Source organism: Polyodon spathula, chromosome 32 (assembly GCF_017654505.1).
Source record: "Polyodon spathula isolate WHYD16114869_AA chromosome 32, ASM1765450v1, whole genome shotgun sequence".
NCBI classification, from domain to species: Eukaryota; Metazoa; Chordata; class Actinopteri; order Acipenseriformes; family Polyodontidae; genus Polyodon; species Polyodon spathula.
In genome coordinates, this window is record NC_054565.1 from 5,546,512 (window position 1) to 5,611,514 (window position 65,003).

General features: G+C 40.0%; 1 protein-coding gene across 11 annotated transcripts; it reads right to left on the bottom strand.

Moving 5' to 3' along the window:
- Positions 1-18,656: 18,656 nt before the first annotated feature.
- On the bottom strand, positions 18,657-50,113 carry LOC121303455 (MAP7 domain-containing protein 1-like). Of its 11 annotated transcripts, none has more exons than XM_041234180.1 (19): positions 50,023-50,113; positions 45,034-45,168; positions 40,602-40,670; positions 39,838-39,858; positions 37,373-37,536; positions 36,218-36,326; positions 33,663-33,773; positions 29,312-29,446; positions 28,686-28,855; positions 28,156-28,286; positions 26,665-26,906; positions 25,505-25,787; positions 23,988-24,180; positions 23,031-23,135; positions 22,145-22,195; positions 21,896-21,968; positions 20,911-21,007; positions 20,203-20,462; positions 18,657-18,733 (listed from the first exon to the last, which is right to left on the bottom strand). In XM_041234180.1, exons 3-19 carry the CDS (start codon positions 40,663-40,665, stop codon positions 18,723-18,725), a joined length of 2,220 nt encoding a protein of 739 aa, XP_041090114.1. In that variant the 5' UTR covers positions 40,666-40,670; positions 45,034-45,168; positions 50,023-50,113; the 3' UTR covers positions 18,657-18,722. The 11 variants fall into 11 exon arrangements, with proteins under 11 accessions (XP_041090114.1, XP_041090111.1, XP_041090110.1 ...); XM_041234177.1 differs by lacking the exon at positions 50,023-50,113 and adding an exon at positions 49,831-49,879 and having other exon boundaries at positions 26,665-26,903; positions 28,710-28,855; positions 29,324-29,446; XM_041234176.1 differs by lacking the exon at positions 50,023-50,113 and adding an exon at positions 49,831-49,879 and having other exon boundaries at positions 28,710-28,855; positions 29,324-29,446.
- Positions 50,114-65,003: the final 14,890 nt, after the last annotated feature.

Sequence of the window (65,003 nt, forward strand, 5' to 3'; positions counted from 1 at the left end):
TTTGCTTTTTTTTTGTTTTTTTTTTTTTTTTTTTTTTTTTTTTTTTTTTTTGTTTTTTTTTTTTTTTTTTTTTTTTTGTGTTTTTTTTTTTTTTTTTTTTTTTTTTTTTTTTTTTTTTTTTTTTTTTTTTTTTTTTTTCTTTTTTTTTTTTTTTTTTTTTTTTTTTTTTTTTTTATTTTTTTTTAAGAAAACTGGAACTGCCTGTTTGAGATTTAAAATTGTATATATAAATCATGTACAGTACTTTATGATGCTGTATTTTCCTTATTTAGATATTGCTGCTTACATTTTTTTTTTTTTTAATCGCTCTTCCTGCAGTGATTTAGAGGACAGATCTCAAACCCCAGTGCACTAGAGCGGCCATTTTGAAAAGAGCTTTGAAACAGACTTCAAAGTTATAAGTGTGAAAAGTTGTCAGGATGTTAACAATGAAAAGAGAAATTGCAGGTACATTATTTAAACAGTTGTAGCAACACTACATTTCTCTGAGAACCGCCGCTTGCTCTTAAAGAAACATGGAAAACCCTATGGTGATATAACCCGGGGAAAGCATAGTCTAATTTTAGTGCAAGCTCTACTAATATTATTAACAGGTACAGAATCCAAATTTTGTTTGCATTTCAGAAAGACAAAAAAAAAGCACCCAATAAGGTACCAAACCATCAATAAACAACTCATACATTAATTGTGGTGGCTTGTATATAGATATAGACCTACTGTATGTTTCTTATTAATTTTAGAAGTCCACTTGTTGTTTTGGTTTTTTTTGTCCTCTTCATATAAACCTGTGCTGATGATGAATTGCAGTAAATAGTTTTGAGAATGTAGTGTCAATCTGCTTGCTATTGTACTGCTCACGGCCAACATAGCAAAACCGGTTTCATATGTGTGAAAGCCATACTGTACTTCAGACACTAGACCAGATATAGCCTTTCCATGACGAGAGGGGTATCACCCTGTTCAGCAGGTCCAGAACATCCGTACAAAAAAGTCTGAAAAAGTACCATGAGTAAATTATTTACAGAACCAGCACTCTTTTAGCAATAGCTAAGGAAAAGCTATCATTTGTACTGGAAAAATACTGATCCTACCCCACAATTGCTGTGGAAAAATCTAGCAACTGATGTTTTAACCCTGGCGGAAAATACGTTTGTTTTACACAGATACATATTCAGAATTTCTTTAGATTAGAGATCATAATTTATTCAGGGTCATCGCAATATTTGTTTATTTGATATAAATTACAGTATGTTTTTTTTTTTGTTTTGTTTTTGGAGATGCCTATTTTGTGTCTTAGTTATTATACATTTCAATAAGATATGATTCTGAAACAAACAAACAAAAACACCGGCGACATCAACCCAATGAAAAACCCCAGCTAACACACAGCTGACCACAGTATTGCCTGCAATGGCAAGCCAGTGGATTTATAAGCAATGGAGCAGATACAGTCCTGATATGGTACCATGCTAAAGCAATATATTACCAGGTGGTTTTGGTTCATATTATTGCAATGCCACTGATATAAATCCAGGAATGTTAGCACTGTGCTACCCTACCCACAGCGGCTTATTCAAGTTTCTCATTTTCTCGCAGGCTGTTTACTAATACAATTTTCTGGATCATGATACTTTTTCAATGTGTTTTAAATCACCCAAACAATGAGAGTCATAGTTATGTATTTGTGATCATTTCTTGCTTAGCGGGTCTTTTAAATCCACTCACGACAGAGTATTGGAAGCAGATGTTAGGAAGGATAAATCATTTAATTAAACTGTTTGCATTACAAATACTAACGGGGCATTAAAATGAAAATGCTCATCAAATTGCATATTAACTTTGAAGCGTGCGATGACCATAGAATATCAGGATGTACAGGAAAGGGAATTTAGGATCTCAATTACAAAGACATTTTAGAAAATAGGGCTCATTCTCCATTTGATTTGTAAAATAGACGAAAAATACAAGTACTTTCACAAAATCATTACACACTATCTAATATCCCATACTGTATTTTGAATACATAGTAAATAACATCTATGTAATTGAATTATATATCCAGTATGTTATAATGTGAAGCCGGGATATGCCAATGTTCACTTTTATATTTAGGATTTTCTTTGAGACTGCTTATAAAACTGCTCATTTTTACTTCTAAATCCCGCTAACACTGTGCTGTATTTTACATTATCTTTCATCGGCTATAAACATATTAAAATCTACTCAACAGTTAAAATCAAGCCAGATTAAAATTGACGCCAGCTGTATTCACCAAGTACTTTCCTTGAGTTTGTTTATATATCTCCTCATAAGCCACCGATCAAACCCACGCCAACATCTCCGACTTAAATAGACTGCTCATATAGTTCAAAGATGCAAACTCATAAAAAAGGGATTTGCACAGCTATGCCTGGCAGCTGGTGCAGTTGAAATTATGATTAGGGAGCAATCTGGTCGTGTTTCATCAAAACGTGTTTTTGATGAATCAGTACCTGATTCCTTTAATATGTAGCTGGAAGAAGTCTAGAATACAGTTTTTCAGTTTTAGGCTGAGAATGTGCTCCATACTGTCAGATTATCCTTCCCTTTCTCTTCACAAAATCCTTATACGTGTAGTTGAAACTTATTGATAAAGAATACATCTGCATGTCTATTCAACAAAACCGGACGCTATTACTCGGATGGGTAAGACATAATGATTGGCAGTTCCTTTTAACAGCCTACCATAGTTGAAAAAGTTAAATTCACATGCTCTATGGCAATGTGAAAAAGTTAAGCAGCATATAGACTTTGCCAACCATCACTTTGGAGGTGATAGCATATATCTTATCACCTCACAATGTAAACCAATAGGGAAAGCAAACTATTGTTGGGTTCATATACATTGAAGAGATGCATCTCCCCTATGGTCACAACTTTTTATTTTAAATTTTTAGAAATTGTAAAACAGTTTGTGTGAACTCTATGGAGTTTCGAGAAGTTGCCCCAGCAAAACTTTGAAAAAAAACAAAAAAAAACATATATACATAATAAAAACAGATACATGGATAGAAAACATATTGTGGTCCAATTATTCATGCAGTGACTGAAGGGGTTATAAAGACACAATGGAAATGTGGAACTGTTTAGCACCACAAACAGTCATTTGTTTTTCTTTTTATTTATGTCCTCCAGGTCTCCGTAGTAAAGCCATCTGGGAGAGACAGGCAGAGTGAACCTGCAGGCTTTGCTGCAGCCAGCACATGCCACGACCTGCTCCCAATAACAAACACGCACGCAGCAACGAGAAAAGAAAACTATATATATATATATATATATATATATATATATATATATATATATATATATATATATATATACATATACATATATATATATATATATATATATATATATATATATATACACACACACATATATATATATATATATATATATATATATATATATATATATATATATATATATATATATATATATATATATATATACACACACACACAGGGATGGACATAAGACTCCCATTGCATAGCAGTTTGATCCATTCCTGTTTTTACTAAGAGTTTAATAAGACACATCTGAGCTTGTTACCTGTACAAGGTGGCTAAATACGCTCATTGTAAAACCTGGAATTGGTAAAACAACTATGCAATAGGAGTCTTATTTCCATCCCTGTATACATATATGATTATTTCTTCCAGTTCTCTCCTGCAGAGTAAGCAATGAACCTGAATGTAAAGGCATACAGAATACAGTCTTAATGCAGACAGACTCATGAATCAATTTGTTGACCTACTGATGCACAGGGTTATGCTAATCCAATGCATCTGTTGCTGAGGCAGATTCACTCTGCGCTGTTTGTAACTTATTAACAGGCATTAAAGCATTTTTACCCAGATCGGATTGTAACAAAACAAGACATAAATCAGCCCAGAGATGTAAGGATTCTTGAGTTGTTTTATGCTTTTAACCAATTATAGGTGACACATGATTCCCTGGAGCAAATAGTTTGTTATGAAAAAAAACAACAGCTGCTGATAAGAAATGTGACAAGTTGTTCAGCCAGTCCCTTGAAAAAGTAGTTCAGTTTGTATTTGGAATATATTGCTGTCCATGTAGTTTCAGCATATTTGGCAAAGGGATCTGAAAAAACTCAAATAAATCACCATGACTGATAATATGAAAACATCAAGGAATTGTGCTAAAGGAATTAATCTCCAAACCAAGCTTTATCCCAACTGAACCAGTAGTGCTCAAGATACATCTAAAACAATAAGAACGACAAGTACGTGAACTTGTCAGTCAGTCCAAAGTCCTTCAGGAGCAGCCACTCTTCCACGGGCATCTACCTATCTAATAAAATCTACTAACCCCAACCCTTTAACTCAATCCTGAGCTAATCATAACTATCAGATGGTAAAATTCCTATCGCAGGATGATGGAAATATTATTCTCAAATCAACAGACCACTTCAAAGTCTGGATGTTCCAGGCGCATTTAGTAATCAACACCCTGCTGCATAGACTGTATTCCCACTGAATATATTTAGCTTCAGACTGGCTATATTTCCCTGTGAAGAGTAGATAACAAAGCAGAAGTAATTCATTAGCATACAAGGCACCTTCATTAAATCAAAAACCGAATAGGTGTCTATGTATCTCTCTGTAGCGTTGCTGGCATTTTTATTCGATCCAAGCCTTTTGGCTGGATTTACTACATTACAGTGTCGCCTGATGTACTCAGAAAAGGTGTTTCATATTTAGGGTGTATCATCTAAAAGCCCCACTAAAAAATGTTGTACCAAACAGACCAGTTTTTGCAGATAGCAGCAAGATAGAAAGCAATTAGGAATGTAACCTAGATATGCTGGTGCAAGAAGTTCAAAGCACTGCTTGGTAATGTTTAGCAGATGTTGAGTAGAGATGGCTAACTTATGTCAGCCGACTCATCCAGAGTTCTTGTTATTTCCTTTCTTGTCTCATCCAGCAGGGAGCTTTTTTGTCATCTATTTCAAACACCTAATGCGCATCTTTTATCAAACAACGTGCATTGACCCGTGTGTGTCTTATGCACTGATGAAAATACAAACTTGCATTGTGTAGTTTTTATTTCATCACAAATCACTGTTCAAGAATTGTGACCCTATCCTGCGTATAGGACAGATGTCACCCTGTGCGTGGAACACAGAAAAAGTAGTTGTTTCCGAGTGCAGGTGTTGCTTTGATGATTTATAATAATACGTTGCGTTTATTATAAGAGGCATTGATCAGTTTGAGAAGGCACAGCAAAACTACACAAGATGACATCGCTCATACAATAAGACACACCCTCCACACAACGTATTACCTTATATAATGGAATGGAATCCTCCTTCATTTTTCTTATATTTAATGGAAGGGTCAATGGTATGGACCATTGGTAGAATTCCATTGGTTTCCTACTGGAGCATGTTTTATATTTTGCTATACCAGTTGAATCGCAATGGTAACACTGGTTATCCATTGCAATACTGTGGTGTCATATCTATATGCGTGTGAGCTCACTAATGTGCACTGTTTGATCAGCCTCCTCAGCCTCCACCTGTTTTTAGCCTCATCTGTGGGGGTCCCCTTGCCCATGTCTTCCTTACAGTCATCCTCTCCATTATCAGCAAACTAAATTATGGGCAGGGGCACCTTGAAGAGCAAGGCTAAAGGAAAATAACAGATTTTTTGTTGTCTACTCTGTAATAAATATGGTTCTCTATTGCATTTCCTGACTGAACTTGCATCTCCACACACTCTAGCCAAGCACAGCACATTTCCATATTATTTACAATGAAGTGTCCCATTTCTATTCCAGACCACGAAAGTGCACTTTGTAACTATCACCGTATCACTGTGACCTACTTACACACACTGCTGCTGCATGCTTAGAACTATAAAAACAGACACACACCCTGGAGCGTCCTCTTCTACCTCACCTTATCGAACACTTTACAGGCCTAAAACAGCACGATTATTCTCAATGAATCCAATCGCGAATAATTCCACATATGATTATAAGCAGTTTTTTTTTTTGTCAGTACAGCATGCTGCTATTCAAAGTGTAAATGTCACTGCAGCATTTAGATCCAGGCGAATCAACAACTTCCAAAATATCATTTTGTTGTCCATCAGGAGCTTCTCCCTAGAATTAGAGGAAGCTTCCAATCAATCAAGTGAAGGGTGTCAGTCCAGTTTGGTAAAACACAGATAAAAAAAAAAAAAAATCTCCAAAACAGCAACAACTAATAATCTTTTTTTCAATACTTTCCCTTGACAACCTTTCACTGCTTGTTATTCAAATTGCATAACCGATCAAAGCTTATAATACTCACTTTGATATGTTTTCACCATGGTGTCCAGAAACTGCATCAACGTCTTGTGAGGCCTGCTAACGAGCGCACATCTTAACAGCAGTGATTGGGAGGGTTTCTCTCACCAGCTTCGTGCCTGAGCTGGCAAACTGAAACATGTGTGTTGGGCACACAGATTTGCACAGGTGCAGTTAAACAAGTCAGATCACAGCATATGCAGAATATGACATGATCCTTTTAAATCAAGACAGAAGTAAATAGAATTACTTTTGGAGAAGTCTACTTTCTTGGAACTGTAGAAATGTTTGCTGTCTCAATGAAAACTTGATAAAAAAAAAAAAAAAAAAAAACACTTGTCTGAAATGATCTGCTATTGACATGTGTTGATCACTGACACGTTCTGAAAGGCAGTGTGTTGGGGTGTTATAGTACGTGCATCTCTAAAATGCAAAAGCAGTCAGTTTGAAATACAGGAATTAACTGCAAAATGTTTTCAAAATGAAACAAGAAACATTTGTGAATCCAAAATGGTTTTAAAATAATGAATGAGAACACATGCAGTTTAGTATATAGGGCATAGTATATACCTGGTGTAAAGGTTATAGTAATTATAAACCAGGTAAGGTCAAACTGCAGCTGGTGGCTTCGCCTCTGTGGTTCAATAGGGATTACATTGTGTGATACATGTAAAGCGCTGTAGGAGATTAGCTTTATAAAGGCTCATAGAAACTACTGTGCACTGTGGTGGCATATAAACTAAATAAGAAATAAATATTTACATAATTATTATATGCACAATTTTCATTGAAAGTAAAAAACAGCCCTGTTTTCTATTTGTTAAATAATCACTGAAGTTCAGGTCAAAGCCTTGACTTGTTTTTTTCAGTGCTTAGGAAAGAGCATTCAGCAAATATTTGCACATGAAGCTGAGCTTTGCTCACAGATGAAAATGTATCTCATGTTGATTTAACATACACTGCTTCATTAGCAATGCTTATCAAATGATCTCCAACGACAACGCCATGGTTCCTCTTTTACAAGCGATGTGTATTGCTGGTATTGAATCCACTGTGTGAACGAAATATTGGTGGTTTCCTAAGGCTCTGCTGGGCTCTGAATAGTAACAGGGTTTTTAAAAACGTTTTTTGTAAAGACTGATATTACAGTCCCATGCACGCCACTGCCTACATGTCTCTTCCAGAAAGGCTCAACTCCAAGCCACAGAAAGATTGCCACATCTCTCTGAAGAGGAATTCAGTTATATTACACCCCTAATCCATAATCACACATTACACTGAATAATTAACAGTGTTTCTGGAATTTCTATTGGGAGGACATTATAAAATTCAGAAGAGACTTTATAAAACTACTGAGTGAGTTTAACATATTATTGTGTTGGTATTGTTTTTCTGCTACTGATATGGAATGCAGTTATTTAAAATACGTTTCCACAGGTTCCCACCGGTTTCCTTGCTTAGGGTATATTACTGCAGCTGGCGTACAAAATGTGCCTGTACTTCAGTCATGCTTGCCAGTGCTTTATCATGCGAAATGGAAAAGCATTGGAAAACATGAAAAAAAAAAATTGTATTCAAGGCTTGACATCGGAACAAAAATGAAATATAAATAAATAAACGGGTTGGTTTGGTCACAGTTCAAGCATCCAGATTTTGCTGCTATCTGTTCTATGTGGCCTCCTGGGTTTTTGTCGCAGGGAGACGTTATTTTGCATGCAACATGAGATCTCAGCCAGCCTGCTACCAGCATGCAACATGATGGCTTAAACAAACAAAGTCATGCTCACATTTTCATTTTTATTTTGAGATTGCAGGCGTTGTTTATATGCCCCAATAAGACTTCTCCTCTATAGCCTGACATTATATCATGCTGTCAAGAACCTCTGGGTCTTCATGTGTGCAGACACACTCTGATTTCATTTCATTAATTACAAGGATTAACTTTGCATAGCGCCATTTAAATCCCGTTCTCGTCGTCTATACCAGCAGCTGTACTGCCACACTGCAGTACCATGTGCCAGACATGGTACTTCTTGAGGGGTTACAGTAAAGTCGATAAATAAAATAAATAAAATAATTTTATTTCATTTTGTTCTTTGGTTGTGTAAGACCAAGGTCGAATTATAAAATGGACAGGAGGGTACGCTTTACTGGTTAAAATATGGTAAAAATATAAAAGTAATAACAATAGATACCAATCTTTTGTATGAACTTCCTGTTCCTTTTATTCGGCCGAGCTTTCTTAGATTTAAAGTTGGAATGTATCATATTAGGCAAAATCTTCTTCTGGGCTTGGTGCCGTTTCTGGGCTTGCTTTTCTGTAGTCTCCATGTGTCTGAACAAACTTTTCCCAATATACCAGCATCAAAGAGTATCACAAAACCACACTGAAATCACAAGGGGGTGTCAATGCAATAGCGTTCTATCTCTGGAGGCTCGGGCTGAATGCAGATGAGCCAGTCCACAAGCTATTTTGAATCATTAGTTTGGACAAATCTGGCAGTGAATGGGAGAAGCAGAGGCTGTAATAATTGGTAGCTTTTCAGGGTCAGAATTAGGATGCAATGAACCAGGTTTGTAAGAGAAACTCCCACAGCACACAAGGTAACACCACAGTACTTTCACCAACCAGCATACTGTACAGAAAGAGCACGAGAAAAGCATTCGATACCTCAGAACCTTCATCCACCAATTAGGAAGCGCCGTTGCAGGGCACTACCCTCTATAGAATGTTTAACGGCTTCTATACAACAAAACACTCTAATAGCTTTGGTGGTTGCCTTCTAATCAGGGTTCTATAGCTTAAATTATATAGACTGTAGGTTTACATTTTTGATAGAAAATATGCCCACTGGTTAAACTTGACTAGACTATAAAAGCATCAGCCTGATTACAGAATACAGGGGTGTTCTTACTGTTCAACAGGACTTTACATTTCCATCAATAAGAGCCAATTAGGACTGTAAAAGAAAGTGTCCTTAATTGCAATACGGGCTTTATGGTGCGGTGACCTTAAAGCCAGGTTTTAATGTTGGAATATTTTGAGGATTTCTGGTTCAGGGAAGTGGTAGAAAACCACTGTCTGCTTTGGTTTGCCTAAATGGGCTTGAGGAATCTTTTAAGTACTGATCACACATGCCAGCTAAATGCGAAGTGCGTGCTGTTTATCTTCTTCAGTCACTGTCTTTATTAATAGATGTTGTGTTTTTAGTGCATAACCGACTTTAGAGAGGCAGTGGTAGAACCACTGGCATTTCAATCTCAGTTAAAAAAATAAAAAAAAATTCTTACAGTCTGGACCTGATTGTAAAACTTTTTATCCAGAGCAAAACTGAATTTCCAAAATGAAAGGAACATTCATTTTGGGATGGGGTTCGTAACGTCACATTCGTTCGTCTGGTATGGTTACTAAATTGTAGAACTACACTGAGCAATTCTTAATTAGACTCAAATTGTCATTTTGTGCTGCATTTAGTGCACAATGACACCTTCTATTGATGGTATTTGTAGACATTTGCTTTATTAAAACTCAAAAGTAAGGGTACCCGAGTGGCACAGCCAGGTGGTGTGAGGGGGAGTCACAGAGTCAGGAGGGCGATTTGCATTCTGGCTGCGTGAAGTTGTTGGCTTTCGCTGGAGACTCCACAGTGAGTGTCACATTAGCTCTGGTGCTCTTCTAGGTTAAGGAGGGTAAATTGTTAGGGACTGTTTCTCCTCATTGCGCTGCAGCAGACAATACTGGCCAGGCTGGAAGCTCATCGAGACCCTCTGGGTGTTAAGAGGCATTATTGGACGTTCTACATTAGGGAGAAATTCGGGGCTAATACAAAATAAGCTCCAGTTTCATACTAAAAAACACCATGCAAGAAAAATATTGTGATCTGATTGGTTCTGGGATATGCGACTAAAAACTCCAACATAGCTTTCTTAAAAGGGTTGCTTTTCATTTAAAACAAAACAAAAAGGTTTCCATACAATCGCAGATCTTGATTCAAGTAGAGTGGTACCCCTGTTTCTGCTTGCACTGGGTGTAACCTTGGCTCTGCTGTAAAGTGTTGTGCTGTAACACAACACAGTGCAGCAAACAGGACAGGATATGAAAAATATAAAAGTATCAACTTGATGCTTAATACATCAATAAAAAGATAAGGCCTTACCTTTTCCAGATGCAATCAAAATCAGTGTGCAACTTTACAACGGAAAGCCCCTAGAACAAAGCTAGGAAGTCAACCTGAAAAAACAGACTCACAATTGAAGGAACCACTGAGAACGCTAATTGTGAAAGCATGAAAAGCACAATAGAAGTTTCCGACGGGCTGTGCTGGCAGATTGGAGTCAACAGGTTCTGACTCGGTAAGGTCAAAGTCCTGAGAGGGGGTTGAAACTTTCGGTTCAGCTTCATTTGCCTGCTGTTTAAGCAACTTGCTGAAAATAATTTGTTTATTGCTTCCCCTGGAAGACCCTTACAGAAGTTACAGGATGTTTATGGTACTAGTTTATTGCAATGTGTAGAAGCTGTATGGGAAAATGTAGGATTTCTAAAACAAGACTGGTCTTTAATGTATATACATCAAAGCCATATTTTAATTATAGAGAAGTGCTTTTATGCTCCATGTATTTTTTTTTTTTTTAACAGTAATCATTTTTTTCATACAGGTATCTTGAAAACCTATATTCAGTGTTTAGGTTATTTTCAGATCTCACAAGCCTCTTCAGCCACAGGCTTCACCAAAAAATGTTGCATTTTAAAGATCCACAACAGCGTGGCTCTTGATTTCTCTTTTGAATTTGCATGCTGGGATACAGCTGCAATCAGTCGAGCCCCTGTGATCATGCCCCTTTCAAATTCAAACCTGTCACACATTTTAGCTAATAGCTAACTGATCTTGGCCTTATACACTTTACGTTCAGCACATAGACATACAGACGAGACAGCCAGGGAGAAAGATATATTTTGATGGATTTATTTTTTTTTTTTTTTTTTACAGTATTTTATTGTACAGTTTCTTTTCCCCTAATTTTATTTGCCTTTTTTATATCCCTAACCACTAAAATAGCTGTGATCTCATTTATTAAACCTTTAAAGTCTATCAATGGTGTTAGTGTTCTAATGTCCCCTCTCTCTCAATTCCACTTCATCTGGTTCAAAGTCTTGCTGTTGTTCTGGGTCATTGCCAGCATTTAGGCTGTATACAGCTTTGAAAGAAACACAACAGATGTCCTTGTTGGCATCCAAAAATACAATGACTGGTACTAAATGGCTAACATAATCCATACAGTTATAACTAAAAGTTTTGCATCACCTAGAATTTTAAGACTGAGAGACATTATAAAACAAATAAAAAAAAAAAAAAAACTGTATTAACAATTTAGATCTTATTTAACATCATGTACTCAAAGAAACCAGAAAATAATAGTACATTCCCAAATTCCCGTATGATTTTAATAGCACACCCCGGTATGTGCAAGAATGAAATCACAGAATACATTTTGGATCTTTCTTCTTCACCACCATTTTGAAACGCTTTCGTCTTGCAGATTTAAGGCCAGTTAATCATCAGTATTTAACGGTAAAAGGTGGCGCTGAAATGACGTCAAGGTGTGTGGTGCAGGATATCTGTTCCTGTGTGTCTCTCTGAGGCATCTTCTATTGAAACTGAATCAAAGCGTCGGGGTTGTAACTTTATAAAGCGACGTTGTAACACCATTTCACTTGTTAGACTCAAGCTGCTACAGATAGAGTGTCATATTGTTGCTCAACAAACACACAGTGTGAAATAAAGAATACACTCAAGACTACACATCACCCCTGAGGCTGTAATGCTGCTCTAAGCTTTCTTAATACACAGTGCTGCATCTGTACTACTGGAAACTGATTAAATGCACCTTGTTTTTAATCAACAGCAGATGCCTTGGGGCTACCGTTCATGCCAGATTGAGTTTTTTTAATAAGAACAAAAGCTGAACAATTATCTATTGTACCCAACATATAATAACAGGGGCTGATTCTTTATTAGTGACCTAATTTAGGTGATAGATGAATGTGAAGAAAGGCAAAGGCTAAATAGACATTAGATATGTTTGATCTAATTCTGCATCCTGCAATGATATCTTTGTAATTCTCTCTCTATTGGAACACATTACGTGGCTTGTCAGGCCTTGTTTTTCAAACTTACTTTGGATTATTTATTGTACACCTTTTGAGAGCCAGTTTTATACAGAGGAGCCAAACACTTCAGGCAAATGGAGCTCCTTCAGACTAGCGGGATAAAATCTCCTCACTGTGCTACAGTGGCCCCTACTGGCCAGAAAGCAGTTGCGCTCAAACGGACTGCAGAAGTGGCCTGGACCCTCTGTACAGTGGCAGGTAGCTCACCCACATTAATTGTCAAGTTCCTGGGTGTAAAGAGATACTCGGTTGTGGGATCGACGAACACCCACTGACCTTCCTGAGCTGTTGTGGGGAGTTGCCGTGGTGAGGAAGCCTGGAACAGAACTGAACACTACTTTGGGGAGAACAATTGGGCACTCTAAATGTAATGAAACCTAGTTTGTTTGCGTAACTTGTAGATGGAAAGTAACATTTGATTGTATCCCACTGAGCTTTGCGTGGCTGCAGACAATTCCGACACCAAACAGCAACATAGATATACTTGAACATGTTTTTTAAGGTAATCAGCCTAGGGTATACATTTTGCTGTAAGCAAGTGTTGCAGTTGGCAGGTTATCAAAACAAAACAAGTCCCTGATATATTTAATTTGCACTAGGTGGTTAATTGGCCTCACATGGTACAATGTAATGAAGAATCTGTGGTGCTATTATTTTTTTCTCACCATTGCACATTTAACTTTATTCTCCAACCAAAACCTTGATCCCTTGACAGCACTATGAAACTCGACAATGCCCAGCTGTGATAAAAAAATCATTAGATGAGTTGGCTCTTAAACCTAATGAGATCATAAGCAAAATAACAGGGAGAAGGGGAGCAGTGAGTACATGAAAAGAGGAAGGGTTCCAAATGAACAACGGGGAAACATCGACAAGCGAGGTCACTTAAAGCTGAAGCATCCTGTATTTGTGTTCATATTATTGTTGGCTGCCCGTTTGGTTTACATTCTGCTTGTGCTGTTTCTGCTCTGTGGATTTGCTAATTGTGAGGGCTTCAGCCAAACGTTTCATAAGTGCAAAAATGCATCCACACTTCTGTGTGTCAGCACACTTTAATGGGACCTGGATCTGGTATTGCCCACGTGTGGGGCACTTAGCCTTGGAGCACGAAAGAGACTTCAGACGTGTTCCATGGTCGCCACAATCTGGATCCAAGTGAGCATGTCTGTGATCAACTTGAACCCTGCTTTCATCGTTACCATGCTCTGCCTACTTCTCTGCACCAACTGCCTGAAGTATTAATGACCAAATGGATTCGAGACTCCTTCCAGCACCTTGCAGAGTAAATGTCAAGTTGTGTCAAGGCTGTGATCAGGTTGTCCCCAACCCAAAACTAGGTCCTAATAAAGTGGCCAGGTGGTGCATGACAAAACTAACGAGCGAAATGATCTTTATCTTTAAGTGTCTAAAGCTGTATGTCTAACTGCACATTTTGATCTTTCTAGAGCAGCTGCAAAAACAAAATCCCAGGAGATAGAAGCTCATAACACTACTGGTATATGAGAGGCAGCTATAACTGCACCCCATTCTAAACCTGTGCTCTTTAAAGCAGATACATAACCTGCTGGATAATCCCAGCTGCAGCTGATGAGCTGTTCCTGCAAGAGCTGGGAACTGGAACAGATATATTGTGCTTTCCTATGAGATACCCAAGAGGAACACAATATAAAAAGGGACACAGGTTAGAGTAGGATTGGACCAGGCAAATGATTGTCTTTAGTAAAATTACCGTGAAGTTCAACCAGCATGAAACCCAGTAAACTAACAGCTCTGACCAAGATAAAACAGTGCTGTTCATTACTGGAATTTCCAACAGAGACGCAAGATGAAAAACATCATGAAGAAACACCTTAAAAGTATTTAGCTTGACGGAATTGTACACATATTGCATTGAAGCAAACTTCTTTGAAAACCATCCTCAAATCTGTTGCAAAACAAGAGAAGAAAACAAATCCTCTATTGCAGCTATAAAGCACAACAAAAGTCGGTTCCCAAAATGAACTAGATTATGTTCATTTGGTACTATTTTGGTAAAATGTTTTTTGTTTTTATGGCTTTACTTCTAGGCACGCTAGTAAAACAGCATGAATAGAGCCGTTTATGTAAATGTGGGTCGAGAGCCAAAAGCAGGGAGAAGCCACACACTGGCAGCACATGGTGCCGTGCCTCAACCCTCTCCCACTTTGCAAAGCCCTGCAGGGACTCGGCTAGCACAAGTCCACTGCTCCTTATCCAGCGGTCACCAGAGATTTTCTGTGTGAGGCCATGTGAGTCATATCTCTGCTCTCAGGAGACCGCTAGTTTCAATTTAAGCCTGATTAGCACAGCACTCATTACTTAGCTCAGTCCCTAGGGGTGACACATTAATTGAAGTGTAAAGTGGGGTATGCAAAGGGGGCTTGTTTCTCATGCACTGGTTAAAATGAATAGGGGATGGTGCCCTCCTAATGGATCCCAGGACTAGCCTAGGACGGAATGGAAAAAAAGAAAAGGTGATGAAATGACGAGAACACTTACTTGTACCTTGGACCCTGTTTTGAAAAGGCAAAAGCTCATATTGTGAAAGAAATTAAATAATTTTGAGTGCGCAATGGAAGCAGGAAACAAAACAGTTGCAGTTAAGTTAATGGTCTGAACAGTTTCTTCTTACTAGTGATGGCCCAAAAAGTAAATATTTACCATGGAAGTGGTTTCACCTTTAATGGAAATACCATAGGGTGCATTTGCAGAAACAGACTGGCCCATTACCACATTCTTATTTGTCTCCCACCACACGTGTATCGAACCCTATGTTCCTACTGTGGATCACATTTTGAACGCATGCTCCATTGTTAAGCAATATTATATTTTCCTATTATTTGTCTTATAATGTTGAACAGCAGACTGAAAACTGAAATGGCAAAATTCCCATCAAATAGACCCCTTTGCCTCAAAAGCTAACCAAATATTTTAAGAGCAGCAGTTTGAGTTCAAATCACGAATGCACTCCCCTATTACTCCCAAATACAAGTATACCGTGAACAAAACATCAAGATATAATGAAATCATTCATTTATTTTAGAAAGACTTTTAAAGAAACCAAATCCCTGCAGAGCTATGGAGAGGCAGCAATGGCCTCTCTCCCCTGTTCATTTTAGGAGGACCAGTGAGTCAGGCCAGGCTGTAAATCTACGGCTGATATTGCTGCTGAAAAGCAGTTCAAATAGAGTCAGGCTCCCTAGAGCTTTTAAAACACTCTGCTTAGTGAACTGGGCACCTCTATCCGAGGGTCTGCTCAATTCAAAGGCAGGCCAGTGACAGGCAGTTGTTTTAACGTGCATTCCAGCCATTCTGGTGCCCTCTTAAAACATCTTAATCGAATACATGGCTTATTGTGTAAGCAACTGCGGCTGTCTGGATCAAACAAGTGTTTGGATTTTGCATATTTACTGTACGAGCCCATGTTAGAAATAGCAGCTCTCTTTTCACATGGAAGCTTGAGTCTCTGTATCTTCAGCCAACTCTGGAGACTATAAACAAACTGGCCAGCCCCACAAGCCTGCTTTAGCACTCAGAATATTAAACTACATTATGGAAACACCAGTGAATCACATGTCAATATACTGAGACCAGAGTGCCTTTTATAAGCGTGAAGGATAAAATACCATGCGCCTAGAAGTGCCTCCATGGTTTGTTTTCAAACACACTTTCCCTTTAAAAATACTGACAAACTCGCTCAGACTAAAGACCTGCAGGAATAAATAGGTGGACAATAAAATAAGATATTTATTTCATTTGAGCCCATCACAAACTCGTAAATCTTGCTGGATCTCCCACTCTTACACTTCAACATGAACTGAAGGCTCTTGGCACAGACATCAGGTATAAATCAAGATCTGTTGAAAAGCAGCTAAAAATAGTCCTTAGTTCAGGAGCGATTGACAGGAACATAAGCCGTCACTAGACAGCCACCAGCCTGCCTCAAATGCCAGGTAATGATAGTTTGGCATCAGCCAACATTTCTGTCTTTCATCCCCCCCCCCCAAACTCTGCTAACAGATAACATCACACCAGATGGAAAGAAACACAGAACTGCAAAATGTGGCAGGTCTCACTCGGTCTGAGCAACAAGGAACTCGGTTTGCTCAACTTTCCACTGTGTGCAGATCAGGCATTGTAAAATAAAAACAGTGCTGACACCTCATGGACATTTGGCAGTATTGCATACAGCGACTGCAATTTTTGATTTATTATTTCACCAAACCTACCAATAGACTGGGATGCATTTTGAGCGGTCTGTTAAGTGTATTATTGGTAAAGGTTTGTTTTACTGATTTTTGCAGGACGGTGTCTCGAGGGATAGCTATCCATTCAGTCATTCATATTTCAGGCAACAGGAGCAGACAGGTAGGTGTAGGCAGAGAATGATGATAAATGTATCACTCAGGCTAATCAAGCATTGATACCATCTCTGTCAGCTCCTCCTCACACCACATGCACACAATTCTGGCATTGGGATCAGCAGTGACAAAACTGAATAACCTTTCAGATCAGAGAGTTCTTGAGAGGCCAGCTGAGCATTCAAACAGCTGACAGAAAACTTTCTCTCTCTCTCTCTCTCTCTCTCTCTCTCTCAGTCAGCACCGAGTTTTTGTGAAGAGTGTTGATTCGTTTGTTTGGCTTCCTGTCATAACCGGAATACCACACAACGGGGGCTCCTGCAGGGAAGCCTGAATCAACGTCTGGGCACACTACTGGTTTGCAGTTTGTATGGAAGAAGTGCTTTTTATGCACCCATCCTGCACGCTCTGTGCAAACACTGCAGAACTCTGTCACATTCAGGGGAGAGCTGCCATCGCTGTGTGACTGTGTGTAATAGTATTCTTTTGGTTCAGTATTTTTATGGTTGGCTTTTCAGAAAAACTGACACAGATATTCGCCAGAACTCATTTTAGTTTGCTTCAAACAAAGCTGTTGTGGGTTCTGTTTTTCAAATACCCTGCTAGCCCCAGTATACATTGAGAGTAGGTGGGGCTGGCAGAGTTGAAAGGTCACATTGCCACATGATTTGAATGGAAGGGGGAAGAGTATTCAGTCACAACACTTGGGGTTTTCTAGACAAGTTCAAAGCCACATACAGGCACATTGAGAAAAACGCAGAATCGCCAAAATTACTTTTGAAGTACTTTCTCTTATTTTTAATACCAGGGAAATGGAAATGTAATCTATTTGGAGAAGTTGGCCCACACCAAAAAAGCCTTTCACATGTGATAAAAACTCTTCTCACTTCAGGCTGCTCGAGTGTGTTAATCAAGAGTCCGCAGGAAATGTCTGAGGCAGCCTATTGAATGAAATGTGTCCGCGACAGATTTAGTACCAGAAAAGCATCTTCTTGGCTTTGTAAGTAAAGCTTATTGTGTCATACGTAAAAAGGAGGCACACATGGCTATACATACTTGAAACCTAGTTCTAGGAGACCGGGGGACCTAGTCTGAGGCAACTTTGCTGTATTAAACCCAAAGTCTCCCCTGGTGCTGCATGCAGTGGTTTTGTGTTCCCTCAGCTTTACACAACCACTGCAGGGACCAACTCTCCTGCTACAGGCAGGGTGAACACACATCTGCACCAATAGGCTGTTAGATAGACAGATAACACACTTCTGGCTAGTGGGGTTATTGCTATAAATTAAAAGTAGACTCATCTCCTTTTAATAAATCTTTATTACATAGAGCACACCCACAATTCCTGTTGTAACACTGTGAAGTTTATTTACATTATTCACATACCCAGTAGCTTGCTTTACTTTTTCAAAGTTAAATAACTAAATTAATAAAAGACAAAATAACACACTTCTTTCGCTGAAACTCAATAATAATAATAATAATAATAATAACAATAGTCAAATATTGTGGCTTGGTTCTCTACAATGAATGAAGCTGTCAGTCTTAAGGTGCATGTTAAAAACTGCAGGTGATAATTGATTTCTTTCAAATAAAGGCTACCCCTTTTTGAAGTGAAGTTTCTGTTTGTATTTTTTTTTCCTCTTGCATCCATTGTTCATTCCTCTCCCTGGAAGTTTTTTTTTTGTTTTCTTGGTTTGAAAACCTAAACTCTGGAATTGGCACAGTTTTTTTCTGTTTTTGTTTATTTTTTCCTCAGCCGTGCTTTAAAATTTGCCTTGTCCAATGTGTGGGAAACATATTTCCCATTGTAGACTTTCTCAGAGAACTTCTGAAACAAGAGAAGATGATAAACAGATATCATTTGAAACAGTAAAACACCAACATGTTTCGATCTATAACTTGTAAACACAGTCACACATTCTGAATAAATACTTATGTTTCGCTTTTTGAATAATAGTGCATATTAATTCTATTCTACCAGTTTCCTCGTACAAGTTTTGTTTCTGCTTGTCATGTTTTTCAATTCACAGGAATGTGGTTCTCTTATAAAAGGGTTGCCATGGTAAATGCACATGTCCATTTTGCAGTTCTCATGCTTATACTATGCCTTTACCATAGCTGGTCGTGTGTTTACGCCACACCTCTCTGGGCTTTCCCATGCTTTCCCAATGATTGATTACACTTCGCTTTTACAATGGTAAACTTTTATAAGGATTTTTCCAAATACACATATATACAGAAATGGCTGTATTCCACACTGAATTTGCATCCAACACTCTGATATTAATTGTTGCCTCAGTATAAAACACACAGCTCACTAAACAGAGAAAATGTTTGGCTCCTAATGAGAGGTGTAAAGTCTCCTGACCATTTGCACTAAACTAAAACAGGACAGCTTCCTTTAAGAGGAAAACGCAACGCATCTCCCACATTGACATACGAGAGGTAATCTAAGACTCTTAAACATTACGAATATAATGTATAAATAAACATGTATTCTGCAGCGTGTATATAGATATGCTTTAGGGGTTTGCACTTGTCCTGCAGCGTCTTGAGTTAGCTTTGCTGGTTATTAAATGAGCTGTCTGTCTTCTGCAGCGACAGGTGGAGGGAGATCCTGCAGGGACGCAGTGGTGAAGCTGTTCCAATTTCACCCTGAAAATCCAAGCAGCCCAGCTGCAGTGATCCCAGGGCCAGATGCCCTTTCAGCACAGCCTGTCAGAAAGCCTCTAGACCCACCACCCCGAGTAAGGTATTTCTCACTGGGGACAGGTGAGATGCTTCTCCCAGCTGGGCATCCACTGCTTATTTGAGAATATTCTGTCAGAATTTCTAATGAATCTTGCTTCAGTCCACACAGCGAAGATAGCATTACTCACGTCAATTATTAAAAAGCAGGGTGTCTCTAAATGGTCAAAAAGTAACACCAAGATATTTAGCAACCCTCTCATGACCAATTAATTTGTTATCCCCGACTCCTGTAATACGCTTCCGGTTTCAGTCATGATGGGTAAGAAAGCAAAGCTGACATTTTCTTCAATGGGCCATTCAGGAGAATAGACTTGCTGATGATCACTAATTTTCCTCCAAAATGCATCCAGGGACTAAGCTATAGTCAATGTGTCCTTTCAGAACAATTGAAATATTGAAATTAGTCCCAGGTTCGCATCACACCCCAGTGTTTTGGCAGGGGTTTGTCCGTCCACCAAATCTGCATCATGTAAAACACCTCAAAACAAAAGAGACTACTTATATTTGAAGGAACAATGCTATAACCCTTGACCTTCCGTGCCCTACCTGCTACATGTTGAGGCTTGAGGGAGCCTGCTTTCTTCTTCAGGAAGGATTCTCCTTCCTCGAAGGCAATGATTGGGTCACTGGGGATGTCGCTCTGGGATTTCTCCCGCCCACCGTTGCTGCTGCCGCTGTGATTGGACAGGTCGATGATCTCCTCAAAGTCAGGCCCCTCCCTCTTGGTGGAAAGGCCATTCTCATGCTTGTCCGGCTGCATGCCGTTCACCAGGGCTGGGCTCTGCCTAGGCTCTTTCACAGGGACACTGTGGACCCACACAAATACACAGACAGGATTTTACAGAGTGAAATCTCACAGCAGTTCAAGCCATTCTATTAAAATACATTGAATGTGCATTCTACAACGCTTCTTGCTAAATATCAAAAAACATGGCATTGTAACTTGAATTCAAAACAGTTTTTTGGGTTTTTTTTTTCATGCACTCCCAATGCACTTTACTGTATTTCTTTCAGGTGAATTTAGTGCTCCTGAAAAGGTGAAGTACAATATCTCTAGCTGCATACAAGCACAGTCCCAGCTGACGCAAAGAGTCAATTCTGACCTGAACACCCCCTGCCATTCAGCTCCAACCCTCTACCTTAAACAGGGACTGGACATCATGAGGTAGGTTGGGAGCACCAAACCTCTAGTCTAACTTAACCTCGAGATCTCCAGTCTAGTGAACCAGCTCACTGCAAAATCTCCCTGCTCACCTCTGTGTATTCTGCTCACAGGGTTCTTCTTTAGTGCCGCGCTGCGATTGGCTGTTCTCCGCCTCAATCTCGTCTGTGATAAGAGGGGTTTGGGAGCCTGCAGGACAAGGGGCAAGGGCACATTTAAAAGTATTTTGAGTTTGTTTGTCCAGATCTCATTTGTTTCAACTCATGCACACTACACACTTACAACTACAAAGCAAACACGTAAATTAGTTTTGTAACAGATGTATCACTTTATAGCATGGGGGCTCTTACCAGCAGTTAAAACGTTCTGAATCTATAGTTTTATTTAAAAACAAATCTGTATATCCCTAAAAATAAATCATTTAAATTTAAAAAAGATCTTATTAATGCTTAAAATGGGTTTTAAAAGAACTGGATAAAAGCATGCAAAAGCTGAAAATGTGCGACGCGAGCGTTTGATTTGGTTCTCTTGCAGTAGTCCATAACAAGACCGAGGCCAACCTTTTCTGAAAACAAAGCTCAAAAGTCTAACAAGAAGTGTTCCAGGGGAGGTTGTAACAGATTTTTCTGCATTTTCTGTTCTCTGTGTTGCATTTTTTTTACAAGCGGCAGACAGACACACATGGCCAGTTTAGATTGGCGCCACGCCACAGGGTAGCGGCTGCAGTTTCTAACAACAAGGATGTGGGCAAACTGATGGGAGGGAAAATATACAAGAGAGTTTCACGGAGTCGCCATTTTAACTGTACTCCTGAGCCACATGCTTTCAATTACAACATATAGTGCTTTGTACACATTTAATACAGCAACACAGTGCAGTACTCTGGGTATTGTGCATCCAAAAATTAGCAGTACTTTTTCTAAACGCATTCAAGGTGTGCACTGTTGTTCTTCAGGGGTTATCAATAACTTTGTACCAAACAAGTCTGAATCTGTGACTTCTTGAACCTGACCTCTTCAAGTGTAATTTACTGATGGCCCCTAAGTTAGTTCTCCACAGGTAGAAACATTGACTGACCTTTGCTGCTTTCAGGATCAGGTTTAGCATCTTTGCCATTCATTTGTGCAGGAGAGGAAGATTTGGTTTCTTTCTGCAAGAAAAACAGGTTTCGAATCTTGCAACCTTCTCACTTTTTCTTTTGGCACTGCTGTATCCTATTAACAGTGGATTACTGTTTTTTTTTTTTTTTTTTTGTTTGTTTTTTTTAAATTATTTTTTAACATTAAAATGTATCAATTAATCGTTTTCGGAGAAGGAGAAATGTACCTTGTCACCCGTTTCCGGTTTTCTTGTTCTTTTCATAATCTGCTCGAGGCGCTGGAATTAAAAAGACAACAAAAATGAGACCCCAAAAATCTGGAAACAGGAACATATAACCCTATAGCATGGTGTGCAGATATTGCAATGCCATACCCACTCCAGCTTTATGCATTATTTATTTCCCTACTTGAGTCTGCAGTACTGCATAAAATGGACCCATGCATTGGTATATTAGATTAGTTTAGTGGTCAGCTACTTTGAGTTATCTTTCTAGCACTACTAGAATAGCCTGCAGTTCTGAGTGGAGTTCTTTTTCCTAGACCTGCATGCTTCTAACATGAAGAAGCCTGGTTTTTGGTTGGATTTGCAGCCTTGATGTACATCTGAAAGTAAAGCGAGTAAAAGTAATGTGGTACACACTGTTCTATCAGAATAACCTCACTGAACTCCAACATTTGAGACTGAAGAGCTCTGCTCAGCAGCATGCAGAGAGGTCGATAAGAGCATCGCGTTACATGCAGAAAACATGAAATAGAAACACGTTGAAAAGAAAAAAGTAGCTGTTTCCAAGTGATAAACAGAGTCCCCACAGCCCTGACACTTGCCAAGGTTAGGTTCACCTCTAATAGATAGTTATCTGTTCAGCTGCTGAGCTCACTGTGAACTCTCTTTATAAATTCCTTGTTGCATATTGTTAATAAAATAAGAATTTAATGAGATAGGGAGGGTATGTATTGATACCAGCTATAAAGACACACATTCTTCATTGAAGAATCATTTGGTGAACTGCAATGAGCTTGGTCATAATTTATGTATGTATTTATTTGGAATAGGCTCAGCGTGGGTTACCACAGAGCATAGCCATGTGGTGTTTCATGGGGACTGTATTAACCTTCTTCCTCTCCAGACGCTCCTGCTCCTCTTTCTGGAAGTGTTTCTCCCGCTCCAGCCTCTGCTTCTCTGCCTCCTCTCGGGCTTTGGCCTCTGCCTCCTCCCTCTGAAACACAGAAACGATACAAGGTAGGTCAGTGCCAGCTACATACGCAGTACAGTGCATATCCCCAGCCATGGATATCAGCACCACATTACAGGCACAGCTAATCCCACAATGAACTGCATCCACTGCATGCAGAATATCAAACTACAATTATTGCCCAGGCTGGTTAAAAACCAAGACAATTCGTTTAAATTTTAAAATACATTTTAAATTTGTTTAAACAGTCCAAAAACGTCGTTCAATTCTATTAACACTAATAAGGTTTGATTCAAGGGTTATGACAGCAGTTAGATGCAAATTGTATTGAACTAGAAAAGTGTCTGTTCCCTGCTTCACCACATGGTGGCAAGACTACATCGCTGCCAGAAACATGCAGGTGTTTTGTGGATATCCGAGAGCTGCTCAGGACAATTTATTTTACAGCTGCTGGGGATAAAAAAAAGCCCATTGGACAGTGCAGTCACACAGTCTGACAGCCATGTGAAGAGGGAAGTTTATAAAACCAGTGGGCAAAAACATCAAGACCTAATGCAGCAGCAAAGACAATCGCATCAGAAACAGATGTTGCAGCTGCACTTGCTTGCAGGGTTGGGGTCAATTTCTATTTTTCCAATTCCAAATTAGTGTTTAACATAATATTTCATTTTTTAATCAGTATTTTTCCCCCTGTCAACTCCACATACAATTAAATACTGTACGCACACACACAGGTCTTGCACGCACAGAACATGCTGCAGTCCGTTATAAAAGGGACCCACTTCTCGTGGCTTTTCTGCTTCTCCATTACGTTGAAATCGTGTTTAACACTGTAGTTGACAGCCCTGTTTCCGGGCCTGCTCTCTTCCCACCGACCTGTTTCTGCAGCCGCTCCTGCTCCTCCTGCTCTGCCTGAGCTCGCTCCTCTGCCTCCCTCTGCTGCCGAGCCTCGTCCTCGATCCTCTGCTCCTCGTCCCGCTGCTTCCTCTCCTCGACGAGTCTCTGGGCCTCCACCTCACGCCGGGCCTTGTCCTCTGCCTCCTGCACGGCCTGCTCCTCTCTCAGGCGCCTGCAGGAACACACACACCACTCAACGTTTAAAACAGAGGACTTCAAATCCACTGTCTCATTAGCACTGGCCTCCTTTGCTTCTATTGAAGAGCCTTTGGTTGTTTGCATGTTTATTTCAATTTGGAATATATATATATATATATATATATATATATATATATATATATATATATATATATATATATATATTCAAAGTATCCATTCCCTTTTAATCAATTCTAATTCCAAATTCTTTTTACCAGAATATACACAACTTGTCAACACCACATGAAGTTGTGTAATTGCATGTGATGTTGACAAGTTCTGTCTATGGTTTGCTCAATAAGCCTGTTGTAAAAGGAATTGGAAGTGAAAAAAAAGGAAGAAACTTGACCCCAACCCTGCTAGCAACTCCACTGGTACAGTGTCTGAAATATTTTTGTCCTGAATTAATGTAAGAAAACAATGGAAAGCCAGACCAGTCTCAGCACAAGAGATACCAGCCTTATGTTACTACGGTCAATAAGAAGCTAGGTAAGCCATATAAAAGCACTGGTAAGCACTAGACACTGACCCATAATTCACCTCCCAGGCGTAACACAGTATTTTTTGAATGAGCATTTATGGAAAGTAAACAGATAGACACAATCTGTCAGCCCAGATAATAAATGTTAATAAAATCTTGGTGTTTTGCTACATCCTCTGGAGTTTATCATCATTTCTGGCCAAGTGTTAGAATCAAAATGGATCCTGTTGCATTCATTTTGGAAAAACAGGTTTTTACTGAACAGTAACGGGCAATGCAGCTGCTGGACACAGTAACATTACTGTGACATCTGCACTGCATCAGTGTCAGTAAAACACATTGCAGTGAAGTGTAATATACTGTGCTCGTGTTTTTATAAATTCAAATATTCATACAGTAATACAAACTTATTCAGATTCTCAACCCCCTTTTCAAATGATGTTTCTAAACTCCATTTGAAAAGGAGGTGTACTAAAAATAAATATTACATCTTACGCAAGATTTGAATTAATAAGCCATTGGGCTTAAAAGAACACTCCCTTGCATCCCCCTCCCCCTCCACAGGATTGCTCTACATTCCCAAACAAATGAAGTTTCTCCCTGGAAATTGACGTTCCCCATTATTACAATTCCAACCCCCTTTACAGACCTTCACAAGTCACAAGAGAGACACAGGATTACAAAGCATGACTGCGTGAAAAAGCAGACAAAGCTTACATAGTCCATCGAGGCTGTTCCAGACCCCATCGAACACTGAAGTGAAATACAACCCAAACAACATCTGTGTTACTGTTCAGAAAGCAGTGTTCAGACTCACCTGTCCCTCTCCTCCTGCTCCCTCCTCTCCTGCTCCTCCCGCTCCCGCTGCTCGCGGGCCTGCCTGCGATTCTCGGCCAGGATTCGAGCTGCCTCCTCTGCATTGTTGGTTCCAGCCATCGGTTTGCCAGGAGAAGCTGTGGTCGGGGCTATGGGAGGTGACGGCTCTGGAGCTTGGGCTGGGGGAGGGGCTGGAGCCGAGGTCTGGGCTGGGATTGGTGCAGTAGGGGCTGGGGGAGTGCCTGGTGCAGAGGACACAACAATAGCAGGGACAGGGGGTGATCCTGAAACAGAAAAATAACAAAGAAGGGATTATAGGCTGCGACGCAATACAAGTCAATGAATAGACTGGGATGCCTTTTTAAAGAAGTCGAAATTAACATTATTCCGTAGTCTTAAAGCGACAGTGACCCACAATCATGTTCAGTTTTAGACTAAGATATGATTTCTGGGTACTGCATTAATCCAGTCTGCTGTGCACACTGCTTCATCAGTATCTATCATTAACTGTGGTCTATCTTGGCTACAAACTCAGCTATGTGTCAATGAAGCCCACAGAATTTGCAACCAGTCCTCTCTGCACAAACGCTGGCAGGGGCACCAGCAAATGTCCTGATGATCCTGTTCCCCTGTTTGTAATGCAGGGCTGATGAAATGATCAGCTCATGCGGATAATTCAATTCAACTTTCCACATGCCTTTCCCGGCTCAAATGGACTGACCTTATACAACCAGGGATACTTGCACAAAAAGAAATAAGCTGTTCTTGCCATCATTAGCAGCAGAATTATAATTCTTGTTATTACTGCTACTTGGAGTCACATTCTTTAAGCACTGTATTGTGTTTCTTTATTGGATTGTGTTTAAATATGTACAGTAACTGTAAAATAAGATCAATGGACTTTTGGCTTATCAAGTTATAAATAAATAAATACCCTGCCACATCTTTAATCCCAAATCAGTATTTTCAAAAAGTAAATCACTGTGACCTACATTCACAGCGTTTCAATGCAATTAAGTGTGACACACAGCTGCCTCCACAAACCCCCACATGCTGATGCTCTCAATAATCAGTGCTGAAAACTGTCCTAACAAGTGGTGCTTGTCTAGATACATGTAACTGTGACACATGGGCAGAGGGACAGGCGGAGAACATTCATACCATCGGGTGTGGCCGCTCTGCGGGTCTCCTTTGTTTTCTCGACTGCGATGGGCGAAGCTGTTCGCTCGTGCTCCTTTGCTGGCGTCTTGTCCTCTGTCGTCTTCTGTCTCTTGCCCCGTGTCTTGGGGACAGACGGACAGCCCCGGGGGGAGGGCGGTTTGGGGGACACTGCGGGACTGGGGGAAGGGGCATGCTGCTTGGGGGTGGAAGGGGACGAGGGGCGGTTCTTTGACACAGGACTGCTGGGAAATATAAAAACACACAGAAATCTTAACAAGAGGTTCACAGCTGTAGTGCAGTGTGTGGGATGGGGGAGAAACAAAGAAAGAAGCAAAACATCCAATTCAAAAACATCCTATGTGCATTAAATATATTTAATAAAGAACCACAGTGCCATTTTACAATGAGCTTTAGCATGATACTGTTCATAGCTGAAATAGGCGCGTTACAGACAGGTTCTTAGATAGTATTAAGCGGCGTTCACTGCCAACATGTTCCAAAGGGAGAATTAAACAAATGATCAAATCTTAAAATACCCAAAAATGTTAAAAGATACCAATTACTCCAGTCTTAAATCCTCAAGGATCAGGGATAAGCGGAAGCTACTTGAGTTTCTTATATACTTTACATTATAAAACCCTCTTGCTGACTCCAGGTCTCATCATCACCGTGGACACATACAGACCAGTGCCTCTAAAAGCCCACGGTATTGATCACCTCTGGAATTGATCTGCCCTTTACGCTCACATAATCTTTGTGAGCTTGCCTAATGCTCCAGCATGGCTTTCTGAGGCCTACCGTGTGCTGAAAATAAACAGCTTTGAAAAAAGATATCATTCATAATTCAAAACACTCGGACACAGTCAAGGTAAAACTCAAAGACAGTCTAGTAAACAAACATTTCAGCCAGTGCCGGCTTCAATGTACTGCAAAAAAACAAATAGATTTATGGGCAAATACAGTCCTATAAGAAGTTAATGGGACTGAATTACATTTTCTTAGCAACTCCTGTTTTTTCAACACAGTCTGGGAAAGTCTGGAAAGAAATTGCAGTTTCATCCCAGAAATGCAGTTTTTCAGAATGAAACGCTCTGTAGCCACCTTCATAATATATTTTCGGTTTGAAGAAACTTAGAAACTAAGAAAATGTACCCATCAGCTGTATAGTCTGAGCAACTATCTGCCATACTGTTCAATTCATTTAACTTCGCCCTCAACTGAAGCAGTCTTTAAAATTGACAACTTGTACAGAAACAGAAGAATTTACTTGGATATGAAAACACTAAACAGATGAAACATAATTCACAACACAGAACACCCACCCCAGCTCCTCTAGCTGACAATACCCTTCTCTCCTTTGAATGAGTTGCAACACAGACATCGCACGCTACTAAAGCTTGCCGTTCTCCAACACTGTTCTGTGATTGAACTGAGTCTTTAAAAAGGAGCGAGGGGGGGGGGGGCAGTGAAAAGCAAAAGGTAAAACAGTACCTGGCTTCTGTTCTGTGCTTCATACTCGGCAAGGACTGTCTCTTCTTCAACACCTTCTCTTTAGTGAGGGCATTCTTTTCTTTCTCATTCTCTCGCTCTTTGTCTTTCTTCTCCTTTTTCTTCTTTTCCACCTGGAGACCGTGGAGGATCAATTAAAAATGAGCTTCTGCAGAACAGCCCAAGGTTAGGAGACGAGGGGGGGTGGGAGGAAGCTCTCATGCAGTCACTTCATTGGCTGTGTAATCTCTTCCGCTCTTAATTCAGAGGCACAGCTTCTATTTGTGCCCTGTCATCCCACGCACTGCGCTAGGGTTAACACAGTGACACGGATTGATTTGGATCTACCACGTAGGATTTTATACTGTACATGTAAATAAAAACTGGTTTTAACGGGTGGTCAAAATAATACGACTACTAATAAGAAATAATATATAATATAAAACAATAATGATAACACCAGCAACACAACGATGATGCTCACAAGAGCAATGATATGATCTACAACAAGAAGAACAAACTAGTTCAGTAACCTGCTTTGCGCTCGTCTTACGTACAGGCAGGGAGTCCCTGGGTTTGCGTGGCGTGATGTCAGGGCTGCTTGCCGAGACCTTCCATCGCTCGGAGCCTCTGTGGTGGGGTCTGTGGTGGTTACAGGCTGTGAGGGGGCTGGCAGAGGCCGAGCGAGGGCACAAGGGGGACACTGCAGAGGAAAGGGAGGACGTCCGAATCAAACCAGCGCCACAGCTTACCGACACCAAAACCAACCATTCAGAATGAGAACGAGAAGTCAAAGCAGCAAGCGGTTCAGCTCGGCACTTCATCGTTTAAAAGGTACGAACATGACTCGCTGCACGAGTTTATGAAGTTTAATGTGGCATTACAGGAACCAGTTAAAGACAAGAACACCAGTCTCGACAGCTAGCGTCTCACTTTACTGAATCCATCCAAGCAAACCTTTACATCCACATCTTCAAAACATAGAAAAAATAAAAACCATCTGGGTGACTTATCAAAATCACCACGAGTAAGCACACCCACACCCTGATGCGAGAGCCTTGACTTAGCTTTGTGAATCGGATCAGCCCCTCAGGTTTCCCTGATGTACGCTCCAGGGCTTCTGTGAATAGGGCCCTCAAACTGAGCAAGCGAGACTTATGGTGAGACTTACGGGAGTCTTTGCTGTTTCCCAGCAGCGTGGCGACACTCCTGCTCCGGGCGAGGAAGGACAGGGTGGGGGTCATCAGCCGGTCCACGATACTGCTCTCCCAAGGGCTCAGCTGCAAACTCCGGGCTGGAGAGGGAAAACCAACAGAGTTATCTACAGATAGAGCCAATACTGTACCTAAAGACAGTACAGCATCCGCCTCAGAATCCCCAGTCACGCAACTGCATTCTACATCATGTGCCTCGAGAATCAAGCAGGAACGTGAGTATACTTACACAATTCTATTCAAGTCCCCAATTAATGTTTACTCCACAGTGACCCCTGCTGGTTAAGTTTGCGAGAGAGAAAGCGCTGCAGCAATGACCACCAAATGCAGTACATTCTGTCAAACCATATGGTTCACATCAATTATATAGAACCCCTGCTTCGCTTCACTTAACTGCCCTGTGGTCCAATAGGGATGGTTTTCCCTCACTAATTGAATATCGGATTCCCAAATTCAAGTGAAGCAAACACACATCATATGCAAGTGAAGAACATTTAACATTCTGTACAGTTATAAAACAAGGACGACAAAAAACTGACATACATAGCAGTTCAAGTCTTTCCAGGTTTTGCACAAACTTAACTGAAAAAAATGCATGTCGCCAACATAGATTATAGAATATGTCCACAGTAGGTTGAATAACAAATAGACACTGGCAATGATTCATGAAACTGACGCAACCAGTTCCTATAACACACCAAACTTGTGACCTAGATTGCGATGCTCTCATGAACTTGTACAAAACGAATATCCATCAGACAATTGGTTCTTTAAATATATCAAATATACAGTAAGCCACACCTCTATATTTCCAATGCTGGGGGTAAGCAAAAGGTAATTAAACAAAAGCATAGGTGTGTCTTTAGCACATAAGCCTCGAGTGGCTCACAATGTATTGCTTTCTGCAAATCAGAAAAAAAGCACATTACTGAACTAACACCCACTTCCCAGAAGACTGAAAAAAAGGCCCAGAGGTCTTTTAAAGAATCAATATGCTGAACATGAAAAGTGAAGAAAAGACATAAGTGCCACAGTCCTTCAAGTCTGCTCTTTCTAATGCACTGATAACACCATCAGCAAGAAGAGAAGTCACCTAGGGGAGTGTATGACAGTAAGTTTGATAAAGTGTTAACTGTTGTTGATCTTTAAGTACTTGAAGCAAATCAATATTCTGGTCTTGTCGTCCAAAAATCTATGAAAAAAAAATATACGTATTTAAAAAAATCTCCCTCTTCCTCTCCCCATCTCCGTTCTGTCGATACCATGTGACACTGCTTCAGGAATGCCAATTGCAAAGGAAAGACAGGAGGTGTCGTTCTGGGAGACAATACAAGACCAGACTGGAGGATTTCCAACTAGCAGAGAGAGTGTCACCTTCAAAATATGTTCCACCTCAGCAGGAAACAAACCAAAACTGTAGAACCGTTCGAGACAATTGTGCAGCTGTTGCAGAATTATTATGGGCTTTAACAAAAAAGGCACCTTGCTTTAAATACAAATATCACGATACAGCACCACATTTGTACAATAAAAATCAGTGTTAGACTTTAAAGGATTATTTCACAGGTGGTAATTATTCTCTCCTACTTTTTTTTTTTTTTGAGATTTTTATAATGCTTCAAATGCTTACCAGGAAGCCACAAAGTCCAGTGCTGCTATAAACTGCTTCCCCACTGCCACACTAACCTTTATCGCTTCGCTCTTAAATCAGGTTTTGTTCCTGTAGTTTTAGCACATTTAGAACACTGAAGGTGGCCAAAACATCTGTCGACTTGACTTGTTTTCTTAAAGTTCTATCTTCCTGTAGTTTGCAAGCGTGCCTTTCAAGATAGGCAAAAGCTGAAGCGGGGAAGCAATTTAAAGCAGCACCGTAGCCATGCAGCTTCCCGTTTTATAATAAAAGATATGAGGAAAAATGACAAACAAGCGAATAAATTATGAGCGAATCAAGTAGTTCACACACACAAGTGAACCGGTTTTGCTCTAGAAATGAATTAAGCGCCAAGCCATGTCTTGTTCTGTCTGTCGTCTTGTTGCTTCACAAGGGCACCATGAATAATTCAGTTTATTACCTACACAAGACCAGGCCAGGGCTGTGTAATAGTAGCATCATTGTGCTCTCTTATCTCCTTCTGAAGCTGTCAAGTAGGCATGAAGGCCACTCACACACAGTGCAGGAATCGAGTCCTGAGTGCTCAACGGAAATAAACATCCGTAACTGTCCAACCAATAGCACTGGGACTCCCTAAAGGAAACCGTCTACATTATATCTGGCATTGTGCTGACGAAAGGTCTGGATTAGGCATGCTCATGGAAAACAACATAATGCCCCAGTAAAATAAAGGGTCTGCTGTCTTAATAAAGGCTGGGAATGCTCCAACGGCAATACAATGAGTCTTAATACCAGTTAAGTAAACTTGCCACAAAGCAGTCAAATACTATACTAACCCAAACTTTTCCTAAATAATGCAAGAAGGTACTCTTATCCATCAATATATTAAGACAGAACAGCCATAAACTTATTTTCTTAAAAATTCTGATCTACAGTTACACAGTAGAACTTTTCTTAAGATAAATAAATAAATAATAACTGGGGAGGAGTAACCCTCCCCCCCAATATTTGCCACCGGTATCAACTTCATTTTATTCAAACACCTGTCTATTTATGTCTTACTGGTTCCACAGAGCGGTTCTGATAAAGAGGGTTTTATTCCCAGGTATATCCACAGCACCTGGTGGGCAGGCATACCTAGAAATGTTGTTCACACTCCAGCCAGCCAGCTTTCCAGAGGGGACTTTTCCATGCTGCTTGTAGCGTATTTTTAGTCTGGAAATATTTTGATATGTTGTAGTGGTTGCTAGCCTAGTTGCCAAGCAACATGAGGACACGTCTGTACCCCAATACAATAAACACTGAATAAATTAATATTGGACTCTGAACAGAGTGTCTGAAGAAGGTCTTCTGGGGTCAACAGCACCCTTTTGTCCTTTTTATCTTCTCTTGTAATGGCAATTTAACACAGGATTCCTCAGAAATGTTTGCATGGCAAACCAACTGCCATTTTGCCGGTCAAGCTTTTTGATAACTGTCATTTGTAGAGCTGTGTAAACATTTCACAGTGTCAGAAAACTTCAAGGTTTTTTTTTTTTTTCTTTTTTTTTTTTTTAATTTAAAAGGGAAATGGCTACAAAAAGTCTGTGTTGACAACCCTCTTGTGCTTTCCCCCAAGACTGTCTCTGTTGTCTGGTATTTGTGGATTGACCACGCTTGAAAACCCTTTGTAGAATTCTAATAGAGTGTATAAATGAGTTTCTGATGAAGAGGGACACAAAATAATATCACACAGACACACAGATGTATGGAAATAGTCATTTTTTATATATATATATATATATATATATATATATATATATATATATATATATATATATATATATATATATATATATATATATATATATATATATATATATCACTTTTTATATCATTTTTTCTGGTTTGTCATCATAGCCTGAAGACTTTTTAAAATGCCAGCTAAAGGCAGTCTAGTTCCTATATAGCATTGCTTCCTTATTGAAGTCTGACTTCAAAGGCCTAAACAACAGCTCCACTGTTCACTGTCTAGATGTACTGTGGTTACAGGAAGTGGTTTTACATGACTATGAAGGCAAGCATTCTCAAGTACAAATAATAATAGTCCATAGTCTGGGGACCATGTCTGGAATTTTTTTTTGCCCCCTGCGAGGAAATCGATGGAACAGGCCATCAACGATCATTCGATTTGACCTTCAAGGAATCATCATATCCATTTGTACATCTTGGGTTTGAATTCCTTGGGAGGATTTCTGCTTTAGAGGTGACCTCTGCAATTAACAGGTCTGACCACAGCTGTTCCTCCAATGTTCATTCAGTAACCATTTTGAAAATTTCCCAGCAGGCAATGCGTGTCACTGTTGACTAGTTGTGCCTACTGGTGTCTAGTACTGAATGAAAATGGATACAATTTGTATTCAAATAAATAAAAAAACACCCACTTCCACTTACAGGAGGTAGAATTTATATTTTAACAGGACATAATGTAGGCTGTGCAAAAAAAACAAAAAACAAAGGGACCGTGCAGTGAAGTGTTGAACTCAAAACCAATTGGCATTTTAAAAAAATGGAGGGAGGGTTGAAGACGGACTGAACGGGTAAAACATTTAAAAAAAAAATTAATGTAAAATCATAAGGTAGGAGACATTGGAAAGCCCCGTGAAAAGGTGACACAAGCAGGGAGACCCAGGCAAGTTCCTTACTTCGGTTCGGTGAATTCCACAAGGTGGCGGAGGATTTGGACAGTCTCTTGTTTATTACGGAATCCACATGCTTAGGAAGGTTGACTGCCGACATCGAACATCTCCCTGTACCTGAGAAGAGTGTATAAACAAGAACATTCACAACTGAAGCTCCAGAACCACTGCTGAATACGGGCTTACAGGGACTTCACCGCCTCATCACGCCAGGGGCACGAGCCCTGGTTTCCACTACGCCCGCTCACGATGACAGCAAGCTGGAACCCATCATACTTGACAATATGCTCATGATAATGACGCACACTCACGAATGTCTAGGGCTACTTAATTATTAAAGACCATACTCCATCACCCACCAGCACCACAATCCACCACCATTCACCAAAGAGCAGAAACAAGGGAATCCAATGAAAGAGGACCAGTTAGGAAACAATACGTTACTCATTAAATCGACAGCTCTTGGGGCAGAAGAATTTTTTCTGAAAGAATATTCTTAAACAAAACAGAAACACTGCTGCTTCACTACAAATACGACTTAACCCTTTTAGTCCTGGCAGGACCTCAAGGTCCTGCCTTACCTTAGCGCCATATGTTTAATATATGCCTTTGGAAATCATGTTGGAACCTCACAGGACTCCTAGTTCCCAGTCTGAGGTCGTGTAGAAATACATGTACAAAATATATTTTGTCCTGTTCTCATACATACCCAATAAAGGAGTTCCTTCTTCAGCACGACAAAATTCAGGACTGAACAGAATATCATCTGAAAAGCAACACGATCCTAGTGCACGTTGGTGTATTAATAAGACTTGTATAGTCTGCGAGTGGCATTCCAAGACAAGATGCGCTCTTTAAATTCTGCTCATGAAGACAGTAAGAATACGATTCATCCATTTTCTTGCATCTTGCCAAGTCTGAATTGTTTCTGTGAATGTCTTATAGCTCCCATAAAGTCATAACTCAAATTATAAAGAACATATTCATAAGCACACTACAGAAAACCTGCGAGTGAAAAGCCATCTGCTCCAGCAATCCTGCTGCATAGACAGAAACAGAAACGGCCAGGGCAAGGCTACAGATTTTTTAACCTGTTTGTATTGGTGGTATACTGACATCTTGTGGCATGCTAATGAAATAGCCAGACAAAAAAAAAAAAAAAAACTGTAGAATAGGGAGAATACCTCTGATCCCCTCACACACCGTAAAACAGAAAGAAAAGATCAAAACTCCCAAAAACTCAAACAAAAGTATTTCAAGAGGCAGAAGCAGTGCATGCAATGGTTGGTATTTAAAGGTTAATTCACAGTCGTAACACTTTGGAACACAGGAATTACATTGTTACATTGCAGCCCAGTCCTGAAACCATCTTCAAAACAGCGTAACCTCGGTACCGTGACATCACTGCATGATTTTCAAGCACATGACATTATGCAACAGAAAGCTGTTCCTGTTTTACATAAAGTTTTAATGCTTCAATGAAAACTGGATTGTGTGTGTGTGTGTGAGCAAGTGAGAGGGAGGGATATGGCTGTTGATGTTCTAGACCACCTCTTACTTGATATTTAACCTCAATTACTTTAAAATAAAAAGGTAAAAAAAATGTAATACAATTAAAAAGAAACAGCAAGCGCAGAAAGCTTCTCTCTAAGGTAAGTATATTACTTTTGATAGATTGGTTATTTTACTAAACAAAACAAAGATGACACACCTTTCTCCCACACACAGCTGTATAATTTGCACAAAAGGTGTTTAAAGTGGTATTATTAATTTAAGGTAGTATTGAGAGTGGATGTTTTAGCTTGATGAAGCTGAATGATACATCTTAAGCTATGACAAAGCAGTGAGGACATAGCTAGCATACAGTAAGCAACAGTGCTCCAACAGCAATGTTATGGCAATTTAACCTAACCAAAAACAACAGAGCACAACAAGTAGCTATTGAGTCTTCCAATCTTCTCTTCAGTGCAAAAATTGCTTAGGTTGAATTGGTGTTTCATTAGCCACCAAAAGCACATCATAAAAAAAAAAAAAACAACAACAACAAGCTTCACAAAAACGATTCAGTGTTACTAATACCAGAGCAGGAAAATCACCAGCTACCATGCAAATACAAAAGCACCCACAGCCACCACACCCAAACTCCAAACACAAAGAAATACTTCCCTGTTTCACACTACATGCAATGAGACTTGAGCATTAAAAAAAACAGTACTGTGTTTGCTGAGGTCTCAATGCCTGCCTAGCTCTTTAAGCTTGAAAGAATAGGTAATTCTTAAATGGCATTTCAATTTCAAGATTATGGGCCGTCTATTCAATTGGTTTAAAAGACGACCCTTAAATAAACAGCAGTCCTGAGCATTTACCAAAGACACACATACGCTTCCACAACCTTAGAAGCGCAATGCAGCCAGTTCAACTTAAAAACAGCATTCAGATGCCGTTCAGACCTCCCAGGTCTTGTTAAATCCAAATACTTCCCTATAGTTCATAAAGCCGAGGCAGGAGACAGAATGGGTTTTGCTACGGCCTACTCCTTCTGTTCCAGTTCAGCAGCTCACCTTCTCTCTGTGCGTTTTGATTCAGACTTCCAGTCCAAGACCATCTCTGCCGACGGATCTCTGCCCAGGTTTTCTTTGTCGATCTCTGGATCGCAGCTTCATACCGCTCCTAGAGGAGAAAGCAGCACAGGCACTTGTATTAGACAAGCGAAGGAGCTGGAGACCACTTCTATAGAGCGACTTAAACCACAACATTTAAAACATCAAATAGGGTGTCCTGCCACAATGCTGGGATGGAAATAAGACTCTTATTGCATAGCAGTTTCACCCACTCCACGTTTTATTATGAGCTGGATTAGCCACAGAGTATAGGCAACAGGCTCAGGTGTGTCTTATTAAACTCATTGTAAAACCAGGAATAGATCAAACTAATATGCAATGAGAGTTCCATCCCTACAATGGGCTGCATTGATTTCCCATGAAGCATTTTATAAATTTTCCTTAGGGATACTTGATCATAGTGAGTAATATACACTGGTACATAAAATTACTTGCAACTGGGCGATGAAGCATTTAGATATTGCATGCCAGGCATTTACCAATCAAAAAAATAATTTTATGGAGAGCTCATTTTGGCGAGTGGCATTTACCAACCACTGTAGATCAGTTTGCAAGATGCATCTGTGTATCCTGCATCTCCACGGGTTTAAAAAAAAAAAAAAAAAAAAAAAAAAGATTGTCATTGTGCCATGTGAATAGCCATGCATTGCAAGCGACCCTCAATAACATGCTCAGAATGAGGAATAATCCCTCAATAACAGGCTCAGAATGAGGAAACGTACAGAGCGCAACACCTGGCCGGTGGAAGTGACAGTTCCTGGGGAAGTGTGATGGCAGTCAAACCTTGTGTAAAAGGAACCTGCTTCCTGCATAGGCCTACATCCCAAGGAAGCTTTCTGTACTGTCGTCCTGTGCAGCATCACTCACACCTAAATGTATCATTTGGGTTGGTTTATCGTTTAGAAATCACAACTCTCTCAAATCAATAAGTAACCAAAATCTGGAAGTGTTATTTATCTTTGTCGTGGGTGTCATTGTTGACCTCGTTTGCACTGTTCTCTCTTTAAAGGGATTTAAACACACTACACCTGATCTCAACACTCACAAGTGAACATGTTATTCTTTCAGGGGCTGTGGTTCTCTCCTGAGGCCTACCTTGTTTTTCTCTAGTTTCTGCCTCTGCCTCTCCTCCAGTGCTGCCCGTCGTTTCTCTGCCTTCACCCTCTGCTCCTCCAGCTTCTTCCGCCGGTCCTCCAGCAGTTTCTCTCTCAGGTGCTTGGCTTTCTCCTCCTTCTCCAGCCACTGGGCCTTCTTGGCAGCTGCAAGAGAATCGAGAAACGTTAAAGTCTGGATTTCTTTCTCGCCATTGTAATGAACTATCCATAACTTAACTCAATCCGAATTCTACAGTAAAGCTAGAAGAAACGCCGAAGGCGGCAGTGCCTGAAATGTTGGCCTACTTGTCTTGCAGATTTACACTGTAACTAGAATATTTTCTTTAGGAAGGCATCAGCATGCAAAGATTCAGAAACAGTAGCCCAGAGCTACTATTAGGACTATGATTCTCCTGCCTACATAGGCACTGTATTTAAAAAATATATATTTATGTTGAAACTGAAGAATCTTGTAAATGTTTCTCTTTCTCTGTGCGAGTCATACATGCAACGTGGGTGTTCTGCTTGCACAACTTTGTTAAATTAAAACACATTAGGCAATTGTTTTCATTTCTTCCTCCCAATTTGTAATAGTTTTGGTGACCAGTAATTGGTTATTCTACAAACAGACACAGGCATGATAATTACAAAAAATAACAATGCTGTTATGGGAACAGAGAGCCAGCCCACAGCATATTCCTTTCAGACATTATTTGAATGTATACCTTTCATTGACAAATATGCCTGTAATTCTCTTGCATATGATTTGCTTATCTGCATGTATTAATATTATTATTATTATTATTTAAACAAAACGGTGACCAACACATCTTTCAATCTGATAAATAACGGACAGTACTGGAAATTGTTGCATCATAACCTTTGTCCGCACTTGTTCAAGTTGTTTTTGGCCAGTTGTGCTGGGAGATCACATGGTTAACCAACCACACTTAGGATGACATCCTGCCGCTATTCAGAGCTCCTTGCACTGTAGGCCATAGCAATACAGCTTGGGCTTGGGCTTATCCAAATGTAGCATATTCTATTGGGAGACTTATTCTGGAAGACATGTTAGCCCCATAGAGTATATTATGAACATTTCTGTTTGATACGAATCAGTAACTCCCCTTTGTCCACTTTCACCAAGATCTCTACTTTAACTGATTCAATAACGTGGGTTTGGAGCCATCTGTGCAACCGCTGCCGTCTCCAGGACCCCTTATGAAGAGACTGCTTCCTAGACCGGCTTCCTGCTTTTGTTGCTTCTTAGATCTTTCTTTTAATTCCCAGGAACAGTGCATTTCCAGTAGTCAACAGAACTGGAGCTATGTGGTCAGATAGAAGCCAGATGTGCTACAAAAGCACCTCAGAAACTAACCTTTGTCAAGGGATAGCAAGATTTTGTCCTTGTTTTTACACCTACAGAATTACAAAATTTACAAGGTACATTTTTATAATTAGTTTCTTTGAGGCGCTTGAGAACAGGTACATGTTCAGCCATCTAAGATGGTTCAACATCTTTGCTTCTTTTTATTTTAGGGCAGTACTGAGCAAAACCGTCTTGCCTCTTTCATGTTAGTTAGTAAAGAGCCCGCACACACGGTCTCCTCATTCATTTTTTAACAATGCCCCAGGCTAAGAAGATCAGTGACAAGGAGAAATTAACTTTCTTTATTTCTTACTGTGAAATACTGTGGTACTGATCTGGTGGAGATACAGAAGGCATGCATGCAATGCAAAGTGTAGACTAAAACAGATTGAGATAACAGTGAACTACCAATGAACTGAACAAGAAAATGGACTTTTCAGCCAAGTGTTTTCATTTTCCCTTGAGCTCTCTTGAATGGCATGGAAGGTAAAAAGCTTAAAGGTCGACAGATGTAGCCACCTGTTTATTGATCAGCTGTAATGAGTGCTTTAAACCTCTTGCTATCAGCAGTTGGTGTTTTAAAGGGCAACGGCTTAAATACACACAATACCTCCAATTTGGGGCAACTCTTGTAACATCCCCTGGAAAACATTTTACTCTGGGAGCCAATGCAATCTGGATTAGTAAATACAGCAACATTGCTGCTTTAAATACAGTGATACTTGAGTCGCTCTCAAATGTAAAAAGAAATGCCTTGTTTACCTTCATGCGCTACCTTTAAAAAACGCATAGACTGGGTTTAATAGAGAAGCAGAAGGAGGGCTGAACAGACATTTTAAAACAAGAGATTCTGAATAAGTCCTCCTATTCAAAAAGGACCAAAAACAGAACAAAATATGAGATCCTAACAAACACACACACCAAAATAACAAGTGCACAGTGGCCAAAATAGGAAACGGTACGAAGAAATGGATTAAACAAACACAACACAAACTCGCACATCACAGATGTAAACATCTACTATCAATACACTAGAAATCATAAAACCACCACCATCGATTTGAACAATGACATTTTAAACAGATTTTGCTGCTTACCTTTACTCACGTTACGGCTTTCTGAGGAACGAAAAAGAAATACAAAAAGATTCCATCATTCGTGCAACTTGAGATGCTGCGTGGCCACCACCACCACCAGCGATGCATTGAAAGCAAGCGGCGATATTAGTCAGTGTTTTATCTCTCTGCGTTTCTGTTGTATGTTTAGCAGAGTTGCCAACACACGAGCAAAAACAAATTGACAAGAAAATGATAATTCAGGAACTATATCTTTTCTTAACCCATTCAGTGCCACTGTTCTCATTTGATGACAGGCTACTTTAATTTTGGGGGGCATTTTTAACTGGCATCCTCTATCTGTTCTTTGAATTTTCACTTTAAATTATACTGTTATGGTAACTTACAATAATTTTGTTAAACCGCAAAAGACTAAATGTAACTGCAAATATAGTTCTTCAGATGCTTTTATGTTGCCTCAATATAAAATAAGAAACTGAAGCCTAAAAATGACAGTTCTTGGCGTTTTCCTCCCCACAGCGATGTTAAAGACACACCTTGACAGTGCAGAGAGTCATGTCATTTACACCCCACCACACACACATTAGACTTTCCACAGAAAAACAATGCAAGCGTATACACCAGTCCTTAAAAGACTTCCAATTGCCCAAGTCAGAGGTACATTTTTAAAAACAGGCACTCCCTCATGCTCTCTCACTCCTCCACCAGGATGCTTTCATCCTTAACATTCCCTTGCCCTGTCTTTCAAGAGCCCACACATGAAACCTGGTCCCTGGAACCCTTACCCAGATACTTGGCTCTCTCCTCTCGACGCTCCTTTGCCAGTTTCTGTCTCTCTTCAGCTTTCATTCCATCTGCACAGAGGGAAAATATAAAAAAGTCAGCACTCACAAGCAAACTTCAGTTCAATGAACTACATGAAAAAAGTGTATTGCATTTAAGTGAAGCCACTGTTGATATTTTGGTAATAAGTATAAAATCAGAACAGAACACAACACACCGTCTGTCGTAAATCAATTTACTTTCTCAAATGGACAAGATTGGACAAGCTAGTCACTGAAACAATAAAATCAGATAACCCATGCTTTTAAAACAATGCAATTCTTTGAAAGCCTAGTAACCGTGTTGAAACGTTTACAGTCTTGTGTGCCATTTACAGGATCTCCCTATTTGTTTAGCAATGCTTTAGAAGCCCAAACCCAGCACCTAGACAAACAGAGTGTGGGTAGGCTGGCTATAAACTCCCTTTGCATTGCAACTGTGGACAAAATGGACACCAAACAACGGGGACTGCTATCATGGCTCTAGCTGTAGCCTGTGGTTCATTATTAAGTGCTCAATCTGGCCACGTTTTGTCTGGAGGTAACCGTATGAGACAAACACAGAGAATAAAAAACAAACAAATATTATTTTCACATGACATAGACAACACTTCTTGATAGAAGGCACCCTTGAATTTGGGTAAGGTCCCAATTCAAGACGAGGCATTTTAAAATGACAAAAAAAAAAAAAAAATCAACATTTATCCCAGATGGAAGACCAGGTACCAAGGAAATGTTTTAGGTCAAATGTTCCCTCTAATCCTAAAAAGTGGAAACGGGTTTTGTTACTCTGATATTACATTGATTCTGTGTGCTGACACACTTTCAATTCCATTATGTAATCATCCTTCAACTGAACACTCCTCTGATGATGTAACTCCAAACGGAAAGGCTGCTATCTTTATTACCGAGATACAGTCAACTTTGCTCTGTTGTTGTGCATTATGAATGCACCAGCAAATAGTAAGAATGTGCAGAACATCTTGCCTTATGGAGATTTTATATTGGAGATAAATAAAAATCTAGGTTCTAAACTAGTTGTATTCTTGGTTTGCTTTGTTTGTTTTCCTGTTAACTGTGGTAAAGTAAGTGGAATTGCACTGCTCTAGCAGACTATGCCCCAGGCAGCATTATCCACCCCACCACCACCACCACCCTGCCCCCTCCCCTCTAAATACACCAATCACATCTGTGTGCTCCAAACTCTGCATCATCTCTTGCATCTCTGGGCTTCAGCAACATCAGTAAAAACCAAAATATGAATTTAGGCTGTAACTGCAGAACACAAAAGCAGAAGCTGTGCAACTCACAACAATGGGACTCTGTGGGGTTTAATCACAGAGCGAGGGCACCATGAGAGAGAGAGAGAGAGAGAGAGAGAGAGAGAGAGAGAGAGAGAGAGATACAGAGACTCTGCAGAAGGCATATGGACTAATCAGCCAACAAAACAAGACCAGTGTCATATGGAGAGAGCAATCACATTCTCAAGCTGGCAAAGCTTATTTGTTTCAGTTAGCATGCATTTGAAGGGTTAACTGAATATCTGATGAGATCACGTACGCTTAATTGGTTAACATGAAAATGACTATTTTGGTACAATTGGATGTCAAATGTATTAATTACTGTAGGAAAGAAATACCACAGCCAGGCTGTATACCCTTACTGTAGACTTTTTTTTTTCTTTCTTTTTACTTTAGGATAGTTTAATGAAACACAGTACTAAAAGATGTCATATTTTGCAAACGCAAACCAAAAAACAGAATTGGTGCTTAATCACAGTTTCGTCAAACTGTGATTCATTCAAGTTCAATGCATCCCTAAAAAACATACTGTCCCAGTAATGTAAGCTACATATTCCACTCTCATGGGCTTCAGGTTTCTGCAAACCTTATAAAAGCTAGGAGACTTCAATCTTCCTATACCAAGCCCATCTTTGACGAGAGTGAATTCTGGTTTCCATGGAGACTTTTTATTCTTCTTATCACCAGAATTCCCCTACTCAGTGGATTTCTGGACAGTGGTTCAGAGAATACATTTCATACTGGTGAGTAAACTACAACAACGACAACAAAGGCCCAAGTCTGAAAACCTCCCAGTTGCAGAGTGCCTTCCATAACTGCTAGGCCATCTGTCTGATTTAGAGCCAGAAGAGAGAGTGTAAAATATAATTAAAACATTCATTATTCCGAAAAAAAACATGCTCACCCCTTGACTGATTAAGAAACTGGATTCTGTTCAAACAGACCAATCCCGGCCAACAACTTCTGAATGGTTGCTAGGCAACTGGAACCAGAAAAGGGTTGTTTTGAAGGGGGAAATACCCACTTATTCAATTGGTTACTTACAACAGTAGAGGGCTGCACTACAATATCCCTACAATGTTCCACTACATAATTCCACTACAATATTATATAACGCTGTATCTGAATGTTTGTGGTTGTCAGTTAGAGATTTTTATAATCCTCTTTATGAAAATACATACTTAATAAATGTTTCATAAGGTGTTTAACTGTAAAAGAATAACTAGATTCATGTCTTTGAAAACTAAACAAGACAAACTTTTTAATTGATGTTCATGCAACTTAATACATCTAAATTAGATGAAATTCATTCAAAATGGTCGTATCCAAATAATAATAATAAGTATTTCAATTTTGTTAGTGACTGACCTTTAGTTGGAAAAATTGCACAATTGCCGTTGGCTGCTGCAGATTAGTTACTATGGTTTCTCTGACAAATCCAGTTTAATAACAAAATTAAATAAATAAGACAACTAGACTATAAAAAGGGCAATATCACAGAAATGTTTAAAGCGAGAGAGCTGTATTTTGGAAGTATTATTTTGGTCTCAGTGGACTTTTCCGGCACTGGTGCATGGGCTTGGACAGAGGTTGCTTCTAACAATATCAGAGGCCTTATCACTGACATGTGCAAAGACACCCAGACTCCCTTTACTAATGAAAGGCAGATGAGCGTTTCCTCAGGAAGACAGCACAGGGGAATTTGAATCTCGCCTGCTTTAAGTGACTATCTCAAGATATCCCAGAAAGCCTGTTCACCAGTCATATGCATATATTGCATTAATTAAAATCCACTTAGCAGCTGTCGAAAACTTTGAGCTAGAAGCTGCAAAACTCGCCCTGTATGCGTTTACTGCTCATTTATTTGTTTAACGGAGTGTGGTTGCATTGACGGATATGGTTTTAAATCTTCATACACTTGCTTATGAGTTTAAACAACTGCTTCAGCTTTGAAAGTCATGAAAATGTCATTATTGACAACTGATTGATGAGAATCTGGTCTCCATTGTCTAGGTTGCATACAGGATTAATTCATTGATGTATTGGTATGATACTGTAGCCCACACCCTAAACCAAACCAAATAGACTTTTACTTTCCATTCCACACAAGTCACGTATAGAAATAAATTTGACTAAACCGTCACTTGAATATTTTAAAAGCTTTATCTTTATAGCTCTTTAAAACAGATAAACACAGCAATAAAGTTAACCTTAACCATGACAAACAGTTTACATTTCGTAGCGTCACCTTGGAACTGAATCTGCTATGCTGTAGGAAAGCTAATCACAGAACGAGGAAAATGTATTGCTAATCAATTGTGGCTGCCTATAAACAAGCGACCAATAGCTCAATGTTTCACACAGCCCCTTTCGTGCAAGGTGTATACATACCTACAGTATTGTGAGGCTGCTAGACTTGCACAAGCCTGCAAAGTGCTGTGTGCAACACTGAAAAACTGGCATTCGTTTGATTAAAAGCGCCCCTGAGGTGATCAGCCACTTCTCTGCCAGTACAGCCAGATTGCTCCTATAGACAGATGAGTAATGCATCCAGGAGCCTGCAACTAACTGCAGCACAGTAATAAATGGTACCTCAGCTGTAGCTACCCATTGGAGAAAAAAGGTCTTTAAAGCCCACAAAGCTAATTAAATCCTTCTTTAAAGCTTACATTTAGCTCAATAGCTCATTGCCCTCGTTCATGCACTGTAGGTCTAGGACTCTAGCGCGAGTAAGCAACACACATCGTGGATTTTGAATTGGACACATTATCTTTGGAAGCATTATGACGATATTTCACATTTTCAGGGTAATCTGGAAAGACGTTATCAGTGCAGCCAAGCTGTTATTGCCAATAAGTCAATGACTGAGGACCTTGCCAGTGTACGAACCAACTGAATGACCCCAGGAAGCACAAGCAGTAAAGGGGTACACAGTCAGAAATAACTGAAAGCTCTAAAAGAGCTGGCCTTGCGTTGCTTCCCTTGTGTTTTGTTGCAAAAATCAATGAAGGTCACAACACGTGTTTCTTGAAATCCCTCAGACCTACTCTAATGCATCATTTTATAGTTGGTGAAGAAAGGAGGAGGGTGGGTACCTTGCTTGGGTCGAGGGCTGACTCCCGGTGTGGAGGGGGAGGGGCCCGGTGTGGACGGGGAGGGGCCCGGTGTGGAGGGGGATTGGTCACTCTTGGGCTGGCTGCTCTTCTCTTCTTTGGGTTTTACTTCGGGAGCTGAAGAAAGAAAGAAAAAAACACAGGGTGAAATCTGCTGCTGCTGCTTCTGCTGTTGGTCTCAACTGCAAATATGAAACTTTCAACTGTCAAATCAACAGCTGGGGAGACAGAGAGACACAGCATAGCAATCCTGAACAAGTGGCCACACCGCAACCGCCACTAATACAATCCCAGACAGCCGGCAGGCTGCTAACGTTGAAAAGATGAAGGAGTGCAGGCTGATTTAACACAGTACTCGTATAGGAGGGGCAGTAAAGTTTTGAAATCCTGCCCACCCTAACATTTTAAAATTAAAAATTCCCATTTCTAGTAAGCTGCTTTCTTTACTTTTAAACTTGTTTGTGCAATGCTATAAAACATCTCTCTTCCCCATGTTGGTTCCCAGGTATTGAAGTCCCCAGTAAAGTAATGGACAATCACTCATTATACAGTATTATTCTACTGGTTATACTGAAGTGGAGGAACGTCTAATAGTTTAGTCCCTTTGCAGACTTTGTACAGTGAAGAGAATGTATTAATAAAGTAAGATTATATAATGAGACTCAAGACTGTCAGTCCTATCAGGATTGACAAATCAAACAGCACATTATCCAAGACAACAAGCAAGAGCAGGTCATGCACTTTGATTTGTTTATATCAAACAAGTTTAGTCATAGTTGAGAACTGTAACATTACGACTTTAAATCAGCTGTGAACTCCCAGTCCCTGAACCTTTCATATTACAGCCCTCTCTCTAGTCCCCGAGCTGGATGACAAACTAACACTCTGCAGAATAATACTGGAAGGAAACCATTTTATAATGGCTCAAACGATCCTTTTAAATTGCTTTATTTCTGCGTTTGATCCAATCCGTTTGCAGACGCAGCGCCAGTTCCTCGAGGTTTACCCTTACACGAGAATGCAGCAGAGCCTTTGGGAAGCTTTAAAAAGCCCTGTTCGTAGTAATAAATCCATACCTACACAAAAAAAAAAGGTACAGCTTGAAAGGCAACAAAAAATGAACATGTACCATAATCTAAAGCACAGTTTAACTACAGGGGTATCAGTATGCTAGTACTCTTACTGTAATATAGTTTACAGATTCCAGCACTTTGCTTGATACTATTGAAAGTCTGCTCGCCAGTAATTGCAATGGGAATGGATAGCTACTTGTTAGTCAGATTTTTGGACACACCACCAGACTTCTATTTTGGACTGCAAGCAGCATCATAAAAGCCCGTAACTGAACCATAGTAGCCAAGTCCCCATCTAAAAGCAATTCCTAACAGTAATTCGAAGCATTCTTCTCGCGTCTCTCTGTACTGGGCTACCCGAACACCGGAGGACAGCGACCCTCAACCTTCATTTAGCATGCCTGCCATTGCTTACTTCCGAGGATTACATCTGCAGCATTCAGAGCTCACACTCCACAAAGGCAACGCGAATACAAGCAACTGCAGACTACCTGCTGCTTGAATGCACAACCGGAGGAATCTTCGAGCTCACATGAGGCGGAGGACAATGTTAGTGCACAGAAGCTGCATGCTTCCTCTTCAGTGACAATGGCACAAAACAGAAGGCCAGCAAACCCTCCCCCTTTCCCTCTCTGTTGTTGTTGTATTTGCATGCATTCGTAAGCCAAGGCCTTGCCTCCACGCTGGGGAGAGAAGGTAAAGATTCTGGAAGAGGGTTTAACCAGCCGCAAGGTCAGAGCTGTCTGGCTGCTCTCTGGCTGTGCTAGCTACCTCCAGGACACCAGTCCTCACACTCTTGGTAGGTCCTCATATCAGTCTCAGATTACATCAACCTATAGGTTAAAGATGTGTATAAGATTAAACAAGGTCTATTCTACAAGAGGTCATCACGCTAGACAGATATGATCAATACATGTTGAACGCCGAAACAGTCAAAACTCAAGCTTACATCAACCGCCTTCAAAAGGTATTTTTGTTTTATACGGTTCAGATCGCAAATGAATGCGCAACTGATTAATATATTTAACAGACACTAATAATAATAAAGTTAAGAGATGTATGGGTTAGCAAAGGGTTAATTAGATAAATGTTCCCATTACTGCATCTCACACACACTGAATGCTGTCAGGCCACTGTTCATAACAATAAAACATTAACTGTTGCTGTGTAGTTTTATCAAGTCTCTTATCTGGCTCTTCACCAGCAATTAAAACAGGAACACTTTCTCCATAGACAGCATACAAGAGAAGCTAGAAAACGAAGTGGATTTAAACGTATTCAAATAAAATCTGAGAAAGCTCATTTTTCACTTGAGTGCAGATGATAATTGCAGTTTTCTGCCAGGAGTAAAAAGTCAACCAAGTAAAAATAGGAACTGTATCTTTGTCAAGGCAGGGCAGAAACTAATAAGTAGGTCTGGATGCAGCAGTAGCCTGCTCTCCTGAAACGCTCCAGAGGTTTTTGCTGAGTCGCTCTAAATTTCTAGGACATCAAACAAACCAACCCACACAGGCCTGCCACTCCCAGCAGAGGAGAGGCAAACAGAGTTCCTTCATGAAAAAATAATGGTCTACTAGGATTCATGTCCTGGGCATGGTATAATAACTGCCAAAATATACTAGTTTACTTCAAGCCCATCCAACAACGCTGCACTTGTACCAATTATAATGCACGTACCCACCCCACCAGAATTGTGCACAGAACGGTTTTAGGAGCTTGACTTCAAACATCTTCTAAAAGACTACATCACTGGCTCTAAATCCAGGTTGTGTATGCTCGGAATCGACTTGAACGATGCAGCCGTCATCACAATCCAGCGTCTACCTCTCTGCATCAATTGCATGAAATATCAATGACGGAAAGGAATAAGATCTCTCTAGACACCTCCCAGCACTACATGCAGTCTGGTTTTTGACAGAGTATGCTGAAAGCATGAGGGCGAGGTGTTCATTGTGCTGGGTAGATGGCAGTTTGCATTTGGTAGAAGACTTGTGCACCGTTCACACAGCCTGTTGGAAAACATGGATTGAGAATTGATTAGGGGTTTGCTACGCATGTGGACTAGCAGAGCTATACTGGTGTTCTTTTCTGAAAAGAGACTAATATTGCAGATAGCAGACTGTTTGGTTCAAGTTGCATGTACTGCTAACCACTGATAGAGACGATGCGTCTACAAACTGCCCAACAATGACTGCAAGCTAACGAGATAACAATGCTGTGGACTAGAAGGGAACAGGCGCTAGACTTCAGAGAAATCAAAAGAGATAATCCCACTGGCATCAAAGGGGGTCGCAAGGAGATAACAAAAGGCAGATGTATGGACCTTTTGTCTCCAGGAGTGTGAAGAGTGCACTGAGTTCAGAGGTTGTCACACTAGACCACACACACAGACACACACACATTAACACTCACACAATAAATTAAATTACCTTGACCATTGGTTAATGTCAGAGAAAGGGGAGGTGGACCATCTATACAGAAGGGTATTTAATGTCACGCAAACATTGTAATTTTGAGTTCTGTATGTCCTGTACCTGGGACCAGACTCCCTGCATATTTCAATAAACCTGGCAACTGATTGAAGAAAAGGACTCTGTGCATTTTCTTGAATCTACTTACTCACCATCTATTTTTTAAGTACTTCACAGCCCTCTATACAGTTCATTATTAATTTATAAAAAGACTCTTCTAGAGGCATTTCAAAATGGTATGAGGGATGTTTATCCCCTCAATTTGCCGTTACAGGATTTTATGGTACCAGAACAGCATAATGACAATTACAGCAAAAAAATACTATAGAAAACGTATTTTTTACAAACAAATGCGTAGTGGTTGAAAATACAAGCATAACGATTGAACGACAAACAAATGTGTTCTTGAACTGTAATTGATCAATTATATGATATAACTACAATTACGCAGGTGTGTCAAGGTTCAACTACAAAACCAATTACACTGTCATTGCAATTAGTTACGAATTTGCACAATTACTGTTGTAATTGACCACCAGTCTGCTCTTGGAAAAAACAAAAACCGGGATCACACAGCAATTTTAATATTTAATCTGCCCTGAACAGGGGTCTGTTGACCTGTTCAGTCTCCTTCACCTTCCTTTGGCCTTAAAACATGCTCTGTGCAATGTGTGCCAAATTGTGGGTTGGTTTTAAATTCAATTCCACTATGACCCAACTCAGATTTGAACCCAGGCCTCTAAAGGGGAATTAGCACCACCTGGCTACCTTCCGACAAACATATATTTCAGTATGGTATTTAATAACTGGTGCTGTGCATTCTTGCTCAAAACCCGCATGTCAGCTTCAGCAACTCATCACTCAGCTCGTAAGGGTACTATCTATAAATGCTGCTTCATGTCTCATTGTGCAAATACAGACTGCAAGACCAGCTGTAAACAGTAAAATAACCACCTGCTACATACTTAACATAAATCATGCCAAAATACCAATAGTTCAGTTTAGTGGATAGTGGATGTACTGCAGGGATAGAAATACAATAGCATAGCAGTTTGATCCATTCCTGGTTTTACTATGTGTAATAAGTTTGTTACCTATACAATGGTGCTAAAAAAGCACATTTTAAAACCTGGAATGGGTGAGACTGCTATGCAACTGGAGTCTTATTTCCACCCCTGAACTGGTAGCCAGTATATGAATAAGCCCTCCTCAATCCAGGTGTACAAATAAAATACCTTTGAAAATAGGTGTTCCTTCCTGTTGACTCATGGAATGACACAATAGGATGACATAGCACTCCAAATTGGAACATTATGCAATATCAGCTGTCCTAATTATTGCTTCAGGACTAACAAGGAAAGTAAGGGAACAAAAACTAATAAAAACATCCCCCCCCCCGCTATGCATATTAACTAACTAGTTCTCACAGGTAATACATTTCTCCAGCGTCAAAACAATGTTCAGACTTGGCGTCCCTGCCGAGGAAGAGAGATGAATCTCTGTGTAGCTTAGGCTGGATTAGGCAGCTGCACCACCCAGCAATCCTCTCTGAAAAGCCTTGTCATACTGCTAGGGTTTGGTATTCGAGACACACTGGGAGAACGCGCCTGTCTGTTTCATCCACCGTGTTGGAATTTCCCATGGAGTCCAGGCCTGCAGCAGCGTTCCTCTGAGCTTCAAGATAACGAATCTAGGTCAGTTCCACAAGAACCACTGGAATGCCACCAGCTGACCAGGATAGCAACAACGTTCCTTGACTGTGAACTCCATTAGCAGAATACCCAACAGGACTCGACTAACCAAAGATAAAGCACTAAACAAGCCGGGTAACAATTCCAGCTCAGCTGGCGACCAGAGAGGTGTTGGGAATTGGAACAAATTAATAATTAGCTTGGCTGCTTCAGTAGTTCAAACTGCAGGTTTCTCTTTCCCCACAGAATACAGGTCCTCTCAGTCTGTTACTGCAGAACAAAAAAATAAATAACCTAATAAAATTTGACTACAAGTGGGCTGCCTAATGCCCAAAGCTCAAAAATCAGAAAGAATTTGCATGCTATTATCAATCTGTATTATCCCTTGGTCACTGAAGATATTAAAAAGGATGGAAACAAGATTCTTTGTTTTAGCTACAAAAGCGATCGGTTACTTGCCCAACACAAGTGGAAAAATACACAAGGTTTACATGCAGAGTAATGATCTCTCCTGCTGTCACACTCCTGCTGTCACACCCCTTTGCAGTGCAGCATTTAACCATGTTAAAACATAACCAGTTCATAATAAGGCTTCAGCATCTTGTACAGGAGGAGCAATATCACTCATTGCCTACTGAAACTTTACAAACCGCAATTATATTAAAATCTATCATAGAAATCTTAAAATACCCCCAATAATAACACCCAATATTCCTACATAAAAACAAATATCAATTGTATTTGCATAGCCTCATTTTGGGAAGTTTAAGGACATGCTTGCTGGTTTGTATTGTTGTCACTCGTTCCATTAGATCACCAAACTGCGAGGCGCCTAATCTGCAACCCACACCCCTGGATAGAGACTGGCAAGATCAGCGTGCTTCCAGGCTGAAACTCATCTGATAATCAGATACCAGAAGAAACAGCGATGAGATCATGGACACCCCCTGAAGCTGGAAACTCAAACCTCCACCATGGGGCTCACGTTGCACCAACTCGCTTTGCACTGACTCACCTTGGCCGATTACGCAGAGTGAACGCATGAATTAATGAATGAATATATGAGGTTGGAATTGGGTTAGGCTGTAGACTGTATTGACTTGTAAACCCACTAACAGCAAGGAGTCAAAGATTTTACCTTGCCCTTTTGACTTTGCACAGCGATTTCATATGACACACGCCATACAGAAAAATTGCTACCTGTCTGCATGAAACGGGTCACAATACTATTCACTGTGTGCACGTGACAGTCCAGATTGATCAAGACAGAAAATAGATAGAAATGATAAGAAGCTACTGGGTCGATCCGATACTCTGGAATATAAATGTTAATACAACACCGGGAGATCTCGGGATTGCCTTTATGCACAAATGCATTTTTATACCAGTATGGTTACGGGACATTATCGCAACATCTCGTCACACTGGACTTGTTACCGGCGTCGGACCGGTAGAACTGTATCAATATGAAACCCAATCAAGAGCAAGTTTTGTACCAATACAGTTGCAGTATGACTCAGGAACAGATCTAGTGTGGACAGGTGGATCGGAACACAATGGACGCTCATCTGTTTTCTGCGCCATCTCTGACACTGTTCAGAAAAGTAAATTTTTCATACAGATTATGTTATGTCATCATTACCACGGGTTATATTTTATGTTTTTCTTCTAGACACTCTGGGCAAGAGTAAAATAGACTTCACACTTTTTTTTTTTTTTTTTTTTTTTTTTAAAAACAAAAAATTCAATAAAATCAGCTCAAAGCAGCTTCAGCTGACAGAGCTTCATTGACTCAATAGAAAATCTTCTCCCAAGCTCTCTATATATCCCACATCCCTTTGCTCGCAAGTCCCAATAGAGAATCAGTGGAGTGAAGGATCTTGGTGATACATAATATCTTTGATGTAAGTCAGAGCTGATTTTCTCGATGGATCTGTGAGAGAAATTAAAGTGAAAATGGAGCAAGAGATTAATGAGCACAGACTCTGCTCCCTCTAATCCATAAAACGGCTTTATTAAATCAGAATTCATAAACTAAGCTGGGGCTGCCAATGCTTGCTGCGTATATTACAAAAAGAGCTGTCAGGATGAGCGTTTCAATAATGGTTTTAAATGTCTTCCTTACACAGAACAGGCAAAGTCAAAAGATAATCAGGGTGGAATAAAAGACTGGAGGGCTGGCCTCGGTGTGTGGATCTGATGACTAATTAAATATTAAAAGCTGATATTGAAGAGATATGCTATGCAGGGAAGGGCTTGCTGAATGCTACTTGTTGGTGTTCCAGGACTACATGAATGCTTCTTAACTGAAGTTGGCAAATTATGAGATAGGAATATTGACATAGTACTTAAGCAAATTTGCCCAGGTTACATATAACGCACAAACATTTGAATAATACAAGATTAAACCAGTCGATCAAAGTACAACCTTTAGGTCTATTTTAGTCCCACACAGCTAAACACAATAGGTAAAATTACAATTACATTGGAGAGAGGCTGCTTTAATAACTTTCAGACCCCGGGTCACAATTTTTTTTATTATTATTATTTATGCCTACATTTTTGGAAATTTGATAAACAGTCTGTGTTTATATACTGATTTCAAGAAGTTGCCCTACCAAAACCTTAAAAAAAAGTTAAAGTGGTACAATTATACATACAGTGAGTGAAGGAGACATTTTGATCGACTGCAGTTTAAAATCATTTGAACTCATTCCATTGAACTCTAAAGTAACTTGAGAATCTTTTTACAGCGTTTAGCAATTTTCATTGGAAATGTAACAAAAACCACGGCAATGTTGGGCACGTCATTAAAAAGACACAATCACACATTCACTCATTAGCTTGTTTAACACATGCAAGCTCATGAGGGACTGGAATGGCAATAGGACAATAAAGAAGGCTTTAAGTAATGAGAGGCATCTCATTTGGTAAGTGAGGGAGGGACACAGGGAGTGATGTGAAAAAGCTGAAGCACTGCTTTACAGTCACCTAATTAACTGGTGCCTTGAAAAAGAGGGTGATGTCACTGCTGTCTGGCCATGTGGTTACAGAGAGCTCAGCCAGTGCTTAACGCAGTCTGTAAACATTACACCAGTCCAAAGGCTGTTTCGATAAGGCCAACGAGAAAAATAAATAAATAAAAATTACAAAAACCTACAAAACTCTGGCCCCTGCCAACAGACTGGCTGCACTTCCTCTGCAGCCTCCATCTGTTCCAACCAATAAATCCAACTTTCAAAATAAATTATTCACACGGGTTTTTTCAAAGGAAAATAACGCATGATGATTCACGTTTAAAAAGGAATCTTCAGAAGAATGCTGGATGCTTAAATAAAAAAGGAGACTTGAATTTGTATTTTAAATAGGGGTCACAGTGCCTCTAATCATGCTTCTTTCATGTTTCTATCATTATACCACTGGTTAATAAGCCGCCGCTTATTACCCCCTCCAGAACAGCAACGCCCCCATTGCAGCCCATTCAACTTTTTCTCAACTGTTTAAGAGAGACTTCAAAATGTACTATAAAACGCACACTTAACATCTAGGAGAATTTTTAAAACTCCCTTTTAAAAGGATCAATGAAATACTGTGGCCTTCCAGTAAACCTGTGTCTGGATTATACCAAATCCCCAAACACGGCCAAAACACTTCTTTACAATTACCGGTGTGCTCTATGCCGACAGACTGTAACCAAACCGTGTAATCTTGGGTCCTTTTCTCACATACAGTATTAACAAAAGGCAGGATTACTTTTCACTGGTTTCCAGCTTACTGCTTGTATAAGAAAGGCATGAGCTGGGTCTCTCAGTCAGTACTATTAATGAGTCCAGCCCTAGAAATCCGAGCAGGACAGGATGCCATTCACTGCGATGCCTCTCGTGGTCTTCCTTAGCCCCTGGCAACACGCTTAATGTCCTCATGGTGTGAGAGAGTAGGGGTTAACCCACGGCTTCACCCCAGCTAGAACCTCTCCGGTTTCAGTTATTTCAAGTGTCACTGCATCTACAGTGTACACGTTTATCCCTCACGTAGAGATGACCGCCCAAAAGGAAAGCAAATATCTTTGTTAGTCAAGCAGCCAAACAAACACACCTGCTGTACAGTGTGTGTGAGGTTAGCACCGTGATTCTGTGGTTATTATACTAAAAGTCAAAGGGTGTTGTTCTTCACTAACAATGGGAGTTAAAGGAATGTTAAGAGTTTAAAAATCTTTTTTTTTTTTTTGTATTTGAGTGTGCAACCTTGAGCCTGGTCCCTGTTTCACAGTGATGAAATGCCATTCGTTCTTTGTTATTTTTTTACTTTAACTCATTACATGCAGGTTTTGCACAAGCGATCCCCAAAAAATGATATTCTAGCTTCATTGTACTTAATTACTTCCTCTGGTATTGGTCACATGACAAGATGGCAACGAGACCATTGGACAGGAATGAAAAGCACACCGAATCCTATAATTACATGTGGACTTCCTGCTTAAAGTATAAAACAGGAACCACTATTAAGCTAAATGTATTTCTTGGTTTGTTTCTTTAACTAGATAAAACTGTTCATGGGACACAATTGTATTAACTGAAAAAACCATGTAACTTTGTTTTAATGGATTAAAATGTTATTTGTCTAGTATAAGAAACCAAGTCAAATTAGACAGATGTTCTGTAAAAATGGTTTCAGGCATGTGTGAAAACCTAGTTCGCTTTTTATTGTTTCACCTTATTTCTATCAAACAACCAAATAAAATGGACAGGGTTTTTTTTTTTTTTTCTCTAAGCTTGCACAGTAAATACCTCCATCAAAATCAATTACTACCAAAGTGAAGTTTAAAATTAAATCTGTTTTGCTGGTCTATTCATCAGCTGCATAATTTTAGTTATTTCGTGGCACCACATATAACCCCTTCTACCTAGCCTCAAAACAGAACTAGGGAATGACTATAAATATTTAATTAATTTATTCACAGAGGGATTTGAAGGCAGACATTATGAGCTGCATTACTGAATGAGTTGCTGAATGCAGCTACGTGGTGAAATCAAGCACGCACAACATATACTGTACATGCACAGAATTAAATAAGCATCAACGTTCCTGAACTTGGGTCATTCACATTGAACTAATGTGTCATAAAAATCCACCTGGGAGAATTTCATACCTTCCAGCATCATCTTATTGAGTTCCATTAAAACATGAAAATGACAAGGCATAAAAAAAAAAAAAAAAAAGATGGAAGAGTCAGTGGTGTAGTCCTAAATCCGAAAGTACCGGAACGCCACTAAAAATATAGATTTTCTTAAACATTTATTATACAAATTCAAATGGTTTGTATTCTAGTAATAGGCAATGCATTTATCTAATTTCTACAAGCATCTCCAAAAAAAAGTCTTCCTCCATCTTGTCAGAATGGATTACTCAATTTTATGTGTGTATGTGTGTGCGTATGTGTACGTGTGTGTGTCAGTGGTTTTGTCTGTGTTTGGGTCCACAGTCGGTCAATGCACTGTTGCTGTCGTCTTTGTCAGCATTTTTAGCCTTCTAAAAGAAGTCGTTTGTAATAGAAGAAGTTCCAATCGCTCTTTCCATTGCATCAACAGCACTGCAGTACTGACTGACAGTTGTGTGGGAGAGGAGTCACATGACTCAGCTTGCCTGTCATGCAAGTTCCGACTTGACTACAGCACTGCTGTCTATAGAGAATAGTCCCAGAACATCGCTCAGGCACGCTCCAGCTCCAACACACTGCTGGAGCTACAAGCTACTGGATTTTGTCACGTTTACCTCGAACCTTTGGACTCGCCATTTTCTGATGAATTTCACCCTAAATAAAACTAAAAAAATGTCAAAAGCTTTCAGCTGTTGTAAATCAGCTAGCAAATCAGCTGTTTTTAAACAACCGCATGCAGCCTATAATTAGGTTCTCCGAGATGCAATTACTCCTAGATATTACAGCCACACCTTTAAAAAAAATGAATAACAATGTATTTACATGATCCCGAAGCAAACATTGCACAACGAGAAGCAGTCTAAACATTCACACTGTTTTATTCCATTTCTATATGTGTATAAAAGTGGCTAACTAAAATACCTTAACCCTTTTCTGATATAATTTTGTACTTACATATATTGTGCAAAAACATTATTATAAGGGTTAGAATTAGTGATAGGATTAAATATTGGACAAAAAGATGTGCACATTAAGTATGTTGTAACTGTGCATAATAACATTCTATTGTGTGCAAGTACACATGCATTTACTAAGCTACTGCTACGTAAGATCACAGTAAATTAGACACACTTAATGTAAAGTGTTAACTAGAATTCACACCTAATCATAAACAAAGTATTGACACCTTACTATCTTTTCAATGCAAAATGCTCCAATTCATGTAGGACAACTATGTACTGTACTTGACAATGTACTTTGTTATAGGAAGAAAAAAAACTGAAAGACCTGCCCTAACATGTACAAAAATGTAATAAAAACAGAAGCGCTCGTGGTTCTCACCCAGCCAGCATGACCCTTTGTTTCGTGAATCAGTTCAAGTGCTGTATATTTTTTTTCCTCTGACTAAGCCTGGATAAAAATGCAGCAGTATAGGACAGTCTGTGCCTCGAGATATACAGGCCTTATTTTCAAAGCGTTTCCTCCATTCTTTAAATGTTACAAAAGGAGACACAAAACACCTTGAGAGTGCTTAAGAGAATTTGGTTTTAGTTTTGTAAAATTAACGCATGTTTTACCACTTAAAAAAAATAGGAGTTAAAGACTGGAGTAAACACTTTGAAAATATGGCCCATTGTGTTAAAGAACAGCAAAGTATAACCCCCTCATAAGCTTTAAAGTGCTGTATAGATTAAACTTGGTAGAGGTGTGTATTTTTGTAGTATTCTGTCTGAAGCTAAAGGGGAATGCAGCCATGACAAAGCAAGACATGCTCTTTAAATGTGCTTTCCCTGTCTAATATTAGAGCACTGTCACATGATAAGCCAGAGTGAGTGCTGGAGGAGCCGGCCAGGGCCTGTGTATGGAGCCCAGACGGGTTATTTTTGGATCGGGAGCAGCTTACAGGAAACGTGGCTACAGAAGACGAGTCCGGCTCCATTTCTAGTCAACTGCAAGGTCTCGTCTGCTCACTGCTCAAAAGTAGGCCACAGCACAGATACGGGCCTTCTCTCAAGAGAAACGGAAGAGAAAGGAAGGAATTATAGAAAATAGCTTCCAGTACAAACATACAAGAATAGAGAGATGCATCTATCTTTCCACATTCCACATCAAGCGTTGACCTTACTGGACTTTCTAAATATAAAATGACACTACCAAACATATATGAAATACAATATTATCTACCATATGTACTACAGAAGTGAGACATTATATATAACTGCACACCTAACAAATACTTCATATATAATCCAGGAAACAAACCACTCAGCTTCTCTTCTCCTTTATCTGTGTACTTATATTATTGTTTTCAATTATAATATGGTCATATTTTTAACAGCACTATTGCAATATGTTTTTTTATGTGAAAGAAAGAACAATTCCATCAGTTCTCTGGGAGTGTTGATTTACTCTAAACTACTCCAACTTGCGCTGAACCTCTATGTGTCACCCCGAATGCATTTCAAAGGGCAACACAGCTGCAACATTACAGGGCTGCATCGAGTGATAAAGTGCATGCATCAAACGCATGCAGGTGGGGACAAAGCAAGTGAAAATCAGTATCTCTGGGATGTGAACATTGCAAAGGCAGATGGAAACTGCTCCCGGCATTGATCCAATGAAGGCAGTTAAACTCAGGTCATGGAAACAGAAGTGCAATTGAAGCTAGAAGTTAGGTTAACATCTGCAAGGGTGTACTGGCCACAAAAGACTAACTAAGCCTCAAAGAAATCAGATGCAAGATGCTTTCCAGTTAAAACATGTATGGGCAAAAAAATGAATAATAATAATAGAGGCTACACCCCTAAACGAAATACTGCGGAACTACATTTATGCTGAATTTGTTTCCTGCCTAGTGTTTCTGTAATGCAGAGGCAGCCCTTAAGCAGAGCACAGTCCTGTAGCAACACACAAGAAGCTGTGATGGTGCCTCAGAAAGATCTCAATACAGGAATAAAGGACAGGACTAGCACAAGAGCGGGGCTGACTGGAGAGTCTGCGAGGACCCTTGTAAGCAACAGTACCACACTCTCCAACTCACACAATTAAGAATACAGGGCTTCGTGTAAATGAAACATTTGAGTGTGCATCCGAAGAGAACAAAACACAGCTATGATCTATTGCTGCACGATACCTACAGCAGATGGTTTCTTCAATACAAATCACGGGGGCTGCAAGTCTGTACAAAACATAAGCTGTTGCTTAACTCAAATTATTGTGGGAGTTTCTGACTTCAGGTTTGAAACAATTAAACACACCACACTCCTTTTGTACAGGTAATTAAAGCAAACCTGAAATGGAATGTGCTGTAAAATTGGAATTCTTAGCTACAAACAAATATTTTATATAACCCCTTCAATCACTGCGTTCATAATTGTACCATGGTAAGTTTCCTATATGTATCGACTTTATAATACATGTTTTTTTTTTTTTTGTTTTTTTTCAAAGGTTATGACAGGGCAACTTTTCAAACGCCATAGAGTTCACACAGACTGCTTTAATTTCTCATTACCGAAAGGGATACAATCTACACCACCCATTCAGAGAACTAGTGGGTTTCATTGATCTCCCCCTTGGACAGAAAGAGGAATGTGTTGCAGGACAATAACAAACAAGCTTCCACCCATGCCTCTCCGCTTGCTGAAGCACTTCACCGTGCAGTTCCTTCTCTTGCTCATCAGGACTCTGTAAGGTCACAGGCTGATCACTGTGATTTAACCCATCTGTGCGCTCGACAGTGCTGCCGACGCCGACGTGATGCTATTTGTATGCATGAGCAGCGCCAGGGACGGAACTGCAGCCCCTCCCCCTCTCCCCTGGCCATGCCGCCTCACTGAGGGGATAACAGGCTGAACAGCACTCGGCTAGAAAGGACGTTTAGGATTCTGAACACACCACCCCCGTCCCACTCCAATCCTCCTCCTCCGCACTCCCCCAGCCTCCACTCATCTGACCCAAAAAATACCACCCCCTCTCCTCTGTCAGCCCACACAGCACTAAAGCTTTCTTTACAACTTCAACTTGAGCCAGTGCTGACACACACACACACACAAATATATAGTCTGATTACTGTGTATATTTGCAACACAGAAAGCACATCTAGTTTGTCCCTATCTGGTTGCAAACACAGGCAGCAACTGCAAAAGTCCCAAACCCAAACTCGCTTGTACTTTACTTACAGTACTGCAGTATACAACTCATTCAAGAAGTGGCAAAATAACGAACTTCACTACAATAAAACAACTTCCTATTGTCTTGTGTTTACTAGATCATAGTAACATTTGAATATTATATATTTACTTATTTTTATAAATAAAATAAAGCCTTTATATTTCAAACTATTGGCTTGTATTAATAAATAACTAAAAGTTTAACCAACACGGAACCAGACAAAAGGGTAGATGCAAGCCTAGGCACAGTGCAAATAACTGCGAATGCAAAATTCAAATTGCATTGCGGCCATGCAGTTATTTTGCACTGCGCCCTATGTAAGCTTCAGAGCAATGGAAATTATTCAACAAGCACAAATAATTATTCGCAATTACGATAGAGGGTCTCAATGTGCGCATCGGTCTATTCAACGGCCGCACCTGCAGAGTTAATGAGTACAGAAAGCAGTAGGCGCTGCATGACATTTGTGGAGCACGAAAATACAAACCAAAAAAACATGACAGAGGAATGGCAGCAAAGTGCTCTTAGCACACGGAAAAGGAAAGAAAGTTTTCTGAGAAGCAGTCGGGTCTCCTTATGACTGAGATCACTCAGCATGAAATGGAATTGTTTGGAGAAGCCTCAGCCAACATCAGTTATGTGAGTATCCTTAAGAAATTATATGTATTGGCCTGCCCTTTTCAGCATGACATCCAGAAATGTGCCTAGCACTCTGGAAAATGTGGGTAGGGCTATCCCTTCAGACACTCCAACTGTGATCTGAAAGGAACCAGAGCTGAGTAGTGCAGAGAACACAGCACTTTCACATGTGCAGGGATAGCAGGGTCTTTAGATTGACGCTGGGGTCTAGCTCATCCCTCAATTCAGTGTTAGGTCTAGGATGACCTGCAGAATGAGAAGATAACTCTTTAGCACCGCATCCTCTGCTATCCCAAACAAAGTGACCCCGGGATTGAACATATGGGGTCTTCTTCATCTTGCCCTTCTCCTCCGAACGTGTTCCTGGCTCTCCTCAACAAGAGCCAAGTGTTGCTGCATCAGAAAGTGCACCACAGCAGCCACCCTGAAACCAGTGCCAGGTCTCTGTAGGTGTGTGCTTTTATACAGCTCTTAGTTACTGGCTTCTACAATAGTTGGCACCTTGTCAGAGGTGTATAGTTCGTGGACAATCAGCAATTGCCTGAGAGCAGGACAAAATCCATACTTCACATTGTAATGTTTGTGCCCACTTAGTATCCAGATCCCGTCCAATTCCATGCTCTTCTGAATGCATTTCAGTATCATTTCAATGGATTAATGATGGCAAAAGACTGGAAAAAAAATGACAACTACTTCCACAAACAGGCTATAGATGATCTAATGCAAGATCACTGGGATTGACGTTTCTGCTGTTATGTAATGCCTTGTAAAGGCAGAGCAATGCAGTCGCTAGGTTGCTGCTCTCAATAACACTGTTTCAAATCGCACTTGACGACTGCATCACCAGTGGTTGGGTGAAAACAGCAAAGCACATGAACAGCACAAGGTTACAAATCAAAACTGTGAACAAGCAATGTGTCGGGAACACAAGTGTGCTTCAGATCCCACATCGAGCTGCATTTTACTAAATGGTCAATACAGAGTTTTGACATTTTGTAATAAAATATGAGCAAACAAATAAATCAATGAGGCTTTGCTCTGTAAAAATGACATTTTTGTGAGAAGACAGACAGAATAAAGATAAGTATACACTGCTCCTGTATTTGATGGAACGAAGCCATTTCGAAGAGGGGAAATAACACAGGAGCTAGGCTATATATCTGACACACTCTGATAGCTTTTCAGGCAGCAACAAAATAGATAAAAACTGTGCTATATGCATAGATAACGAACACGATATTTCTATCTGGTCTCAGTTAAATGCATAGTCTTGTACAGGTAGCACGTCAAACTAACCAAGCATAGATGCTGCTTTTCCAGGAGCCCTTAAAGCCAGAGCTATTTGCCCTGCCATGTAGAGAGCCACTCCAATGCTGTGCCATACACTAAGCACAGTGTCCTGTTAGGTGCCAATTCGAGCCAGGTGTGACTAACGAACATATCACTGGGATGAAGAGGAAACTGGGTGTTCAGCAAGAACACTCATTGTGATGCCCGAGTTGTCTAGGCTTGCTTTATCATTATCCAGCTTTCTGTTTGCCTTCTCTCCTTGAATCTGGGCCAAGTGTCTGTGTAGTTAATATAATAGGGGGCATAATGAAAAAGTGTTAGCGTGACAGTACCTGTACGCAGTGTTTTTAGCACGCCAGAATATCAGTGTAATAATGCAGTCCTACTCCAGCAGAAAAAAAAAAATGAAATAGCTTTTGTGTTTCTTCTGGAAATAAATTACAGGGAATTAAAAGAATTGCCGCAGTAAGTGTGCCAGAGAGTCAAGTACCAGTGAAGGAGATTGCTGTTTGTTAGTATACTATGCGCTAGGTACCGATAGCCATGCAAACTGTTTTGGTCTATCTTTAAATAGCATGTTCTGTGCTGCTTCCACCCTGGCTTCAAACGAATCATTCATTTGTCTCAGCTATGGAAGAATAACACTAATATAACTGGAGTGTTGAGAGGCATACCTGATTGTTGGTGCAGAAGGTACAGAGCTCTGTCTTTGCAACAGGGAGACTGGGAGTAGGCGACTGGGAGTTAGTCATCTGAATAGTTGGCTATATCTTGGAGGCCATTTGCCTGGGTTTGCTGAAACTGTGCGTTTATTCTATGCTAGTTAACGTCATATTGACCTCCTTTTCTAGGATTCCCACACTACTAGCGTGTTTAATGGATACCTTTGCCAGGGGGGTTTATGGTTCCACTTTGTTCATGGTGTCCCGTTACCCCCACCCCTATTTATCATGGTTGAAGGGGTCGTGCAGTGCTGTAGGGTCATGTTTTTTCTGCTACCAGCAGGTTTAACGTACATCTCTCCTCTGCACTTTCACCCTGCACCTGAGTTACACTCAAAACCCTACCTTTCAAAAAAGGAGCTGAAAAAAAACAAACAAATGCAAACCGCAGCAGCAGCACCGCTCTATCCAAGGACTTCATAAGCAACAGACGTGTCCACGTGTGCACGACCCCGCAGAGTTTACCATGCAGAGCGATTATAAAAAGCAGGGAAACGGCACAGGCGGAATGCTTGCAAGACTCCCTGCTTGTTTCAATAAAACAGCACGCTGAACCAAAACATTCTGGTGTTGTTATACTAGGCCACAGCTCGAGAAGTAGAAGAAAAAAGGATTCTTTCATTAAAACAATTTCCCGCAGGAATGTGGCCTTTTCCGTATTTGTAAACGAGTCTGTCACACAAGCACGGCTTTTTTTGTTTTTTAGGAAGTAGTCTTAAGAGCCATTACAATTACCAGGGGGTTCTTAATATGCTGCAGTCTGACAGACTGCCCATGCAGCCTTTTCAAACTAAAAGAGAGATATCCTGGAGCTCAATGAGCGCTGGAGTAAATGGGGGAAAAAATCCAAAACTACAAGTTAGCACTTAGGCATAGTGTGAAATATACTGTACGTTGTTAGCAGTCAAAAGGTTTACTCTCTAAAACCATTACATGTAGCCTACAGTTCTAACCTTTAAAACTGTTGCCTTATTTGTAAGACTTCATAATTCATACTTCATAAGTCATAAACTGTTGTTTTAGATGAACTTTTTACTTAGGGATTATGTATAGTCTAATTAAATTGAAACAAACAAATAATACAGTCTTTGAAAAATGATTTGCAGACCTCAAACAGATACACATGTGTGCAGCAGGGCTGTCCAAATACAGCCCACGAAGACAGGACCGCATCCATGGGGCTCAGCTGCTCTGTCTACTGGCTGGACCAATGAAACTGAACCTTTCCCATTGGAACAGCTGTTTCTGATCCAGCCAGCTGAAGCTTCCCAGTGCAAGGGCGTGGTTCAGCCCTGAAACTGGTCCGGCTCCCCCGCCAGCCAGAGCAGAGAGAGGAAGGAAGCTCATATTTTGTTGTCCAAGAGCGAACTCTGAGCAGCTATTATAGAGGTTTAGGCAGAGCACTTTTTTATTCAAGTGCTGGGTGGGCTTTTAACGTTACAATATTAAATCGCTCCGAATTGGGAAACCAAAAGTTTCTCTCTTATTACATAAAATCTCTCAAGAGACCAGTAAACTCAGTACCCCATCATATTGCCAATATAAGGAAAGAAACAGTCTTCTGTACAGCAGAGTGTGTGTTCAAATGTTATTTATGCATTAGTTTCCATTGCATGGCTGTTTTGATACACATTAGTCATGCTCTTGACTCCTTTAATTAACTTTATTTCATCTCACAAAAAATGGTGCAAACTGAATTCTGGCACTAATACCTTCCTAACTCATGGCCAGATTGCACTAAAAGCTTGGGGATTCTTGAAAGTGAAGAGGTAGCTGGTTTTTAGTTTGTAAAATGGCACACTATGATGATATAGCAGGGTAGGTGGCAGGTATGTCACTTACAAATGACCCCGAATACTCAATCAGGTTCAGCTGTAACTGGATAAGCTGTTAATGTGGGTTCACACCTCAATGACAGGGCCATGGGCTTTGAATTCCTGCCATTTAACACTGGACTGCTCCTTCAGAGAACTGAACTTAATCAGAAAGAGCATTACTAGAAACTGCCACGCATTTCAATAAACAAATCGGCAAAGGAACAAAGAAAAGGGTTGTGATGGTAGCCAATAACGACCTACTCAAAATCATATTTTCTTTATTATTGAAATTGTAATTTATTTTATGATGTTCACGTTCTAGGATATTGTTTGTTTACTTAACAGTCTTGAACAGTTTTATAAACACAAAACTTAATTCATAAAAACAGACTCATGATGGAAAAAAAAAGAAAACATAAGTAACTCTAAAGCTTTGTGACCAGGTCGCAAAATACATTTTAAATTAATCTAAATCTCCATTCGCTTTGTACAAAGTACTTTTGGCAATTAATAATAATAACAATACAACGTTATAATATATGGGGATAAGGCACATTATAAACTTGATTTTCAACAACGTATTGTACAGCCATTTTAATGATCATAAAGCCTCACCACTAGACTGGAGGCTGAAAGAAGTTTACTACTTTGCTCGACCAATCTCTTGTTTCCATTCCTCTTACTGCACAAAACAACCATAATTAGACAAAATATTACTGATGCGTCTTCTAATAAATGTGATATTCACTATCTGACATCGGCTTTGGAAAAAAAAAAAAAGCTATTCGCTAATGATGCCAGTGTATCGAAATGCCTTCAGAAAAAAAGGCATTAAAAAACAAACGATTAAACCAGTCCACATCATTCACAGACACATGCGCAACAAATGGAAACCTGGGCCGCTAAAAACAAACAGATCTT

Bases quoted from the DNA above. Each gene is read 5' to 3' on its own strand.
- LOC121303455 (XM_041234170.1), bottom strand. From the start codon at position 49,864: ATGAGTCAACAGGAAGGAACACCTATTTTCAAAG. The intron at 40,671-45,033 runs GTACCCACCCTC...CCCTCTGTGCAG, and splicing joins CAGCCCTCGACCCAAGCAAG to ATGGAATGAAAGCTGAAGAG. The intron at 37,537-39,837 runs GTAAGCAGCAAA...ATTCTCTTGCAG, and splicing joins AAGCCGTAACGTGAGTAAAG to CTGCCAAGAAGGCCCAGTGG.